The sequence below is a fragment of the Gymnodraco acuticeps genome, unplaced genomic scaffold (assembly GCF_902827175.1).
Source record: "Gymnodraco acuticeps unplaced genomic scaffold, fGymAcu1.1, whole genome shotgun sequence".
In the NCBI taxonomy this organism is placed as follows: Eukaryota; Metazoa; Chordata; class Actinopteri; order Perciformes; family Bathydraconidae; genus Gymnodraco; species Gymnodraco acuticeps.
Window position 1 is genome coordinate 1 of NW_022990251.1, and position 72,089 is coordinate 72,089.

Here is a 72,089-nt window from a genome sequence, read left to right on the forward strand (position 1 = left end):
AGCCTATATTTCTCATGATCTGAATGTTTTATAATCCTGTTTTTAATAATGCTTAGAGAAAACCTTTCAGATTGAAGTCAAAGGTCAGGGGCAGCTGTAGAGCAGCTGGGCCTGCAACTGATAGGGACTATACTAAGTCGATGAAACACTAAAGCAAGATGCAGACAGTTTATGGGTATTAGTGTTTTAAATTCAAATGTGCTATGTCAAACAGATGTTTTAAATTGGATACAGTTGTGGCAATACTTTAGTTAAATTATGTATTTTTTGTTATCTTTGCACATGAAGAATATCACGGATTGGAATAGTTTTGTGAAGTGCAGTGAAGAACGGATTAGGATGACCGATGACGTGTTCTGTGTGGTATGTGTGTGCGCATTATGGACAGATACCAGTTGGTAGTCTGAGATCTCTCAAGTGCACTGAATCAGTAGGCCACTTCATTTATTTTTGACCAAAATATAACAAATCTTACTTTCAGGGAGTAAATATTGTGGGCTGGCATTGTGTATCAAAGCATGTCTTCTTGTTTCTAACACTGGTGAAGTGGGAAAGGAGGTCAAAGGGTCAGGAGACAAGTGTGGGAGAGGAATGGAGAGACAGCAGGCCTGTATCATCCTTATCGCCCCATGAATGATGAATTGAACATTCGTGTGCATGAGGAAAGTGCTGAGGTTAAAAAGGTTTGCAAATCTGAGGATTTATGATATTAGTTTTAGCATTAGTTTAGTAATTATATAATAGTTTACTGGAATCTCACACAGTAGCAAAAAGCCTGGATCTTGTTAGTTGTTGAGAGATGATGCCGAGTTGCATATCCCAGCCTGAGAAGGAGAGTGAAACATTAAGCAGGGAGGGAGCTATGGGAGAAATAAGAGACGGAGAGAAATGGTTTTAAAAGTTAAAGGAGGGTAAGCTTTGACGGTTGTAACAGATAAGACTTATCTGTTACAACCGTATGCCCATGTTTTTACTTTGACGTCTCCTGTGTGGCTCCAGATGTAAGCAAGTTTTATCCAGAAAACCCTTAAAGTGTGCTTATTTAGTTCAATATTGTGTTGTGTATGTTTCTGGATGACTATTGCAAACGGAATTCTCTCAAATATCTTGAAAGGTTGTCTGAAAGAACCCTAAATGCTTATCCCACCTTGCTTTTTCTACATTTCTTCTCACCCCTTTTTCCTTTTGAAATGTTCCCCCTCTCTCTATCCTCCTAGGTTCTGGATAATCCCTCACTAAGCTGCTGTCACATGAGGCCTAATTGTGAGAGAATGGGAGAACAGAATCCTGGTCTCTGTCGTTGGCCTACAGAAAGGCCATCGGTATGCATTAAAAGTCTCTGAACCGTGATGACATTGAGGGTAGCCCAGGTGAATGCTTACTTAATAATGTTTTAAGTAACATCTCTTCTTTTATATGTTCAGCCTGTAACATTTTGTCCATTTCCAAGCATCTTTTAATCTCCAACTAGCTAACAAACAGTCTTTAAAGTTTGAGGTTTTGATGTCTGGCTCCCTAAACTCTTGACCCCTCACTCTTTCAGTTCTTCTATCTCCTAAACATCTGCAAGAACCTCCGAATGATCTGATTATGAAACCTTCTCATCACCGATGAAGCCAAACTCCACCCTAAGCCCCAGGCACAACTATTCCAAACTTTTGGATCAAAGATATGAGATTAGCTCTTTCAGATGTTTCATGAAAAGAGGGATGAAGCCATCTCTCTGATCCTCTCAACTATGTTTAGATTTAGCGAATCTGTGTAAACATTTATCTTCACTGACATGCAAACACATGTTTTTATCTTACACCAAAGAGCATTGCATTGGTCAACATTTATTTTGGATGTTGTGGTACATTACTTTCACTGACAAACAAATTGATGATTTGCAATATTTTTAAGGAACATATTAAGCTTAACGTCAACAGGTTAATTATATGTAGCCATCTACAGTGTGACTGTTTGCTCGACAATTGTAAACCAGGGATTTGCAGAAAAAGAGCATCAACACTTATATTAAAATGTCAATCCTTTAACATGCTCATCCACCCTATTCCCCATTTCCCTCTTTCTTACTGTAGAGTGACAGAGGAAGCCAAACACCACCATGACAATGGCCGGAGTCAAAATGGTCCCGAACACCAGGCCAGCGAGGCAGGCGTTGATGGTGGCAATAATCAGGTTCTGAGCCGTCACCAGCACCGAGCAGGCCCAGCAGTCCAGGGACCCCCGCAGCTCCAGAGGCGCTTCACTGCCCCCACCACCGATCTCAGCTGCAGAATAAGGAGGAGGTACGACTACACGTAAAGGTGTTTCTCTGCCTCCACCCACAGCGGTGGTGGATGCCAGGGAGTTAGAGTGGTGAAGATGTTGGTGGTGGCTGTTGTGGTGATGATGAGGTGGCAGTTCCTCGGACAGGTCCAAGGCCTGGTGATGGGCCCCCTTTTCTAGAGTACCACTCATACTCATACTGAACTGTAGGCACGGAAAATAAACCAATTAAAGGCATGTGATTGAAATGTAACTTTTTATCAGAATAAGCATGTGCAGATGTTTTCTAACTGTTGGTCAGCCCTGATTAGCCTGTTTAGAGACACACACAATGGAAGAGACCTAGTTATGAAATACTTGTGTAACTAATCAAATTCCAGTCCTCAAAGGTTCTCTGGGTTCAGAGAGAGGTTAGATGTTTGATCCGTCAGGAAGTAAGCCTTGTTGATGCCGTCTTTGAGGTGATGATAATCAGAGTGCTGATTGTCCAAAAGGAAAAGGGCCTTAATTGCTATATGTAGTTTGTGTGGTAGAGAGATGAAGGCTAATTGGCATCAAAGTCTGTTTGTGTACAAACGTGTGCTTGTGTTTTGACTTGTTTTCTTCCCTGTGGGTATTAGAGACAGACGCTCAGATGCAACCAATGTTGCCATTTAATTGGAACCATATAATGTTACATTAAGTACAAACATTTATTTTTGAAGGGAAACAAACCTATGAGTACGACTATATACTGTCAGATTATTTTCTGTCGCATATTGGTGTCGGCCAATGTAATTCATCTTACTATAGGGTTAAGAAAAGAATGTGATGATGTAATTATGGCACAACACTTGCCTTTTTGTTCATAATTCAACATTTTCTCTTGGCGTCAATAAAAAGAAGCCAGGTCCTCCATGCAGGGTCTGCTTTGCTTCAAGCTGCTTTAGTTTGCATCCATTCCGTTTCATGACAGATTTGATGTGGTATGCAGCTGTGTCTGGTACAGGATATCCTTACTTCTCAAAGGTTATGAGACAGACAGGGTACAACTTGAGTAACCAGGCCATCTGCCAGCAAAAACTACAGTGATGGACAAATCCCAGTAGGGATGACAAAGTCAAATAGTTGGATTAATCATTTTAGCAAACACAGTGCTTTCCCATAGGGAATCTGTACTGTTTGTTCATTTAAGGGGTATTTTACCGTTAAGGAGTAAATCGCTCATAATGTAATTACCATAGTACAAGACATAGTATTGTGACAAGTAAAGCACTATGCTGGAATACTTTCTTATAAGCGTCCCACTAGGATGATCTGATCTGAAACTCCATTGCTGAAGTGAAAGGACCAACAGAGGGCTACATGTGGCGGGTCATTTCATATTCATCGTTGAAAAAGATTGTACACTGTCTCAAATTGTTCAATAATTTAGCTAGGATATTGTACAGAGTACCTAACATAACGTCTCTGAGCAGACACACTTACCTATGTTGGGATATCTATTGGATAACCATGCACTTAACGATAACACCTCTATCCCGCATTAACTGACAATCGGGGGAAGACCATATTTACAAATCTGTCCTGGGTGCTTGAGTTATTTTTCTTTTTCCACGTCTGTTTCCTGTTGTCCTTGTGTTTTTATCAAGGTGGAAGGTCATGTAGGAAAGACTGGCAGGAAAGTGTGTATGCGCACATGCACGTGTGTGAGGTGACTCATTGTTTATTTTTACAACAAATATATTTAGTCTCTCCACCCACTTTACTCACTCTTTAGTTTGAATAGCATTTCTTAGGATATTTCGTCATGTAATTGTTTGAACTATATTAAGACATTCTTAATCAGGAAATATTGTGCAATAAAGTGATTGTAATGGTAGCATGTAGTCTCCAAATACCTCCTCTTGTTTGAATCAAAAGTCTGCTTCCCATCATGCAATGCCTCGGCTAGGACTTGCAATGACATTATTCTTGGATGCTGCAGGGCGATTTTCCATTGTTCTATCATTCTATTATTCTATTGTCTGGAACAAAGCAGCTGCAATAGTGAATTCTGTGTCTCTCAGACATGTTTTGTCCTGTTTATCATCAGTAGTAAATAAGACATTTAGGCTCCTTTTTCCTGTAATGTGTGGTGTGAAGAGTTCTCACTGATGTGATTTGAACGTGTCTTGAGTGATGCAGCTGCACTTGTACTCACATTGTGATGTGGGGCCCGGTAGACCTCTTGCTGTTCGTCCTCCAGATTGTTGCTGATTTTCTCACTTCTTTTGAAGTCCTCTTCTGTCCGCTCAGTGGTTTAACGGAGCCTCTGAACTTGTTCTCTGGGAACTTGGTTACTTTCCACCTCCTCTCCTTGCATGAAGTTGAAAGAGCTTGTAGTGATTTTGGAGTTTCCCTCCTTATCTATTTAGTGGTGGTATGTTGTCTTCCTGCAGCTCTGGTCTCCTGCTGCTTCTTCTCTTCTTTATCCAGAATTGTCAGTGTAGCTGATTAGGTCTAGAGGGATGTTTTCTTTTACACATTCAACATCAAATTCCTATGCTGTTGGGATGAAGTCGTAGCACAGAAATGCTCCTCCATCAGTGGCAACAACTTCACTAACAGTTGCTGTGTTCTTTGTCTTAAGTATGTCAAACTTCTTTCTGTTTGCCCTCCCCTTTGTACCAGCCCATCTGATTGAGTCCCCAGTGCTGTCTCTCATTCCCTCCCTCCTCTTGGACTCCCTGCATCCATCCTACTTTCTCTCCAACAGGCTTATCAGACCCCTGCCTTTCTCCGACAACTCCTCTCGGCACATACATTCCACCTCACATATCCAGGACATATTACACCCCCCTTTAGCCTGTGTCTGTTGCAGTGGGGGCTGGGTTGTGTGTCGGGGGTCAGAGTAGGCTGATAAGTTGAGGTTCAGAAGAGCAGAAAATGAGGGGGAAGGGCAGGAGAGACAGACGAGGTACCATTGTGCTTCTGAACACATTCAGAAAATCATTTTGTTATATTTAGTTGTAAATTAGTCCAAAGTGAAAACTTGACTTCCATGAGTTATGTTTATATCTTCACTCTTTACAGGGATGCAAACTTGTCACCTTTCGGCGAAATTCGCCCTTTTGAATCCAAAATAGGTCGTTTGTGTGATTCATGTAGATCTGCAATACATTTTTTGGGGTATGGGGGGGGGGGGGGGGGGGGGGTCTGGGACCCGGAGTAATCTGCGGCCGCAAGCTGTTATGTGCCATCATGACGCGCATGGTGTTATTTATTTATATATTATAATGAAGCTCGAGTCTTCCTGTCTGTCGGCTCTGCTGCTCCGCGATGAGGGTCAGCTACATTACCTACGGGTGCGTTCGCAGCTAGTTTGAATGACTTTGTATTCTGCAGGGTAGCTGGTGAATTTACTCCAGGTGGAACTAAAGTCTGATTCAACACTTGATTATATTTCACATCATTCATCCACATCTGTAAAGTAACTAAAGGTATTAATACATGTAGTGGAGTCAAAGTACACCATGTACCTCTGAACTGTAGAGGAGTAGAAGTACTAAGTAGCAAACCATTGAAATACAAGTACAAATAAAGTACAAGTATCTCAACATTGTACCCAAGTATAGTACTTGAGTTTATGAACTTAGTTACTTTACACCAGTGGCTATAAAGACAGAGAGACTAAGGCATGAAAATACATTGCCAAAATGATAAACTGATACACAATTCAAATAAATGCTTTCATATATTTCTATTAGATGTGACTCTTTGGCGTTTCTGTTATTATTACCCTGCTGCTTTAGTTGTTCTGACTGCTAAAATCCTCTGTTATTCCTCATTTTAAAGCCGATACCGTGGGGTGGGGGTCTTGTCACCTTTTTCATACCTGATGAGTTAGCATCCCTGCATTGAGTAAAGATAGAGATTTGGGCATCTGTTTTTCTCTAGGCCACTTTTGACTATTTGGTGATGTGAGACTGTTGTATTTGCATGATATCCAGGTATTTTGAGCATGTTAAAAAACTTCAATATGTTGCCTAAGCCTTCATCTTACTTTGACATTGCTCCTTATGCATTTGTCCCCACCCAGGGTTCAAAGTGAGAGTTGCCTTTAAGTTGAAGTTGCCTTTAAGCAACAGTCTTGTTGTTTCCCAGCAAATATACAATTGTACTAAATTAACAAATACTAAGGTGCATAAAAAAGTACATATAAGACCTACAGTTGCATATTTCAAATAATTCAATTAATTATTTTGGTGGAAATCGTTATTATACGTTTGCACCTGAGATGAAGGTGTTAGGCCTAAGGACATTTTAAGAAAAGGAAATGGCGTTTCAACTCTGTGTCCTCCTCTTAACGGACATTGTCTCAGCGCTAGGGCTGCTGGATATCAGGAACACTTGCAATGTGTGATAACACTGCTGAATATTGCAATGACGATATCACTTGCAATATTTAAACACATATTTAAAAAACATTGTTAATGTATTTCTGCTTTGGATTCACTGCAAGCATAACCCTAGAATAGACTATGCAGAAACTTCAAACAAATTAAAACATTAATTCCAGTCCAACATCATAGTTAATTTTTTTGTTATATTGTTTATATTTTATGAAAAAACTTCTCAATTCTCCCCTTTACAAATGTTCTGGCCTTCTGATGTCCTCTCTAATATACGAACCTGCAGAGCGTGAATGCATGGCATAGGGAGTAGGCTATCATTTATCGCAGTTCCAGCAGTCTTCGCTATGTCTCAGTTGATATCGCGATAAAGATAGATTTGTGATTAATTGTGCAGCCCTGCTGAGCGCTACGTCACCTTTCTGCTTTGAAAACATCCTGAAGTTAGGACTTGTCAAAACTTTAAAAGGACCATGCGTTTTCAGTAGAAACTCTTGGTTGTTAAGGTACATTAGTTCATTTTAGGCTATATCAAATATAATATAAAGATTTAGTTTTGATCCTGCTGAAATTGACTGAAGAGACTTTGTATGGGCAGCTATGGCTCAGATGGGATAGAAGGCCGTCCACTAGTGATGGAAGGTGTCCATACTGATTGGTGTGTTTGTTGTCTGTGAGTATTTTTACAATGTACACTATGGGTACTTTTTGAGGATGGTATGGTCATTCATCTTAGCAGTCACCGAAGCTTGGTTTTTACTACTATTACAGGATATCAAAAATGAGATGTTGTGAGGCAAAGCAAGAGACGTCAGTCTGCACTTTGTACGATGTATGAGGAAATAAACGATCAGGAAATGCATTCAGATAAAAGCTCTGATTCTCTTGAATACAGAATTTCGAAAGGAGGATGAAGTAAGAAGTACAAAGATATCAAGAAATGCAGTAATCAGTTAAATGATAAAAGATCAGAGCATGAGCTAAATAATGAGTGTTGTCTGATCCGGATTCTTTGTATACCCTCTGCTTTGAGCTTGCAATGTTTGTTTACTTCCAGTACTTTGGTCCCAATGCTCTACGTTTCTTTCTTCTTTCTGTGTGCTTGTGTAGAAACTATAAACGGATGTATGCATCTTCATGCTCCTACGAATAATTATAGGTCTAACATTTGAGTATTTTGATATCAACATGCAGCATGATGGTTTAATGTAAAAGGTAAGGAACCCATTGACATTAGTATATGGACTTGTCATTCGTTGGATGTTTTTGTAATGTATTATTTCCCTGTTGGCATAGCAGTCTTGGTGTTGCTTCACTGCTATCAGGAGATGCATGAAGTCCCCTTTGGGGAATTTGTCATTACATAATCTTTCTCATCATGCTCAGCAAGAGCAAACTTCAAAGTATTGTTCAACATGATTACATGTTACATAAGACCGCTTTTTTGTGGAGGGAAACTTGACTGCAGCACTGTGCAGCAGGTAGACGGAGAGACTTCCGGCGTAGATTGAAGCAGGATTTCCTTGAGTCTGTCCAGTCCTTCTGGCCCGGAGCTGTGCCTGAGGATACAGTGACCTTCCAATGATCTGTAGCTCGGCCTGGGTATCATTTCTCATTTTATTGTTTCATTCAAACCTTTTTAATTGTAATCCTTTTGATATTCTACATTTGTTTCTTTTAAATGCACCAAAGAAAAGTCTATTACCTCTGTTTAAAATATATATATGTTTGACATAACACTGTTTTCTTTCTGATATTTTCAAGATGAAATACTATGTTGTGCCATCCCAGGTCAGGGGATAAGACCGCCTGCTCTTCCGCCATAACTGTGATCAGAAGGCTGAAATCTACAAGGGCAGAATGGCAAGTCCAACTTTGTAGCCTATAAGTTACAAAAAGGCTTTATTATCCTTTGTGTGAGCACGTCTAAAGGCCACAGCACGGTGCTTTAGCTGTAGACCAGATCCTCAGTGCCTTGTGTTTTGCTCTCTAATGCCATCATCCCAGCTTTTCTGTAGGACACAATGTGGTAAATCACAGCTATTTTTATATACACTGTGAATAAGAAATAATCATACAATTCACTCGAGTATATCTTTCATATTCTTTAGTTTGTCTTTGTTTCTGCTGATGCCAAAGGAGGAACACTGACTAACTTATTCATGAGAATAACATTTTATGACTCTGTTGTGGCATCAGCCATTTTCTATGGTGTGGCCTGCTGGGGCAGCAGCATCTCAGCTGCTGAACAGACTGGTAAGGAAGGCCAGCTCTGTCCTGGGGAGTCCTCTGGACACTGTGGAGGGAGACAGGAGAATGGCAGCCAAGCTGTCCTCCCTGCTGGACAATGTGTCCCACCCCCTCCAGGACACCCTGTCCTCACTGTGCAGCTCCACCCCCGCTGTCTCACGGAGAGATCCGCAGGTCCTTCCTTCCTTCTGCAGCGGTCAGACTATACAACCAGCACAGCCCTGTAAGAACTGTATTTTGAAAATGATGTAACATTACGCTGTCTGGCTCTACGCACATTTCCCCTCCAGGTATTCTGATAACAAAAGACGGCCCCAATCATTTCTGGATTTATCAAAAAGCATTTTTTTATTAATTGTCATTTTAATGTCACACAAATTCACAAGTGTTTAAGACATGTCTGGCTCAGTTTGGTGTGTGTGTCTGTGAATTCTCTAAACAGTGCAGTTATAAATAAATGACCACAAAGAGAAGAAAAGGTAATATTGCAACAGTAAAAATAGAATTCTCATTTTAAGAAGATAAACAGAAAAAGAGTTGTTCAAATTGAACATTTAGCACCATCTATCCCGTTATCATATTCAACATATAATATCATAAAATCTTGTCTAAAAGCCCCCTACATAATGAAAACAAAAAATTACCATTTCTAAAAACAATTTGGAAAAAACTGTTTTTCCTCAATGAGCATACAAACACAGCATTCCATTAGTCATCTTCTCTACGTGAGCAGTGTGCCTATCGTCTACAGGAAAGGTGGTGTTATTTTCAGGATAAAGATATTATATAATATATACCAGGAGTCAATAGAGCCAAGCACCAGACAACAGCAACCTCCACTCCTGTGGACACACAACCCCCACGTTTCAATTCTTACAGAGCAATCGGTCACTATCAAAAAATAAGAAGAAACAAAAATCGCAACCTTGTACAACCCTATTAAAAAAGGGAGAACATTAATATCCAATAAATAGAGAAAACATTTTAAATTAAATGTACAATGCCAAAAAAGTAAATGAATCCAAAGTCTGCAAATTGGACCAAAACAATCAGAAGTAAAACACACAACACCAGATGGTAATGAGTTTTGTCTTCCTTCAAAGAGTATCCATACAGAAATAAAAAAAGACCTGACAAGTGATTGAGGAAATACAAACACAAGATTTACATTACATACAAGAATCTGAAAGACAAAATGAAATCCCCCCCAAAACAACGAAAGTCGTTAAAACCCGTATGTTTTGAAGCACTCCAAACATTTGTATTTTTTTAAATTCTTAATGCTTTAGAAAAATGTTCATATCTTTATCTTTATTATTAGTATTTGTCATTTTCTCTCTTTTCTAAATACAAGGCCAATGTGGTATATATCTAGGCTGATCTAGTTTTAGAAAACAACAAAACAATAAATTATTTAAAAAAAGACAGCACCCCACAAAAATTGCAAACAGCATGTACAAATGTCAGTATTCAATACAACAGAAATGCACCAACTACCCTCCGCAGTTTGTTCACCGGCAGCACCACCTGCCCCCTGGGTTCCTATGTGACCAGGGCGTCTGGCTCAAAGCACCATCTGAGAGTAAACTGGTATTTATTGGCGGCTTGGTATTTTCTTTTTGTAAACAGTAATGATGAGTAAACGTATTCAACTGGCTGTTCGGCAAGTAGTAGCAAAAATGAAAGGGTAAGTTGAAAACCAAAGTGAACCTGTGTCTTTTTTCCTGGCTTGCAGGAGTTTTGGTTATGGCTGAGGATACGCAGGAGATGATCTCTGTCACCGGGAGGAGGCCTGGGGAGAAACACACACAACACATTATAGGCTTTATTGTTTTCATGTCAGAAATGAATAAATGGCAACTATCAAATCCTGAACAAAAGACAGAAGGAAAACAGAATAGCGGTGCACTTACCAGGTTAAAGGAGTCGTATGTGGTCATGAGCTCCTCCATGCGGTACTGCTCCAGCACCACCACATTGTTCAGGTTTGGGCTACGCTGACGTGCGCACTCCTCACAGTGAACCACATATGTCTTTCGGCTGTTGCTCTCACTTGTCACAAACAACAAATCGAATACCTCCAACTGTAACAGAAAATAGATAATTGTTCAGTTTGAGGTATTTTAACCTTATGGTCATTGTGTGATACTGATGGTTTTTCATATGAAGTACATCTTCATCAACATTGGCTGGAGTTAATAGCTCCATAGCATCCTGTTTATATGATAAAGAGTAAGGTCATGTGTATGTAGTGCATGTCTGTAATAGAACAGGCTACTCACGTCACATTCGTTGCAGTAGTAGGCGGGCTCGTCCTTGACCCGACTCTGATAGGAAATCTTCTTTCCTAAGACCACCAGCTGGTCACGCAGGATCTGGATGTGCTTCATGGACTGCAGTAGGCAGTGTCTGGTAGGAAGGTAAGATACCAACATTAATATAAAGTTTGCACTATATTTTTCATTCACATTCTATGTATGTAATGTGACATCTGCTTCATTTGACACAATTACTGGACATACATCCACACTGTTTCCACACATCCATGTTAATATGTCTAATATGTATAGGGGATGGGTATCGTTAAGGTTTTCACGGTACTACTACTTTGATCGATTCGGTCCTTTAACGGTACTCAAAAAGGTAAATGAATGAAACAAATTGTAAATAATGTGATCTTATAGAACTATATATAACAAACAAAAAACAAGTATTTACTGCATAAAGACAGTGGTACAGAGCAACACAGGTGGGGCATACAGGTATGCTGCAAAAGGCCTAACGGTTCTTCTGGAGGAAGATGAAGGTATACATCTGGACGTGGATGGGGCTACAGAGCTACTAGAAAGACAGTGGAAAACGGTGCACTTCTCCGCCTGAATCAATGTGGTGCACTTTTGCAAGATGTTTAAACAAATTGCTTGTGTTACCGCCATTACATGCTAAACACTTTTGGCAACGAGCATTGTCCACATCGTAACATTTAACCACAACTTGGAACGCTTAGTTCTCGCCGCCGAGTGCGTGTAAACTGTCCCGCCCCCTCACACACAGACGGGAGAGAGAGATCTCTCGTCTGGATTAGAAAGATCGAAAATACGTCATGGACGCATTTTGTAGTCTTATTGCATATTAGAAACTAAAACTGCAATATAATGTTTATGTAGCAATAATACATATGACATGTATTTTTTAAATGTCTCCAGTACCGATAAAATATGTATATGACCCAATATGTATATATGCTCTTTCGTATCTTTGATTTGATTAATCTGTGCTGTTAGAACTACTGAATTTCCCCACGGGGATTAATAAAAGGTCCATCTTATCTTATTCAAGGTTAGTGGTCATGTTGATTGTGGACTTGTGCTGTTGAATTTTAACCTAGGGATATATTATTATCCATCTCTTTTTTTGCTGGGATGTGACCACAGTGTAAACTCACTTGACCAACTTGAAGGTGTCAGGGTCGGTTATCTTGACAGTGCGGGCTGCGTTCCAGGACACATGAATCATGGGGACGATGGATTTGACTTTCTTCACTTCGTTCCACTCAAACCGCTCCAGGGCCAGCTGGTACTGGTAAGCTGCAGATACACGACATGTTGAACACATTTCAGTCTTACAAAAATGTTCTTACTACTGTTGTATTTGCCACGTGCAAGTTGCACTCCTTACCATTGAGGGGTCCGACGTTCCAGGCGATGTTGTTGCACCAGCCCACGGCCTGCACCCAGTGAACAGTTCCAGCGTTTATCCACACCAAGTCCCCCGGCCGCTGGATGAAGCGATACACGGGGATGTTGGCTTTGTAGAGGTCCTCCAGCACCGGCCACCAGGACCCTGTCAGGTAGTCCACGCCATGCCTGGAGTGAAAGTTGTGTTAGGACTGTGATGTATGTGTTTAGCAACAGTTATAACGAGCAGTATTTACACAAAGTGAACTATGTGAGCCGGATGTGCATCTACTCACTTTGCACAGAAGTCATTGATGGCCTGCCAGTAGTTCTCATGGACAGAGAACCACTCGCAGTCTCCAGGGCCGATGTTGATGTTCACCGAGCAAAAGTTATTGTTCTCCTGGTGACCTGTTGATTAAGCACACGATATCTTCTGTCATACATAATGGTATTTCTCATTTTGTAAATCTTAAATCAGTAACGACATTGTGATTTATAACTCAGAAAAAAGTATTCTATCCCATTATTAAGGGTTACCTGGCGTCCGGCTCCCTGGGACCTTCATGTAGAGCTGGACTGTGTTCATCCCGAGTATGGTGTGTCCAACATGACTCAGCATATTTCCGCTGGATGCTACACGCATAAATGCTGGCAGCTTCTGCAACTCCTGAAGCTGGGGCTTCCACCTGAACAGAGACAGCAGGTTAGAACTGGTCCAACTAGAGGGCAATTTCATTTGTGCTAAAGTACTTGAAGAGCAACTTGCAGGTTATAGACACCAGTGACTAAATGTGTCGGAAAATGATGTATACACTAGATTTTCAAAAAGATATAGGCCTACATAAATACAGTGACATCTGGCGTTGTTTTTGTAAGACATTTTTACTTCTGCATAAAAAAATACCACCCGCGTGTGACGTCACATGAGAGAGCGGCCGGTCTAACGTATTAATAAACATGGTTCACAAAGCTAGTTTTGACACAGAAGAGGTTGAAAATGTATATTCATATGACGGATCACAACCTTATAATTATGAGCCTGCTATGCGTCCAAGAGACCAGGAGCAGCCAAGGATTAGAAGAAATAACGGCCATCGGAGAGAAATGGAGCTTTGGTGTGAGGAGAACCAGTGGAGAACAGAGCAGCTGTCTTCTTGGTGAGTGTCCGGCGTTAGCTACAGTTAATATTAGCTAACGTCACATCACAACATCGTAAAGTTAGCTATCATATATCAGGCTATAACTAAAGTAGTATTGATAATATAGTAACGTTACTGGCAGGACTGTAACGTTCTGATCCATAACAGAAACTAATGCGCAAGTATCAGCCGTATCTCGCGTTACCTAATGCAACTCCACACTATGTTACGGTGCTGTGTACCGGAGGGGGGAGAGAGAGAGAGGAGCGAAGGGGGGGGGGAGAGATGTAATACGGTTTCCTGATAAACATTTTGTTTGATAGGCCTCAGCTGAGTCCGAGAAAGTTGCTCCCCCATGTGACGTAAAAAAAACAGTTTTTAGTAGCAGAGCTCAAAACGGCTCCTTTCCCTCTGAATTGCTGCCCTTATGTCTCGTAAAACATATCAAATCCTGCATTCACTTTTTTAATTTGTAATTTTCAGGTAAGGTTAAGCATAAATCTAGTATAAAAAAACCCTGCAAGTTGCTCTTTAACCAGCTTTGGAATCTTATGTAATGGTAGCTTATATGTCGAAGATGCTCACCTCTTGGGATCTGAGAGGTCAATGTTGGTGCCAAACTTGATAATCTTCCCAACTGCTTTCTGCTCAGCACTGAGGAAAAAGAACACATGAAGTATTACGAGAAGTTACAAATCACTTGAGTGTTTCTGTACACTTTATGGTCTCTTAACTCCCTACCTGCTGCTTTCTTTAGAGATGTCCTTGCTTGGAGCATCAGAGCTTGTGGATGGCTGCTTCTCCTTCTCATCTTCATCATCCCTCGTCATCACTTGCCTTTCTCCTCCTGAAGACTCTCTTGGAAGCTGGATGCCTGGTACTGGGCATATTTGGCGATGGTGGTGTGGGAGCGGCTGCTCTCGCAGGGCCATGTCTGACCCGTCCCACTGGGGTCCCAGTTCTCATCAGCGGGCTGCTGCACCTGAGTCCTCACCTCCACCGACTGCTCTGCATTGGCTTCAACCAGTGACTTTGTAGAAAACAGGCCCAGGTCTAAAGATAATGACAGGGAATATTAGGCACATAACAGCCAATTGATGCAAATATATATATCTGTCTGTCGGTTCAAAGTATTGCAATAAATTAAATTCATTCACAGTTGCACAAGAGTTAACTTACTGAGTCGTAGGGATCCAGCCAGGCCTCTGACGACAGTAACAGGATTCTTGGGGTCAGTACAAAACTGCAGCAGCACAGGGGAGAAGGCGTCCCTCTTACTCTCCAACTACAGAGAAGAAAAGTCAGATCAATACACAACAAAAACAGCTACTGGAAAATGTGTCTCTCCACACACACACACTTTTTCCGTGTTTCCTATAATGATGTGAAACACACTCTCTAAGAAGGCCCACACACACATTTGTGTCTCACTTCCCAAGGTCTGTGGCATGCGTTTCTGTCTTCACACACGCTCACACACGCTCAGATTGTGAACACAACTGGCACTATGAATATGCCATGTATTAATGACGGTCATAAAAAGCACTTTCTATGACACCCCAGTCTATAAAAGCTCACAAAAGATATCTTCATTGTGTTAAAATCAGCTTTTAACAAACAAATATCAGTAATGCTTCACACAAATAATCACAGTTATTATTATTAAATTATAAAGCATTTAATTATGACTTCTTGGGTCAAGAATAATTTCAGAATGGAAGGTAATTCAATTAATACTTTCTTTCATAGTGTTTTATTTCTCTAATAGATGTTATATATAATAATGCAATTCAAATCAGACCCGTTAAACAAATGAATCAAACAACATTGTGTGTGTGGTTTGATGACGTTTTTTCTCCCTTTATTTGAAATAAAACGTTCTGGTGTCATACAAAAGTGTTACCAGAAAAGTTAGCTTACACCCCTTCTATGCATTTGACTCACTCGGCTCAGTATCATAGGTCAAAACACCCAAACATGATATCAAGTTCTGACTATATCGACTTCATTCTCACGCTGCTGCGTTTATCACCAGGAAGTCTGTTTTATTGCTCCTCTAACTCAGCGCCGGTCGTTATCGCTCTTGTTGCAATCAGCCTTACTGAAGATTGCAGCAGCAACACAGAGGTGAGTATTGATGCCCCGGGACGGGTGCTGACTGCAAACACAACATCACCTTCCAACCACTGTTGTGTAAACTACATACAGGTATTTACATTCCGTTGCTTTAAAGAATGTATTTTTGTGTACTCTTCGAATAAACTTGAAAGTGCCATCCCAACTTTCTTTCGTTGGCTGATGAATTGATCAACTATCAAATATAACAGTGAAGGAATGCTTGTTTACGTACATAGATGCTGGGTGTAGGAGGGTTGAGTTTCTCTCTGGGGATGGGTTCGTCTGGCATGACGGGCTTCACAGAGAAGGCTGGGAGAAGAAAGGACTCCCGGAACTTGTCTTTCACTCTGGCTCCCCTGCAACAGAAAATAGAGACCATGAAGATACAAAACATTCCTTCCCACACAGTGCACATAAGCTGCCTGATGGGCCAACCTTCTTTGCTAAACACATACTGCTTTTGCCTTATTTTATTTCATAGAAATATCTTACAGGTGGGTCATTTAGAGACGTAGTCAACACAAACACAGGTCAAATCTGTTTTTGGATCATTAGAAAATAGTGTTGCAAAAGCTATTTTTGCACAAACACAGGTGACATATTTTGTGCACCAGTATGGGTCACAAATGAAGCATCTTGTACATTGTCCACGTACATGCACCATATAAAATGCGCTACGGAGCACACTGGATTATCCAACACTATCATGTGTGTGAGGTCCAGTCTGCCCTCTCGTGCTTCAACTGAATTGGCATTTAAATGTGTAAGGAGATTCAATAAAAACGGCTCGAGTGGACAAGATTTTATATAAGAATGAAGAAGAAAAAACCCTCCTAAATAATAACGGTATGGTTTGACCAGGCATGAGACTCATTAATGCATTTAATGATTTTTAGAACAGCCTAAAGTGCACTTACTTGCAGGACCTGATGATCTCACTGGCACTGTTCTTAATGGTGATTTCCTCCAGTGGGATCCTCTTCTCCTCCACCTCAGAGGCCATGAACGTCTCCCTGTCCCCGCTCTCCACCTTGATGAGGCGGATCTTCAGCTCTTTGGGCGGCCCGTCCGACAGCGCCTTCAGTTTCAAGAAGTCTGTTGAACCCAGTGAAGAACCAGATTCAGAGTCTTTTCTGTCCTCAGAAGACCTTTCAGGACCCTCTCCTTCACTGGCGGAGCTGGTGCCGGACGCTCCGTCAGCTTTGTTTTTTCTGTGTCATAAATGATCCAGATTCTTCTCAGAGCCGTCCTTGCTCTGGAGGTTGAGGTCGCCGAGAATTCTGCGGTCCTTCTTTTCCTTCTTGCCATCCTTGTGCCGCTTGTGGCTGGAGCTGCAATGAGTGGAGGAAGATGATGATGAAGAAGAGGACAAGGCCATCTCCTCTCTCTTTTCTCTATGCTTCTTCTTTTCTTTCCTGTCTTCATGCTTCCTGCTGCTACTGTGGCCGTGCTTCCTCTTCTTCTCTTTCTCCCTGTGCCTGTCTTTGTCTCTGCGTTCTTTCACTTTCTCAGGTTTGTGTCTGTCCTCCACTTTCACTTGGCTATCGGATTTATCCACAGAGTTCTTGTTAGGAAGTGACTGTCGACTAAGCATGACCTCGCAGCTTTTGCCCAACTCAGCCAGAGAAGAGACTCGGAGATGGTCGTCAGCTGCCGCTCCTTCTTGACCACCTTGATAGGGTTATGATAGAAATACTCTCCTTTTTGTTGGAGTTCATTCGGTCTTCTGTTGAACCGCCGTCATCTCTCCAGACATCAGCGTCCTCTATTTTGAGTTTCTGATCTTCTAGTGGAGGGGGGGAGGACTTCAGAGGTGGGACAGCGGGACTGAATGGTGGATTGTTTGGATCTGAAGTGGGAGAGCTGCCTTGCTGCTGGCGACAGATATCCGGGCCCAGCGACAGTGAAGAGGAATATTTGACCCCGAGCAGAGCCGAGGGAGGTGGTCTCCCAAAAGGCCCACCACGGTAAGCATACTTCTGACTCTCTAGGACTGTTGCTAGGGATTTGAACATGCTGTTTACACCAGTTTGATGGAGGTGGGGTCTTTGAGGTGGTGGAGAACACGATGGTGTCTCAGACTCTTCTTCATCCTCCTCCTCATCAGCCTCACTTTTAATCTGCTCAGGGAGGCCATATAGTTTAGCCAGGTCACTGTGGCGGTAGTTGGTGTTCCCCACTCCCGTGTCCGCTGACCGCTTATGGTTCAGAGGGACATGTGAAGGTTTATGGCAATCCTCATCCTCCTCGTTCAGAGAAGACGTCCGGCTGCAAGGGGAAGCCAGAGAGCCTTGGCGACTGAGCACGGGGGGGCTAGCGTGCGGATTTGATCCAAAGTCTTCCTGGTTGGGCTGGTGCTTCAATGCTGGAATGAGGTCTGGGGCACACAGGTAGCTCTTGATAGGCTGGACACTAGGATTAAAGTTGTCAAGAAGACCTGTGGACCCTGTCTTTTCGCTGTTATACATCTCCTCTTCCTTTTGGATGGATTCATCCAGCATGGCCATTATGTTGGCCAGACCATCAGGGAGCAGCGTGGACATCTCGGAGGGCTCCTCCTCAAACTGGGCAGAGTCTGTGCCTGTTTCCAAACCACTTCCTGCCACAGGCTTGTTGAGGATTCCCTTCATGGAGCTGGAGGATAGAGGCGGGGGGAGGTTTTCTCTGGGAAAGGCCTGATAGAGTTTGGGGGGTTCTCGGAGGGCCAAGGCGGGGAGAGAGGGTACGCTGCTCTCTCGCTCCCTGACGGAGTCTTTGGATTGGTTGGGCGCGGCTTGCATAGCCGGGGGCTTGTGGGGGTACATCATCCCTGAGGTATTGTGTGTTGATGAGGGACTGAATGTCGTTCCGCTATTGTTGCTCCACATCTCCCTCTGCCTCTGCTTCTCTCTGGCATACTCCGTCTGAGGTGTAAGAGGGGGCGGCCGCAGCCTTTCTACTGGAGTGATGGTGGGGGGTGTCAGTGCTGGTGGTGTGGGGAGCACACCCCCACGGCTGAGCCAGGGGTAAGGGGGAGAAGTCTGGGCACTGGGGGGAGAGGGACCTGAGGGAGGAGCAGTAACAGAAGAGAGACGAGAAGGGGGGGGTGTTGAACAATTGTTGCCGGAAAGCAGTCTCTCCAGATTCTCAATTGCAGTCTGCTCTTTGCCTTTTGCACTGCTCAGTTCCTCCTCCCTCCTCCTCCTCCTCTCCTCCTCCTCCTCCTCTTTCCTCTCCCTTTGTTTTTTAGTTTCTTCATCCCGCCTCTCCAGTTCTCTCTTCTTTTGCTCCTGCTTCTCTGCTTCTCTCCTCTTCCTCTCCTCCTCTTGCCTCTCCCACTCTCTCCTCTCCTTTTCTTGCTCCTTTTTCTCCCACTCTCTCTTTTTCCTCTCCTCTTCCTGCCTCTCCCACTCTCTCCTCTTCCTCTCCTCCTCGAGCATCTCAGATTCTCTCTTCCTCCTCTCTTCATCTTGCCTCCTTTTCCTCTCTTGCTCCTGTCTCTCCCACTCTCTCCTTCTCCTCTCCTCCTCTTGTCTATCATGGTCTCTCTGCTTCCTCTCCTCTTCCTCTTTCCTCTTTCTCTCCTCGTCCCGCTTTTGTCTTATTTCCCATTCTTTCTTCCTCCTCTCCTCTTCTCTCAGTTTTCGCACTTGATCCTCTCTGTCCCTGCTCCTCCTCTCTTCAGCTTGCATGTGACCCTCCAGCTCTGCATCAAGTTTGTCTAGAGCCTCTTCGATGGACTGAGGGACAGAGATCGGAGCGGGGGGAGGGAGCTGAGGCTGGGGGTATGCCTGAGGCAGGGCATACTGTGACTGATGAGCCGGTCTGGAGTGGGAGGGCTGAGCTGCCGTGGAGCGGTACGTGTGAGGAGAGCTTGGAAGAGGATGTGAAAGTCTGCTTGTGATCACACTGTCCCCTGTCCTCTGGTGTCCTGAGGAGAACAGAGAGGAGGATGACGAAGGAAATGGAGGGTTCTCCAGTTCTGCCTGAGCGTAATACGACGTCTTCCCCTTCAGTGGCCGGGCGCTGTTGGGTCCCTGTTGATGGTAAGGCTGGTTGCCGGGGGCAGCTTGGCCTCTCTGACATCCTGGCTGCAGCAGAGCATCCAGCTGAGGGGTGGGGCCAGGGATGCCACGGGTGGAGGTAAGGGGTGCCGGCTCTCTTCCTCTCTGCCAGCTGCTGTTACTGCTGCCATTGTTCACAGGGCAACCAGCAGGGGGTGATGTGGTCACCGTGGACACAGCAGCCATGGTTACACTAGTAGAGCTCCTGTTGTTGCCGTAACCACCGATGGAGCACGATGACTGGGGTGTGGGAAGGTTGGCGGTGATGACAGGTGTCCGGGTGGAGTTGGTTAGGGGTAGAGGGGGGAGGACATGATGTTGATGCTGTGTAGGACCCCGACTGTCCACCAGCTGATTGTGGCTCTGCTGGCGCTGAGGTAGCAGTCCTGGAGGCCTGTAGATGCCCGACTCCTGAAGAAACACATACAGAACAATTCATTATTATTATTAATTATAACAGAATAAAACATCTGCTGCTCCATATGAAAAGACTACAGCACTGATAACTGCAGAAGAACCAACTGACGTTAAACATGTTTTATATGAGCTTAATGAAAACTAACATATCCACAGGATGTCATGTTTCCATCACTGCTGATCGGAGCTGAAACCCATATAAGAACGTGACTGCTGCAGAGTTATTTCTCTTGAAAATCAATAGCTTTTGAATGCAACCCACACTTTAGACACAAGCCAGCTGGGTTGTTTTTTTGAGTGGGAAGGGGCTTTATACTCACGAGGGAGTGACTGCTGGGCCTGCTCTGGTATCTCCAGGCCTCATGGGGCCCACTCTGCAGGTGCTGAGGTACTGAGGTGCTGCTGGCAGGAGGAGGACCCTTGTGCCCCAGCCCTGGGTGAGGCTGGAAGTGGCTGTAAGGCACACTGCTGCTGGTGGTGGCAGGCGGGTTTGCTGGTGACGATTGGGCGTGTGGGTGTTGATCTCTGTCTCCCCTGGTTGGGGTGCATGCCGTGTGAGAGGTAGCTTGGCTACCACCTTGGCCCCCGATGAGAGGGCCTCTCTGGCTGTGAGGACCCAGGAGCCCCAGTTTGGAGCTTGGGCTGGGGTAGGAGGAGTGAGGAGACTGCTGGTTTACAGCCAGAGGTTGGAATGCGTCTTTCTGGAGCTGAGGGGCAAATCCCTGGTTGTAGCTTCCCAGGGTGGAGTTTTGTGGAGGCGAGAGGTTTGAAGCGGTGGAGGCAGGGGAGGACTTCTGGGCGTAGCTACCCATTCCTTGTTTGTTGTTTTCCTGAGGAACAAAGCAACAATCATTAGAGTAATAAAGACTAACAAGGATCAGTGCTGCTTTTAACAAAAGAGAGGGAAATCCATTTTGGGCATGGTGTGATTTACAGCCCAGCAAACAATACCCTGTCAGGCTCAGACAGCCAACAGAATCAATACATTTTTATGGCACCACTCAGCCCAATAAAAGTCTTCCTATTGGCTGTGGTCAATAGTAAAATATTAACCTCTGGCTCCTGGTAGCATATAGCTAATGAAGGGACTTTCTCTTACTGTTCTGAGCTGGAAGTCCTGTGATTGTGGATGTTTGCGTTCAGACATCTGGGGCTGCCAGGGAGTGCTGTTGTTTTTGTGAAGGGGGTTCCAGAAGGCAGCTTTTGGAGGGAGGTGGTGGGCTGAAGACTGGTGCTGAGATAACAAAGACTGGCCTGGCACAGGGAAACGCTGCAGCCCGGGGTGGGATACCTGCAAAGATAGTGGAACATTACAATGTTTACCAATCAAATAACTGATAAACGAGAGCAAATAACATTTTAGGAAATAAATCGAGAATTGAGGTCTTTGAGATCCAATTGTTTTGGTCCAACAGATGAATATACTGTTCGCTCCGGTTTCATACCTGATCTGAACTCTTTTTCCGTTTGTTGGGACTGGGACAGTCCTCTGCAGCTGGGCGGGAGGACGGGTGCATGGGGGGTGGAGGAGTGTGCTGGATGACAGAGTGCTCTCCCAATGGAGGGCCCGGTCTCTTCAGCTGACCCCCGAGCATCTTCCCTGGGTAGCCCCTCTGCTGTGGACAGAAAAAGTGGCTCTGAGAGAAGCATATGGCTTTCATCTGTCTGGCTGCATCAGATATGACAGCGACAACACAGATTGTTGTAGGTATGCATGTGTGTATGGAGGATTGAGGATGAAACATGATCATAGCCAATTAAATAGCTCCTACCTGGTGCACCTGAGCCCACATCTCTTCTCCCAGCAGTGGTGGACCCCGGGGAACATGCTGCTCCTGAGGACCCCCAAACTAAAGCACACACAAACACAACTGTTGGAGACATTTCCTTCATAATTACAGTTTGATTAACTCTGTTGTAGAAGTGTCTGGAGACGGATCAAAGAGCTGTTTTTGTTATGTTTTTTCCAGATAAAGTTTCTGTTCATGACAAACGTTTTTATGCAGCACATTTGGATTACAAAACAAATAAGAATTGTTTCAATGATCTAAGAATTTCATCAATTTATTGGAAACAAATTAAGGATAGTCCAAAAGCAGAACCCCGGACAAAGGACAGTGGCTTTATTATTTTACAATTTGATTTAAAAAATACATTAACCATAAGCCTTTATTTTCATCTAGGGAAAAGCTGATAACTACCAGAGTATCACCTGCAGCACTGTCACTCACCTTCAGCTGTTGGTTTGGCCTGCTGGGGCTAGATGGGGGTTGAGGGGTAGATGGGTGTTGGGGGCTAGGTGGGGGATGGGGGGTGGGCCGCTGCTGCCTGCATAGCCGCCATTATGGAGGCGGAGTGAGTGCTCATTTGGCAGTGGCACGCCAGGATGTCCTTGAGGAGGGAGGTGGGAATCATACAGCTGACCTAGTTGCTCCCACGCTCTGTGGGGGGGTGGAGGGTGAAGATGATGATGAGGAGGCCTCTGCTGCTCCCTCTGCACACCTGGTACCATTTGCTGGGGAAGCTCAAGCTTCTCACCTCCACGCATTGGCCTGGATAGAGAACATTTGTTAAACAGAAAGAAATCAAATCTAAATGACACCTAACACTTGCTTTATCATGTTTTTCCTGTAGATGAACTACCCCCATGCTGCTTTCTAAATGACTGATGTTTTTGTGCATGACTTACCCATTTCCAAATAATTTACTGGGATGGTTGAGTCCGCCCATAGGACCAGGAGGTAGATGGGAAAGGAGCTGGTGTTGGTTCATTCCAGGCGAACACCTGATGAGAAACAGCACACACACTCCAGTCAGAGAACATCTCCCGAGATTGTTAAGTACGTTTAAGATTTTATTTCAGTGTTGCTGTAAAACTTAATCACAGGTTTAGGCTGATGCATTAAAGGTAACAACGGGGCACAGCAAAGTTTGTGTTGGCATGGCGACTGACCTCGCAGGTGGCTGCCAGGCGCGGCCGCCCACGGGAGCCCATGGTCCCCGGTTGAGTCCGTCCAGAGGGAAGGAGTCCCGTGTGCCACGCCCGCCAAACTGCTCTACTGCGTGATGCATCCAGCCTGCAGAAGTAACATGTCGTTTACTCACACGCTTTCATACAGAACAACATATTATCTATAGCCTATCATCGCATTAATTGACAAATAGAATTAAAATCACTTTGTTATTGTTATAAAGTATTCCTTTCACATATTGTGGTATTTAGGTTGGACTTGTGGTCAAATGACTTCTCACTGCAACAACAGAGTTTGACAGATTACCCTAAAAAGTGACTACACTACAATTTCTATTCAGCCCATTCAAAGTATTGGCTGTAGCTGAGACTCAGATTACAAGATAATAAGAGAGAACAATCATTGTAACTGTATATAGAACAGCAGTATGTAGTGTTACCATACACTTACAATAACACACAGTCTGTCATTAAAGTGACTCACAGAGCTCCTACTCACCAGACTAGCGGAGTGTGTGAAGCCCTCCACTGCAGCACAGAGAGGGCCTCACTCACTGAGAATGAATGTACTGTCCAATGCCTCTGTCTTTAGCACCAGGAACCCCAAAGCCTATTGGCTACAGAGAGAGAAGAACAAGAGAGACACTTTGAGAACAAGCGAGACACAGACAGACTGAAAAGTCATTAAATGCCAGTGTGCCTGCAGAGAGAGCAGGGGGTACAAATATAGCGTAAGTTGTGACTACAGAGGCACCCTGATTGAAATCCTCTATTCATTTTATTTACATCTTATTCTCACCACTGACATTTTCTTCAGATGTTGTGTCAGTATGGACTTAGGAAAAATATGCTTGAAATCTTGAAATGATGATGGATGTCTTTGTCTTGTGGCAAATGAATGAGTCAGTCCGCCTGTAGGAGGCGCCAGTTAGCCAGTGAGTCCTGATCACATTATTACTGAGGCCCAGATGGCTCAGTGGGGAGCTCACCTACGAGGACAGACCTGGGGTTACTGTAATCCTTACCATGGGCGTCCTGATAACAGGAGACAGAGGGAAAGACTGAAAAGGAGAGGCGCTGGTCACATGCCAAGTGTGTCTGTGTGTGCAAGTGTGTGTGTGTGTGTGTGCAAGTGTGTGTGTGTGTGTGTGTGTGTGTGTGTGTGTGTGTGTGTTGTCGGAAGCGGTGCCAAGTGTGCAAGCTGTACGGTCATTTCAGGCTTGTGCTGATTTAGTGCATGCGAGAGAGAATAGTGTTCTCTCCTAAGTGGATGATTGTGTGTGTGCTGCAGCGCTCTGAAGTGTGTGTGTGTATATATATAAAGTGTGTGTGCATGCCCGGTGGATACACTAAGGTTTAATCTCATTACGGCAGGCGTGATGGAGAGGGAGAGGGGGGCAGCAGCGACAGACGGTCTGAACAGGATGGAAGGCTAGATTAAGGAGAAATGATGGAGAAGGAGAAGAGGGAAGGGATGGAGGGAGGTGGAGTGGAGAGTCGGAACGGTGCCATGAAAACGCCCACACACCTTCCCACACACACAAATACACGGAGGCCACACAAAGGAAAGCGGTTGAGGGTAAAACGCATAGAAGAAGCTGAGAGATAACTCCCTCCCCTCCCTGCTTTCTGAAACAACACACACACACACACACACACACTACAAAAGACAGGGGGTGTTGAGATACAAAGAAGGCTGTGTTTCAAAGTACCTTTGGTTTAAAAAAAGACAACAAGCAAGATCCCTGACAAAACCTGAGAGGGATGAATTCGCACCTACACATTTCCCGATGCTGTTGAAAACAAGTGTTACAAACACATCCCTGCACTGAAGACGTTACACATAGAATCACTTGTTCTGTCATCCCTGTTAACTTGATTGCAAGATTAAAGCGAAAATATCCAGCCTCAATCTCTTCATCACTTAACCCTAATAAGGATGGCACACATTTAAAGATGACAAGACTTTTTTTTAATGGAAGACGGATTTAATCACCAAACAAAAGCAGTTATCCTGACATGCTCCCATTTGCATGATCCATTACTTGTCACGAACATGTCAAACATAACATTTTGAAAGCATAATAATGTATAATGTGCACACACAGGGTATGATTCATTTATCTCTCCTAGCACAGCACTCTTCCACCAGATTTCCTAAATTAGCTCTGGTTCCTCCCACCAGTTTCTCTTCTCTGCCTTTCTTCCACCCACCAACTCTGGATCTCTCCGTCTATTTACAGCCCAGAAGGGGATATTTCAATCTCTGTACACTGTAGCTTGTGAGGAGTGGTACTCGACAGTGACACGCCTTCTCTTCCTCCTCTCACAGGCATCATCATCATCACCATCATCACCATCATCATCATCACCATCATCATCCACCAGGCTCTGCTGCTCACTGAAGAGATGCTGGCATAGAACTGTCAAGGCTGCAGTCTGCTTTAAGACAAAGCAATACAAACACACCCTCATGCTGAGCTTACCTTTCAGAGTAGCACCAAGTTATTGATTCACAGTTGTGTTATGTCTCAGCTTCTGCTGCCAATCATCTCTCTGGGGTCTCCTCACCCCTGAAAGACAAAGGACACAAAAAACGTCATGTCAAGCTGTCAAAAAAACAACATGAAGCCACGCTTAACACAATACTCGGGGGTATGATGATATACGACGCCTCAAAGCATATGATATAATAAGGGTGAGGGGTGGTCTCTGCTTTCAACATGAAGAGACAACCTCTTTGTCCAGCTGCTTCTCTTTCTCACTTTCTACACTGAGAATCGGCACCAAACCCTCCTGGTGTCCTGACTTCTGAGGTGACTCCTGGTTTGCGAGCAGTGTTGAAAACTTGAAAATGGCTGAGAGGCAAAGGGGTAAATCAGCAGGGAGACCGTGACAATGGGAGCGAGGGGTTCTCTTGTTCACTCACTGTCTCTTTCTCTTCTCTCACACACACACACACACACACACACACAATGGAGAGACTACGTGTGCAGCTTAACAGGCAGCCAGACACACAAACAAGGCTGATCTCACTAACAGGAAGAGTCGGGCTAGCCAAGTCAACTATCACACATGAGAAAGTTGGCTGGGGACACATAGCAAAATAATAAAACACATAGTATATTGGAGAAATGGAGACTTTGAAAAGCACAGAGACATAAAGAAAATCGAGAGGCCCATCTGTTGCTGGTGAGTGCAAACGGGGACAAAGTGGAGAGGCTGTAATTACCACTTTTATACAGGGTGTGTGTTTATGTCTGTTGTGACCAAATGGTCTATTCCCGTTGCTACCCTGGCTATCACATTGCTCACAGTCTATCTACCAGCACAGTGTGAGAAACTCAGTACTCTGAAACAAGATAGTGTACACAGACGGCAGACAGTGTTACATACCAGCTTGGGTTCTATCAGATGATACCAAAGTGATGAAATGTGGTTATGCCGATCAGTACTGTATGTGTATCGAGGGAAAAGCAAGCGCTGTGTGAGCATTACTCATTTTGTTTTTCAGGGAACCCCCGTTGACTCGGCGCCCTGAAAGAGGGCTTACCCTAAACAGCTCGCCCTGAACTCCGCCCTCCTGTGATACCATTTACAGTCAGGTGACCGGGGGCGTGTTTTTGCACCGGTTAAGATGACAACTGCGGGAATTTCTCGGGCTTTGTGATGTCATTTCTGCTTCCTATGCAGTGTGACGCATGGGTTTCTTGTGTAAGTGTGTGAAGACAGACAAACAGGATGTGAGGACGAGCTGCAGGGGAGGTTTCACGGCCACGAGAATAATCAAACTACTACCAAACTGCAGGTTCAAGATGATGAGGCAACTTCCGTGATCATGCTGAACACAACAAAGTCTGGTTGTTGTGTTTATAACTCCTGAGCAACAACATCTCTAGCTTTACCTCAGTAGTTTTAGTGCAGTCAAATTAACTGAAAGACTTCTGTTATTGTCTTGTTGGTCTCTTTAGCAAAAGTATACACTGCTCATACACTACATTTCTGCTAAATAGATAACGCAATCTGCTGGTAGATAGAAAATTCCCCACCGGCATATTTTTAGTGAAATGTCCACATTGGCAGAAGACATCAAAGAGGTGTTCCTGTCAACGCCCTCTGTGTAGTAGTTCCATTAGTTAGTCTTTGTCGCAGCAGCTCCATCTATGAGCTGGGCCTACAGGAAGAAGGTTTGGCACAGAGACAAAGCTGTACCAACTGTCTTTAGCCAGATCAATCTGAAAGTTAAAAAGGAAAAAAAAGAAGCTCTTTCTGTGGCAACTAACAAAGGAACAGATAACCATCAATGAATCAGCTGTGACACACAAACCAAAGTCACATCCTTAGACACTTACTACGAACATGAGCTGCGGGGAGCAATTTGCAGAAATTAAGATGTTCAGATGACGTCTGTTTCTGAGCAGCAGCCTAATTTATTCGCCCTCAGCCTTCCTTGCTAACCACTGGCCTGCTCTGGTCCCAGGACAGACAGCCACACTGAGGCCATGATAGGAAAACAGGCTGAGGAGAGACGAGGCAGTAGTGGCATACACTGCAAAGAATCTCTATTGGTACAAGTGTTACAATTATAATTCTAGAAAAAACAAGTAGGATTTGACTAGATGGGTCACCAGACAGCTTACACTGAGAGTGGCCATATAAAGACCCAGAGGATGAGACCACTAACAAATAAAACCTAGGGGGGGCTGATGGCAGGCAGCTGTAGAGTGTTACTGTTCTGGTAAAGTCACTGTAGTCTTTCTGATAAGAAATGACCAGATAAGGCAGGGTGAAGTGGCTGATAACAGAAAACAGAGCGAGGGAAAAAGATCTGGCAGCAATGAGTTTCTGGCCAGGGATGACGGAAAGGCCATGCATGGTCCTGCCTCCCTGCCTCCCTGCCTCTCTTGTTCTGTCCTGCCTCGCCCTCTCTAGTCCATTTGGCCATTACATAATCAGCCCCAGATAAAGATAGAGTTCTGAAGGAAACTCCAAGGATTTCTCCATGTCTCTCTCATAAACATGTTATATTGTCTGTGCGTGCGTCAGCCAGCCGTTGGAAGACTGTGATGCAGTATATCACATGACCACACCGTCACACACACAGCAAATCAGAGGACGCTGTCCTAGCCATCACACAGGGCGGTGTGGGGTAGACAAGGACACGGCCAGCAAACATTGTTCCAGCACACAGACACAGAAGCGTCTGACCTCCATGATGGATGATTATCTCCCAAATAGCGCAACCCTTCTTTCAGGAAACAGAGCTCTGAACCTAACCCTCTACCCAAAGAAAACCAGGCCTTCATGCTCCACAGCAGCACGCCATAACATGCCAGATAAAAGCTCTTCATTTTCACACTAGGCCTACACCAGCTTATGTATCTACACTTAGGCCTAAACACAGGGGGAGGAAGATTCTAAATATTCACATTTGAACTCTGTTGGGGTGAGGATGTTTCTTATTTCAACATTCAGTACATTTTTTAAGTGATAAGTTCATTTTAGCAGCAGCCACAAACCCAGCGGCCTTTCACCACCTCTTTTTCCATTGGTTTTTAACTCTAAAGCAAATTAAAATGTTGATTTCCGGACCCCCAGTGGCAATGGCACACTGACAAGAAACAGTTGGCCTATATTTGTATCCGTTTGTGGAAAAGAAAGCTAGCATGGAGGAGGGGGGGGCTGGTAGGAAAACATGAGGTTCCTTTTGTCTCCTGCACTCAGAACCCAGACATCTGGGCCTGGGACTGACAACACACAACTTTCTCACTGACACACACAGAGCTGTGTTGCACGTGTGTGACGTTAACAAGAAGGGGAACAGAGCGCAGAAGAGAGAGGAAGCTGTCGTCACCCCCACAGGAAGAAGGCCTTCCTGAGGGGTGTTTGTGTGAGAGAGAGAAAGATAGGCCTTGGGGAGGGGTTTGATGGCAGAGGCTTCCTGTTGTAAAGATATGAACTGTATGTTTTTAGTGTGTCTGCAAAAGCTTTTAGACTGTAATAAAACAGATGAACGTGATCTCATATGACTAGTCCGTCTCTCATGATGTGAAACAAGGATGCTGGTCAGTTTTGGTACTAAAATAGACCTCAGACACATAGTCATCTCATGTGAACGGCACGTGTGTCCAACTCATGAGTCATGACTCACACAAGCCTAGTCAACAAAAACGAGACAGTCAACTGACTTGAAAATACATTTACTCATCTGACCACGGGTGTAAAGACAAAATCCTTGTCTGCCCTCTTTTTAGCTTCTGGTTTAAGGGAATGACAAATATTATGGATGGTAGTATGAGTGTGTGTGCCTTTCCTCCCAGTCACTTGTGCTCCCCGCTTCATGTTCTCAGAAACTGTCTCTTACAGATGAAACACCAATTTAGATTTCTCAACAGTCCTAACACATGAAGCTGCCTGAAATGAGTGGTGTGTGTGAGACAGAAAACATTGTGATTCAACACCTGGCTTGTGACTCTAAAGCAAGGAAAACACTGTAAATCCTGACAAACCTGGAAATATGAAAGGACGTGGGCGATAACTAAAAACTGACAGCGACTTGATCATCGTCACTTTCGATTTCCACACTAGCGCAACCTCAAAACCCCCCAAAGTTTTCTTTCTGCTTTCCTGGGTGATTCATTGAAAAACAAAATGGTACACAGCACATCACATTGCCTCAAACTGCAAAATCCCCCTCCCTCACACTGCTCCGTCTCTCAAGGTGCTTCTTTTCCAAATCCAGGACAAACACATGCTCAGAAATGCACTAAACAAAAAGGAGACTCTGCTTCCTTGGTAACAGTTGCCAAGGAAACGGGACGCGTCTTCACTAACTGTTAATAAACTAAGATAGAGAGGCAAAGATGGAGCCATAATTCATAAAAGGGTTTATATGAGGTCTTTACGGATCAACATGTTTACTGAGACCCCACATGACACATTTAGAACATAATCCAGATTATTTGAGCTGAGCACGACCTTTTGCATAAACGTTGGGTTTAAGAATCAAGGTATTTTCAGTTAAAACAATGGGCTGTTAAATAAGGTACGTCTCCATCCCCTGTGAGTCTTGCCTACCTCTATCTTACTGCTGTTGGGCAGGCTCTTCTGTTACAGTTCATATGAGATGATGAAGATAGTGAGCAGGATGATCACAGCACGCTAGTGGAGAGTTTGCCTACAGTGGGTGTAATTACCCACCAATCATTTTCACTATCAGAACAACCATGACACAGGCTGACACTGGCTGTTTTATCTTCATTTGGGCCGGTTTACAGATTCCTAAAATACCAATGTTGAAGATAATACAAGCATTAGAAAAAACCTGGACACAACTACTCACTGGTCCAGTGATCACTCATGTTGCCAACGTGAACAAGGTGGGTAAAAGTAGTCATCGGAGGAAAGGGGGAGGTAAAAAAGGAAGGAAGAAAATTCTTTCCTAGGTGTGTGAATGTGTGTAGCTCTGTATGAGTCACACAAACAGTGTGTAGGTTTGCACCCTCTCCTTCTACCATGGCATCATCATCAGTGGCTTAGAGCCAGAGATAACAGGAACTGAAGTCAAAGGGAAACTTTCTCTTTTCTCTCAGTGGGCTGAACCGGAAAAAGGGTTGTAAACACCCTCTTACTCTAACAGCTTTAATCAGGGTGGAATCGATTCCCAGACAATATTATTATTTTCTGATAGAATTGTTGATTCTCTGTTCATGCAGCCATGTTTTGAATGTATGACTAATGTTAACAGAAAGTCTAGCCTCTCGTCTGTATAACAGGGTCCTGCTGGTCAAGACAAATAATGAGAAATATGTAATAAGGACCATGACTTTACTCATATACTTACATGATTGAAATTATCCAAACTATTATTTCCCTTAACATATGGCAAACAGTACAGAAGTTAAGCTTCCTTGGTGGTTCTCTGGAGGAGAAATGACACCCTTAACTGGAAGGACTGCACCCAAACAAACGTTTCATCATGACAGCCAATCCCTTCCTCCACCAGATGAGACACACACAGCTCTTGTTTTATCACCATCAACAAGTTTTTTTAGATGAGTAAGCACTTTTAGCCAGGCTACTGACCCACTTCCAATGCAAGCCACACACATGTAGGACAAATCTGAATTAGATCAAAGTCATCTTCATTTGCTTAGGACACACATACATATGGGGAAAGAGGGGTTGGGCACACACACACACACACACACACACACACACACACACACACACACACACACACACACACACACACACACACACACACACACACACACACACACACACACCTCTGCTGCTTACTCAAGGTGTGTGTCACTCACTATTGTTGATGTAGCAGCCGTATAGCCAACGCCATCTGTCCTCCTGGCGCGTGTGTATCACTTTAATATTCTTCATGTTCGTCACAACTCATAGTAAAATGGGCGGCGATTGTTCATTCATTCACTCTCACACACTCCTATTGAGATCGCGGGACAAACGGGGGCGGGGATCGCTGAGGCAGCACACACACAGCCGGACAGCAGTGTGCGTGGAGCGATTTGCAGCTTTAAAACTGTGTACAACCCGACATCAAACGCTGCGCTGGTTTCCATGCCGATCGATCTGATTGATAGGAAGTGAACCTTCAAAGGCTTCGCTTTTTTGTTTTCTTCACGACCCCATGCCAGCACACTCCACTCTTCCTGATATCACTGCTGCTCCTTTAGTGTGGGCAATAAAGTGACAAATAAGCCCCCCTGCCAGCCACAAATTCTCATCAACTGCTTGTCCGATGACCAGTGGAAATAACTTTTAACGTCAAAACCACCAATATCGACAATGATTATGCAAGAAGACATTACCACGCCCCCAGACTACTGGACTTTGTCCCGGTTTGACTTGTATTGTTTTTATATATTGTAATCATCGCCGTGTGTAGTTGTGTTTCAAACGATCAAAGCAATATGGAAGTCAGCTGGATATTTCACGGTGTATAGCCTAAGTAAACCCATATGACTCCAGTGCGCTTTATTATCATCAAAGAGTGCATATGCCTCAAGAACAGCGCCAGATAAGTGCTTTAAAGTTAAAAAGTCCCTTCAGTTTGGACAAGTGTTCCCTCTTAAAAGTGAGAATTAGATAACACATCACGTTGACCAAACAATAGTATGCGGTCAGACTTTAGTGCACTGCCTGAAACCTAGACCTAAAGGACAGACAGCCCAAAACACCGCCCCTCCCCCCATAAAGAGAGGTGATGCAAATCACTTCCTTTCAATCCGGCTCTTTGTGTGCGTAAGGATTGACTGGGGGTGATGGGGTGGCCGCTATCCATTCACTTTATACGGCTGCCGACCTCAGTGATCCTGCCCACCCCCACTCCAGCAGAGCCACCTCACACACACACACAATGGCGTGAGATCTCCTTACACAGGCACTTTTCTCTCCCTGTCCTCTAGTTCTCCTTCCCTTTTCTAGCCATAGGATGATCATTAGTTTACAGGCTAACAATGACCATACTAACCCGGGATGTCCCACAGCAATGTGAGCGTATGTCATTTTCTATATTCGATGTATAGATGTATAACTACGACTAGCCTACGTTGTACAAACAAGTATTCACATGGGCTGAAACATATACAGAAATATAGACTCCCAGATAGATCTCCGTGGGATAAAAACCTTTAAAAAGTTGGGCTTTTGACATCCTAAAGCCCCCTATACCCTAACTGCATATCAAAGCCAATTTTCAGAATCGCTCCAATCCACGTGCACTGAATGATTAAACATGTAGCCTACGGTAAAGGTGATCAATGATCTGAAGTGAGACACAAACGCGTGGGATTTAACAGTCACCCGTGGTTTAGAATAAAAACTCAACGAAATGTCCCCACATCATCAATTTTTAGACGATCAATGGTTCCTCTCTGATCAACCAGCCTGCAACAATCCCCCAGTGCTGTCCTGGATCCCAACAGAACAGAGCCTACTTCAACCAACAAGAAAATACAATGTAACAACACAGCTCTCCAATGAAGGGATATCACTGTAACTTATTTTTACACCAACACTGACCTGCCTGCTATCAACCAAAACAAAGTGGACAGGAAGAAACGCTCAGCGGCACAACACTCACCGTTCATTCAAATATTTCAAATGGGCGCTCCAGAAATAAAAATAATATCCAAATATCAAGATGTATCCTGTTCCTTGAGCTACACGGTAGCTTAGATAGTCTTTGAATCCGCAAGCCTGGAGCTCCGGGTCGGCAGAGAAAATCTCGACGAGCCGGCTGAGCGCAGCGCCTTCAGCCTGTAATCCCTTCTAGTCTCCGTCGTTTCCTCTCGAAACAACCATGAAATATGAGCCGCCGGAGAGCCGGTCAGATGTCCGTGATAATGTTCTTCTTCTTTATTTTGATATTATTCCGTTTGATGGCTGCCCCTCTCTCAGTCTCTCCGCGTCGAGCTCCTTTTCCTCTGCTTCACACAGCCGGGCAGGCGGAGGATCGAGTTGCTCTGAGCTCTGTTTTAAAGGGACAGAGCCATGCACACTCAAAAACGCGCACCACCAAGCAGAGGCGCGCACTCGCGTGACGTCATCGCACGTCCCCGGAATTCCCTGACAGCGTAAACTGGCACCGAGTCCCGGTACCGGAGCTGCCCCTCCTCCTGGTGGGTTTAGTTCCTTTTCATTTCAATACACAGTGTATTTCGGGCGGACTCGTGACCGACTGTAACAGCGCCACGCAGTATTACCGTGAGCGTCTATTTATGGATGAGGAAGAGTACCCCACATAGCCTATTCACGCAGACAGATCAGTATCACAGTGTTATGATTAGATTGAGTGCACTATAAATAGGCCCAGGTGTCGCTATACTGGCTAAATGTTCTGGATTAAACATATGAATGGGTTATAACATCAGATAGATAGTATATGGGGTTAAAAAGCCCACACACTGCATCATACATCATTTATAAATAGATTTGTATATGGAACCCTGTTCTTAATTTAGATTAACTGGGAGACATTGGAAACAATTCTACACTACTAAACGGGCACCTTTCATAAAGGGTTTATAAGCTGTAATTAATGACTTTATGAAAATGAATAAACATTTACCCAATGGTTTATATTTCTGTTAAAGGCAAAATGAGTAGACTTATAATAAAATAATCCTTCTCAACCATCTGACCCATTACAAGTGTGTGGTGGTGTCTGTATCTGCAGAGCGGTGTTCAGGATGTCTATAGGAGGTCAACCTCCAGCAATCGGGTGACAGACTGTCAGCACACATCATGAAACTATGAGAATGGCGGACATAGAACAGAATAAAACCCTCATTTGTGTCAACTATGATTCATTGGATGTACACATGGTTTAAGCGTTGCACAATTCTTAGTAGACAAATAGAGAGTGATCTTTAAATGCTGAACAATATCTAACATCTAATGTATTAAAAATGATTACAGTACAAGAATGTAAATAAAGTTAGAGTTAAGCGGTTAATTTATGTTTGATTCATGTCCGGTAGGTTACATTCTTATCTTACTTTTCATAACTGTGCACATGGAATGTGTGAGGTCCAGACAGGGCAACAGTAGATGAAAGAAAATATCTGTACAAGACTAATATACTGGCAGCCAGCTAAAGGCATTAAAAAACACAAGTAAGTCTTTCCAAGGCCGGAAACATTTGCTCCAGCGTTTCCCCGCCAAACTAACCATCCTGTAATAATGCCAAAAGCCATACTGGTATATAACCAACAGTATGTGTCATACGTAAACACGCACACGCACACGCACGCACACACACACACACACCGACACTACACACACACACACACACACACACACACACACCCACACACACACACACACACACACACCACACACACCACACACACACACACACACACACACACAACACACACACACACACACACAACACACACACACCCACACACACACACCACACACACACACACACCACACACACACACACACACACACACACACACACATTATATTTAGAAAGCACTGCCTCAGCAGGACAGGGGTCCTAAATTAGCTGCTGCAGGGAGAATGGGAATGTGTCATGGATTATGCTGAGAAGATGACACATGCTGTTTATTTATGGACATAACAATTCTCATAAAAAAAATAAACATTATAAAACCTCTCTGCCTCAGTCTTTCACAACAGTCTTTTTTGAGATAACTGAAGACATTTCTATTAGCAGGCAGTGAAGAAGAGGTGTGTCTGTGCTACATTCAAACCCCTGATGAAGTAAGTGCATGGCGTGTGTACCACCATGGTGGATCTGGAATCTATTGTCAAGGCACAATGAATGTTCAATAATGTGTTTTGTGTTGAGAAAGAGGAGGAAGCCAGCACAGTGGGGGCCTTTATGACACTTGGAGTCAGTGTGCTTGTTTATGGATTCTCTGTTTTTGTTTGGTAAAAGGCTGTGTGGAGAAATCGGGAACATCTTGGGACAGATACAGTAGTATAGTGTGTGTCTGCAATAATGGAAGTGTTAATATTATCAGCAAATGTGCCGGCAAAATTGAGTAAATCGAGTGGGCACTTTCATTTCTAAAATACTGTGAAGCTGAAAAAGTTCTGGCATGTATTTCTTAAATGTTAATGTAATTAAATCCAAGATGATGCAATTTCATACTCCAGCCAGCATCCATTATGTTATAATCCTTATATACTGTGTATTATAATACATCAAGTCAGCTGGAGAGACTTTTTAATAACATCATCTGGAAGCTATTACTCTCTGAATTGCTGCAGTCCTTAATTACCAGTTGTAAAGTAGTTATGTAGGTAGCCGGTATATTATCTGCTTCTCACGGTTGTTTATGTAGTCCATTCTATTTCTGCACGGGTCGCTCCTGCACAAAAATAGACCAACAGTACAATTTATGCAAATGCTACGTTCCTCATTTTGCTGGGTGTGTTGAGTTATGTTTTTTTGCATCTGAAGATGTATTGTATTCTCATATTGCATGTGTGGGACTTTGCTTGTGTGTATGTGTGTCAATGTATTTGTTTGTGTGTGTCTGTTTTGATGTATGTATGTGTGTATGGTTGCACCGTACAGGGTGGGAGACCATTAGCCCTTAAAAGTGAACGGGAAGAGGATTGCTGATTGATGTGGTATGGGTGGGACTCTAGTGTACCACACACACTGCCCCCCACACACAGCTTCCTCCAGCTGTTTCTCTCGTAGATCTAGTACACTGTATATAATAAGAGTCTGAGAATATTAAATGTATGTCTGCGCTCAATTCCCCTCCTTCCTCTCCCACAACAAGGGAGGCATTACGGTCTGTCCCGGGGGTCCCAAATGTGTTTGTGTGAGTAGCAGGAAGGGAAATAACTGGGGAAAAAGATTTGCAAAGCACTGTGTGTTTAAGTTCTTACAGCTTTCATGCATGGCTAGCAATCCTGTATTCACGCATGTGGAAGAGAGACAGACATGGGTATGTGTGTGTGTGGTGGGGACTTTGTGTGTGTAATTAAAGAGATTGGGGACAAGGACGGCACAGTTCTCACACTCCAAATATATGTATATTTAGCTGCTCTCCCATGGGTACGAGCCCCGCAATTCCTGTCATACCAGGAACACACACATAAAAAAAGCATGTAATACTGATGAGGTCCAGACAGTACAACAGTACAGGAAAGAAAGTATGCATGAGTGTGTGTGTGCTGTGCAGTCACTGTGTCCATGGTACAGATGGTACTTCTCATATGTAGGATCGTGAGGGGTGTGTGTGTGTGTGTGTGTGTGTGTGTGTGTGTGTGTGTGTGTGTGTGTGTGTGTGTGTGTGTGTGTGTGTGTGTGTGTGTGGCATACCGTGAGTCAGCCTTTTGGGTACACTGAGAGACCGACAGACACGGTAATAATCACCTCCACACATACTCACACACACCACACCACGAGGAGACACACAGCAGACAGACTGGCTCAGCACACCCACATACGGCAGCATGTAGCCGGCTAAAGGAGAGCCTGATGATTAGGGCCCTTATTCAAGGAGAGAGGGGCCGATAGGGAGCCCGGCTCTCCCTGTAGGTCTTCAAACAACCGGCTAATCCTGACTGTAGCGCTATGATAAGCTAAGTACTCCAGTCCCGATTAATATACTCACTATCCCAAAGTTATACATAGTGAAAAGTCAACTCCACTTAGAGGTGCTTAGAAAGCTCAGATGGCTCTTAAAGGAGTACATCACATTTTCAGCAGATTGTGTAATTGGCGGATTTTACATTTTAAAAGGTGAACAGATGGACACAAAATCATCGATGTGTCCCATTACATTTTTGCACATTATTGACATTTTGCTTTCTAACTCACACCCTCTTTTTCTCAACCCACTGAATGAATGTGTGTATTTTACTCCCACTCTTGTGTTACTCACTCTCTTTTGACATATCTTGCCCTCTGGCTCCAACCCTAACCACCACAAAGGTGCTTGTGTGTGAATGTGTAGACATATACATGTTTATGTGTACTTAGGTATCACTGGTTAATAAATATATATAAGAATACAATTAGAAGCTGGTCAAACTCAGTTTCTCACAATCAAAAGTGATGTCTTTATATTTCTTGTTTTTTTCAGTTAAATAAAATGATTAAAAAAACAAAGAAAAGCATTAAAATCTCCATTATTGAGAGGCTGAAAACTGCATTTTTCTACCAATTCGATTGAACTTATTTAATGATTCATAGTTGGCAATAATCGTCAACTAATTGTTGCAGCTCTGCTTTGAAATAACACAATTGTTATTTTAAAAGCATACAATAAACACTATACGTATATGTTTAGGTATTATTGTGCGTATGTGGCTGAAAGAAAGGATGGTAAGATGGACACAGAGTATGTATGTATATGTTTAGGTATTATTGTGCGTATGTGGCTGAAAGAAAGGATGGTAAGATGGACACAGAGTATGTATGTATATGTTTAGGTATTATTGTGTGCATGTGGCTGAAAGAAAGGATGGTAAGATGGACACAGAGTATGTATGTATATGTTTAGGTATTATTGTGCGTATGTGGCTGAAAGAAAGGATGGTAAGATGGACACAGAGTATGTATGTATATGTTTAGGTATTATTGTGCGTATGTGGCTGAAAGAAAGGATGGTAAGATGGACACAGAATAGGTGAGGTAAAACCAAGGGAGAGAAAACTAAGAAAGCTAAAAGAGCCTTACCTGGTGATCAAGTGTAGTGTAGGCGGTCTCTTTCAGCATGCCACCATGACACCTCCCAGCTCCTGAAAACACAACATGGAGGAACAAAGGTCAGTCTGGAGGTCGAACAGTCAGCAGCAGGGAGGAGCTTCACTAAACTACATTGAATATTTGTTGGTTACTTAACCAGCATTCACGCATAACAGAATCAGTCACTGAGGACTGAGCAAACATAAGGTTTCCCTTTTATGTGAGTTTTTGGGACAATGGAGCATTGCTATTCTCAACTTTTGTCAAATCTAGGTCAAACACGTCTGGCATATTCCAGTGTGAGTTGAAGCAATGGTCAGCAATTCATCAGCACTTTATTTAAGGGTCAGAGGAGTTCGTTTTTTTGTAATTCCATTGGCTCGTTTCATCATGATTCATGCATGTGTGATGTTTGCTGACTGTTCTGTGGTCATGATGTTGTTGACATGTAATGCTGTGTGGCCTATGAAGCCACAATGTGTGTGTGGGAGTGACAGCCAAAATGCTGGACCAGTGCTGTGGCCATCTGTGTGTGTGTGTTCCTTATGTGCCGCCTGTTCAGTGAGTCACAGTGTCAGTGCGGGGCCACATGACTAAGAACAGGTGGCACTCTGGTGTACCTACCCACCCCCAACACACATAAAAACACACACACACCTCAGCTTGCACCCTGAGAACACTAGGCACCTGCGATCGTGCTCAAACCCTAAAGTGGACATGGATGCACACTAATGCACTACACACTCTGTAGAGAAAGAGAGGAACAAATGTACACACACAGCTGTATGTGAGAACCCAAAAGTTATGGGGACGCTATTTAAAAAGGGATTTTAACTTGCCAGCTCCTTAGTAGAAAGTCTGTACAATACAATCTCAAAAAAAATTGTCCAGAGCCCATGTGTGAGAACAGCTTTAAAAGCACGTACATTCTGCTTTCTGAGGTATTTGCTAAAACGTTTTGACTGTACTGTTGATCAATATTCATGTTTAAGTGTTAGCTTGGAACGATAAAGCAAATTATCTACGTAAGAAACATGGTGTCTTGGTGTCTGCTTCCACAAATGAATCCGCCCAAGGAAACCATCTCTCTTTCATTACTATCATCTTTCCGTTCTCATTCTTTTATTTCCTTCACACACACCCACACATGGCAGAATCCATATGTTCCTCTATTGAGCTTGTTCACACAGAACCAAAGCATTATACATTGCCTAAGGCAGCTTGTGTGCATGTGCATGTGTGTGTGTGTGTGTGTGTGTGTGTGTGTGTGTGTGTGTGGGACAGTTGTGTCAATACGAGGCAGATACAGCTGGCTCAGGCCCTCACTGATCTTGCAGCCTTGTGGTTAAAGCTTCAAACCTTTGAACTCAAGGTCAAAGGTCAGCCCCCCAAAGGGCCACAGCTGGCCACACTGTAAAGGCGGACAGGCTGCGTGTGTGTGTGTGTGTGTGTGTGTTTGTGTACATAGCGGGGTGTGGGAGAATGTGGGTGAGCAGAGCCACCTTAAAGGAAGGCACACCAGAGACATCAAATGTATGTGTTTGAGACAGAATTCTAGCAAGGGTAGAATATATTCTTTCATGACACATCGAGTAAATGTCACAAGCTTTGACATAATCATTTGACCTTGATCGATATCAGGGCTGTGGAGAGAGAAACAGGTGGAGGGATGTGAGAAAGATAAAAAGACAGTTTAAGAGGGTTAGGGGACCTTAAGGAGAGTTAAGGAGCGAGGCGTGGCAAGGCATCAGAGAATACAAACGTAAAGAAAAATACAGTTTAAATGATAATTGCAATTGTAGAAGACAGATTAAGACGGAGACCATGTGAGAGAAAACATGAAAGAGGATAATGAAAGGCTGAGCAGCAGAGATAGAAAGTGGTGTTTATCTTTTGTCTGTAAAGGTTAACCAGTGGGAGCATCTCCCTTTGACATTAACCGCTCTGGACAACACACACACACACACACACAACACACACACACACACCACCACCCACACACACACAACAACACAACACACACACACACACACCACAACACACACACCAGCACACACACACACACACACACACATACACACACTACACACACATCACACACACACACACACACACACACACACACACACACACACCACACATAACTACAGCCACACCAAACACCAACACACAGGGCACACTCTCTCTGCTTCACTCAGAGGTGGAGATGCACAGTAGATGTAGAGGGAGGGGTTGGGAGGAGGAGGAGTAGAGTAAAGGGCTTCAGACAAAGAGGAAAATTAGAGTATTTTTTAACAGATAAGGAAGGAGTGAAAACAACCAGGCAGGAAAAGCGAACAACAGCACTGGTCACCAGCAAGGGGGTCTGGAATGATTGGTGCGCTTAATGGCAACAGATGATATGTGATCCAGCCCAGTTTGAGTAGTAAAGATAAATGGGGTTAAAGGCGTTAACATGCACCAGAAAAACTACACAGGTTTCAAATACAAGGGATTCTTGGAGGGGTTTCTACTGACTCCAAAACGGTGTAGGAGACAGACTGAATTTTCACTTATTGTGTTTCAGTCAAGCGCTACTGCCGAAAGGGTTTAAAATATCTCTGAACACCTGAATGTGTTAGTGGTGTGTCAGAGAGCAGAAAATCTTGAATACAAGTAAAAAGCCTCCATGCATGGAAGGTCCCTAGCTGGAATCTTATCGGGACATGGACATAATGTGGTACGTATCGTGCCATTGGGCATAATGCTGGATAAATTATGCCACCCAAAGACCAAAAATATGAGGTCAAATGGCGTGAAAATACTGACAGGATACACACATCCATGACATTGGACAAACATCATCTTCTTTTAAAAAAACTAAACAATTAAACTTTCAAAAGTGTCTAACTTACAGACTGCCTATTGTCGAAAAAAACAGACCTAAAGGTTACAGTTATAGGTTTTCCAACCCAAAAACACACACGTCCTGTCACTGTACAAACACACACAAACTTGAAGTCAACATATGCTCAATGAATACGTCCATATGCTATAAAGTACACACACTTCTTTCCAACTGCTGCAAATGCAGAATCAGTTTGCAGCTTGCGGCACATATTGCCCTATTGTACAGTATAATCAGCCTCAGGCTTTCTCCTAATGGCACACACCTCGGCTTGTGTGAGCCTGCATGGCGTGAGGAGAGTAGCCGTGCTTAGGCTGCTCCAGCCCTTAGTCACTGGTGATTCAGTGGGTCTCTTCAAGTTAGGGCAGCAAGCCTCATACCTGCAGACACACACATACACCTGAAGTAGCATAGCTGTTGTAGCAGTGATGATAGATGCTGATAAATCTTCCAGTCTACATTCACTATGGGCCATCGCTTTTTGTTTGCTGTTGTGTGTTTGAAGTTGGCCAGTCTAAAATGTTAAAATCCTTGAATGACGCTTTAGCTATGTCAGCAGCGCTGATTGCATACACACACCAAGGAGCTTATCATGAGTGAGGACACTTTGTATCGTAAACATCTTCAGCGTGCCTTGGAATGCTGTCACACCGCATCCTGTTATAGTGCGTGAGATCAGGAGGTGGATAAATAAGGACATTTGTAAGTGGCTACTCTTGTTCCATTTGTTGGTAATTAATGACATAGTAAAAGACAAGTATACAGATTCAAGGAATTGCAGGTGACCACTTTTTTTTCTCCCATTGAGTTAGTTGGCCAAACTTCCAAAATATATTTTTTAACTTGCCACTTCAAATGCTAGAAGTCTACTATATCAAATGTCACGCCACTCACACCCAATAAACTGGATTATGTGGAGTGCAACTTTTCTAATTTGGTGTGCATGCATGAGAGTGGCAACACGTGTTCTGTCTGTAAACATGCCTGTGTTTTCAAGCTCTGATCTGGCAGAGCTCCAGACAGCGAGGAGGAGTGTCAGGTTGAATGTGGTGGAGGTTTTTTGGCTCAGTGAACTTCTGCCACATGGCTTCAGTAAAAGGTCATGGTCAAAACCACGCCTGGCTCACAAACCGTCACACCCACTTTAACTCCCACACACACACTCACATGTGCGACCAACAAATGGATAGACCAGGCAGACAGGCTGACTTCCTCTTTGGGGACAAGCAGGAAAATGACACCCACTTAAAAAGGCGGAGGGTGACAGACAGACTCACCGACTAGAGCCACAGCTCACGCACACCAAAACTGTCTGAAAACTCAGCAGCAGTGAGCCCACAGCCAGACACATAGGAAGACAGAGAGACAGGGGGAGAGGGGGAGACAAGAAAGAACAGTTGGTAATAAATCGTGTCTAGACCAACACTAATGAAAGCAGCCAGGCTTTGGCTGCAGCCAAAATCAAGACCTGTGAACACTAAAATTGTGTGTGTGTTTGTGTGAGAGACACTTTGTGTGATGTTTGTACAAGCATGTGTAAATGAGTGTTTGATGAATATAACCCTTTTAATGCTTGTCATGTACTGTTTCCACCCTCACTGTCCTTTCTCTTTATCTGTCTCACACAAAAGACACACAATAAGAACACACACACACACACACAAGCAGAGTGTGTTCCTCACAGCTGTAGGCACCATTCAGAGCCACAATGTCGGCACAGTCTTGTGACGTCAATCCTCTAAGATTAAACATGGCCTTGTTGTCAAACTCTGTAACTCTGACCCTCCACCTCCATGCCCATGGCCCCGAATGAATAACACAGAGGAGGGAAACTTGAATACTTCTTTCTCTAGTGCCACCACCAGCCTAAGGTTTCCACAGATAAGAGATTAAAACACGTTTTTACAGACTACATAATAAAAGCAGACTTTCATAACGTTTGCTGACCAAATTTGTTCTCCAACTAGTTTGAACCCCTTTGATTTACTTGACTGGCATCAACAATGCAAATCTGGCTGTAAAGATTCTTTAACAGACTACACAAATCATGGCTTTGTTGTTGCAAAATTGTGAGTGTTTTATACAAACAAACATGACAAGAGAGTAGTTGTGCTGCTTGGTCGAGTGTATGACATGCATCTTACTCTGTAGGGACACCGTGTCATCAGCAAGGCATCTCCAAACACTAAAGACTGTTCTGTATATGCTGACATACTGCTGGTAGCTCAAAAACAACAACAACATTAGAGGCATGTCTAAACTTGCTCCACGCACCGTCTGGGAAGTTTGGCCCGAGGCGTCCCCTTTATTTGAGCTAAACAAAATAAACACAATAGAAAACAAAGAAAATAAAGTGAACCTTTTGTTGAAGGTGAAAAGAGGATGGATTCTGATTAATATTCATACCAGCAGCAGAGCCTTTAGGAAGCTGATTGGATGTGCAATAAGAGGTAGGTGTGTTTAAGGCTGCAGGCATTAGCCCAGGATGCACTTGTACTGTCTCTGGTGCTGAGTGTGTGTGTGTGTGTGTGTGTGTGTGTGTGTGTGTGTGTGTGTGTGTGTGTGTGTGTGTGTGTGTGTGTGTGTGTGTGTGTGTGTGTGTGTGTGTGTGTGAGACAGAGTTGGAAAGTGGTCAGACAAGCCCTGCCAAGCCCACATACCAGTGCAGAGGTGCTAAACTGTACTATCCAGTTGCACAATGCCATTTAAGTAAACCGTCACATACCAAAAAGACTGACTCAGGCTTTTGTAATCACACCGCTGCGTGTGTTCGCTCCAAACCGCAATGATTTCATATCTAATAAATATAAACGGATAAAATGGAAATGTCTAATTATGCAAACAGCCATAGTTAAACAATGCCCTACTTGAGAGTGAAAGTCAGCTGAGAAGCAGCATGAGAAAGAGCAGTAGAGTGTGTTTCTATAGGTTAGAGTGTGTTTCTATAGGTTACAGTGTGTGTAGCTTGAGCTGCATCTCATGCAACTGCTCACAAAGACTTCTTTATCTGCTGTGGTAGGCACACGTGATCCCCACATGGTGGCTCATACCATCTTCACAGGACCACACACAAACACACAGTCTTGCATTTGTTCTTGCACAATATGACAAACTATCAATCACTTTCACCAGCAAGTAAGCATACAACCACATAATGTACACACACAAACCACGCCTCCACCTCTCTGTCTCTATGGTGAGTCTCTTCCTATGTGCTGCTTTTATACAGGCAAAGTATCTGGCCATTTAAAGAGGGGTGGGGGGGGGGGGGGGGGTAATGCACTGGTTAATCGTCAAATCAGATGGGCCATCACACACACACACACACACACACACACACACGCACACACACACACACACACACACACACACACACCACACACACACACACACACACACACACACACACACACACACACACACACACACACACACACACACACACACACACACACACACACACACACACACACCACCCACACCACACACACACACACACACACACACACACACACACACACACCTTGAATCTGCTGATTATTTTGAAGATGTCTCTACATTTCTAGTTTTTATGGTAAAAAAACAAGGTATTCACTCTAATATGAGAAAACAAAGACAATCAGGAAATCACAATTTCATTGAGAATTTGTTTGTGATCAATTGTTTATCAACATAGTTGCTGATTTTTCTGTTGATCATCTAATTGATCAGTCAACTAATTCAGAACTTAATTCAGTTCACGGGGTATTGCCATGACAATGAAACTAAGTCAAGCGAGGAGGTATTTGTTAACAGCATGGGAAATGAACTGCCATATGAGTGATGTCATGTCAAATATAAATAGCCAAATACAGCTATAAATATTGTATTGGTGTGTGTGTGCTAGTTATAGTATTTCTACTATTTGCAAATCTTTTAAGTTGGCCGTGGAAAAACCTTATCTATAGGAATTTAAGTGCAGGAAGCCTTATGAGCCTGCAAACAAACACACACTCCTTGTTTATGCTAGTGCTGCATTTGATCCTACATCTTGTATTATGTCTTTATTTTGAGGTGTGTGCACTCAAAACCATGTTTCCAAGAGCATGCATGCCTGGCTGTGTGTTTGTATGTGTGTAAATGTGTGTCCTTGACCAGCTGCACAGGGCAGAGGAAATGAGGTGGAACTCAATCTGGTTCACACCTGTCTGTTTCTCTCTCTCTAGAGGGAGGAGCCTCGGGCCTCACACACACACGCACAGGAACACGCACACCTTCATAAGTGCACTGTTCACATTCTGTATAAGCAGATAGATTATGCATGCAGCAGCCAGCTAAGGAGCTTGGATCTATTAAGGCAGTGGTTCCCAAACGGTGTGCCGCGGCACACTGGTGTGCCGTGAGGCAAGTCCGGGTGTGCCGTGGGATTTTGTGACAACCATACATTATTATTGCAATATACAACTACACAAAAATAATTATTTTTTAATTTACTATATCAGTACTTTGTAGGTTTATATGTACGTAATCTGCGCGACTTGTGCGTCCACATCTCCACGTGCAGTGCTGCATAAACATGGCTTAGTCAGCGATAACTTTCGAGGGGTGGAGGTCTGCCCATTATTTTGAGTTCGTCCGAAGAATAGACAGGAATGTGACGGTGAGGTGCAAACTGTGTCCAGGCCAGAAGCTGTTATCCACTGCTGTAAACACCACGTCAAACCTCAACAAACACAAGAACACATGCTAAGGTGAAGCTACCGCACACGCAGGGGCGGCGCCAGTGGGGAGCTAGGGGGTGCCCCAGGATTGCCAAAGCACCCCCAAGAAATATGTTTTTTTTCCCGAAAATTATTATTATTATTATTAAATTAGAAAAATTATTGAATACATCAATGCAAATGTGAAACAAAAACATTTTTGACCAAATACATAAAGCCAACACAGGTGATATGATTAGGCCAATGGCCAGCACCCATTCAATTTTTGACTTACTCATAGGCTAAATTACTTTGTGACACTTGAGTGACTTCCTGTTAGCTAGAGCACCAAATTATTTGCTAACAGCAAAGTGAAAGATGGATCGTTTTTTAGTCCTTAAAAGTCCATGTGTGGACACTCAATCAAAACCACCTGAAAGCGAGAGGGATTCTGCACATAATAGCCTAGCGTCGTGAGTACAAGTAGCTTCTCTGGTCTCTGTGCTCTGCGCGAGCACCGGTGGGTATCTACCGGAGATCGTTGTGGTTAGCATCTGGTGCTAGCTAGCCAAGCTAACGGATATAAGGAGCTTTTTCAACAACAAGGTGGAGGGAGAACTCTCTCCTGTCAGACGGAGAGTCTCAGATAACCTCAGCTCAGGTGAAGTAAAGGACTCTCAGTGTTTAGATAGTTAACTTTAGTCTAGTTATCTCAGTGGGTCTCAAACGATTTGTTTTAAAAGGGGAGTGATTTGTAAAATATCTATAAAGAAATAGAAAATCTGTTTACAGTTCTGTGTCATATGGGTGTTGAGAGATGTATCCATAGATCTCTTAATGTTGCTCTCAAAGTGCTGTGTGTGCGTGTGGGGAGTGTTGCAGTAGAAAATTCAACTGTAGCGCTGGTGCATTAATGGGAAACCCTTAATGTTTAAGCACCCTCTATGAAACGTCAAGCTACCCCACAGCACCCCCTAGAGAAAATATCTGGCGCCGCCACTGCGCACACGCTATTTGTTGTTTGTTTGTTTATATCACGTAGTCTGTTCTTCTTCTCTGTCTTCCGGTTGTTGCCTGTTTTGAATGACAAATACACACTACCGCCGCCTACTGGTAAGGAAAGTTATTGCCACTCACGCATGCGCAGTTCGTACGTGCTCGGCGAGTAAAGTAACGAGTAAAGTAATGAGTTACTTTATGTAGATAGTAACGAAGTAGTGCATGTTTCAATGCTGATTGCTGAAATGTTACATTTATCATTTGTAGTTCAGGACCATGGACAATGCAGCTTCCTTGCATTGACAGTTCTCTGTGCTGAATTTCTGCTGAGTTTCCTTTGACTCATTTTTAATGTTATGACCTGTCTGGTTTAAATGAGTGTGTTGCTGCTTTGATGAAGCCTAATTTGATAAAGTTTCAAATTAATTTCTGAAATATTTCGTTAATAAATATTTCATGAGTAATATAGTTGTCTTTGTCACATTTTATTTGGCATTAGTAAATAATTATGCACATTTACAGATATTTTACATGATATGAGTGATAACACGTGTTATAAGGGCTATTTTGCACAATAGGTGTGCCTTGAGATTTTTACTTGTCCTTTGGTGTGCCTTGGGCATAAAAAGTTTGGGAACCACTGTATTAAGGTATGCACCGAGAAGGTTTTATGTTTGTTTACGCTCCATGAGAGAGAGAGAGAGAGAGAGAGCGAGAGAGCGAGAGAGCGAGAGAGAGAGAGAGAGAGAGAGAGAGAGAGAGAGAGAGCGAGAGAGCGAGAGAGCGAGAGAGAGAGAGAGAGAGAGAGAGGCGAGGGGAGGAGACTCCTTTAGGAAAAAGCAGACCGGAGCGAGATATGAGGGAGGAAGATGAAGAGATAGGGGATGACAGCGTGAGCCACACAAGGACAGAGGGAGAGAGAGATGGAGAGACATTGCAGTTGCATGAGAGGATGGGGGGTTACTCCGGGACGCCACAACCCGGTGACATGACACAGATGCACTGTGCTACTGTGCAGAAGAAAAGAGGAGGAGGGTATACAAAGAGAGAGAACAAGATGAAGAGGGGGATGGTCATGTTTGAGCTCACTGCCTCTCTGCTCTGTTTCCACACTATTCTGTGGAGGTGCGATCAGAGGGAGAAAAAACTGCAGCTAACACTAAATTATCATTATAAAACATTATTATAACTAATGGGAACCTGGTACAAAATACAGCTGCTGGACACATTTGAGGAGAGGAGTTCACCACTGCTCGGCCCTCTCCTCTCTGGTTAGTTTTGGAGTTGACTTTAAGAATGAATTGCTGATCCTCAGGACATTGTCTAAATCCCAGATAAAGATGGAAGCCACAATCATTTTTGGGGCATCTGCAATGGTGAGCCTGGTGTAAATCAACTCCTACAAACGCACTTATGTAGAACATTTCTCAACGTCTAGACTCCAAAGTAAGGCACTGGTCGATTGGAGTCAGGGTCCCTTAAAACCCTAATTTTTTTGTCACTGAAAGTTAGATGAATGACCACGGTGAGAGCAAGTGAATTTCACAATTCCATGTTATAAGAAAGCTAATTCTGCATCCTGATTTATAAAATCTGGAACACGCATTAAATAGCAGGAGATGAAGGTGGACTCTCGTTCTACTCGTGTTAGCTCACCTGATTGAGTTGTCTCGTGTAGGGAAGGACTATCGGTCTGATTATTACTTAGTTTTATAAACTCTTCTGTCACCTCTCTTTATCCTTTTACAAGAGTCTGCTGCAGTAAGTCATGTTATGTCTGACCTTGTAAGATTTATGTCATACATTTTACTTAAATGTGTCTCGGTTGCTAATTCAGACACGAGACAGACAAGTTCAATTTCATTTACGTTACTTTAAAAAAATGCACTTTCATAAGAGATAAACATATATTTATCAACATCTTTATGGCTGGAAGTAACAGGGAATATAAGAAGTGTAGTCTTATGATATTAATTGTAAAAGCTGCCATTTATCATTATCATCACTGTCATTGTTTCACAGAAAGTATACTCATGCGATGTTTTAAAGTGGTGAATGCAAGAATGTTAAATAGATTCAGATTAACAGATTGTAGCATATAGAAAAGTATATGAGCCGTCTTGTCTGCTTAATAACACATACGCCCACATATACACACATACACTCACACCAAAGATCTCAAGTTGCATGCAGCAGAAGAATGGGCTTCCACCCACACACACAATAACTTGTATTTCTTTCAGTAAGGAGTGTCAAATATTAGCATTACATATACGTACGTATATACCATCCATCCATCCTCCCTGTTCCCCCCATCCCTCCCATCCCCTGCTTTCCTCCCTCCCTCCCTTCACACCTGCCAGGCCTACAGCAAGGTCACACACCTCAATTACACTGCGTGCGTGCGTGCGTGACACAACACACACACAACACACACACACACACACACACAACACACACACACACACACACACACACCACACACCACACACACACACACACACACACACACACACACACACCACACACACACACCCACACACACACACACACACACACACACACACACACACACACACACACACACACACACACACACACACACACACACACACACACACACACACACACACACACACACACACACACACACCACACACACACAAAGAACAAGGGAGGGAGTCTGATAGGGAGGGGGAGATAAGAAAGGAGGGGGTGAGAGCAGATTTCACGCTACCCTGAGCACTGGCTAGCATGCACCAGTGTTTCTGACATTATATTTATAATGTGCAATGTTCACATCCTGCCCTTTCCTCTCTGCTTTATCTCTCTCTTTGTGTCTCTGGTTCCATACTCTTTGATTAATACCTCTATCAGCCAACCATAGCAATAGTAACAAATTATCTGCACGTATTACAAAAAACACAGGAATGCAGCTTTCATCTCTACTGATTTACACAACAGCATGGTTGCAAAGTCTGAAAAGCTACAATGATTTACTATGACTAGATTGTAGTTGTTTTATGTTTATTAGAAGGATTACAGTGTCAGGTTTGGATTCTAAAATACTCAAAAACTGTTATCACAATCTTGATCAGAACAGCCTGCAGCAATGTAACCTGAGCAGCCGCTAAGAGACTCAATAATCACTGGCTAAACATTACTGACAGTCTGGATATCAGGCTGCAACACTAACACTAATGTGCCTTAAAAACACACCATGAATCCCAATGTGCTTAATAGCCATATTAATGTACTAGCGTTGAATGTGATCTAGTTCTTAGGGCTTTTTGTATCTGTAGGCAGGCTGCTGTTCACCGATGCAGCCACAGGAGGCAACCAGCTGTGTTTACACTGTGGGCTAATACAGCCGCCATATGGCAACACACACACACTGCTCCTGGAAACTACACACACACACTGCTCCTGGAAACTGCAAACAGACTGCCCAAACAGCCCACAGTGCATGATCAGCCCGTGTTTAAAACTACAGTAAGATGGGACATTTTGAATGAAAGACTAACAATGGAGAAAACTAATAGAAAGAGCTCAGAGAGAATATGTTGTATTATTGTGCGGGTGGTGCTCCAATATATCAAAACCGCCTACACACATCAACTGTCCGTTTTTTTAATTCTCAAGAATATATTCAAGCCCCGGCCACACGATGACGATAACGCAAACGGACCGCAAACGTTTTCAAAAAAGTCTTCCGTCCACACGCAACAGGCACCAGAAACGTGTCCGTTCACACGAGACCGCTCGAAAGCGCTGGAGACGCTGTAGTACATATGCCAGGTCTATAAGTGGCGCTGTAGTCCTGCCACAAAAGCAGCGAAGAAGACTTCCTGCGCATGGTTTCCATGGTTGCCCTTCTGTTTATTCTCCCCTGTGGACGCTCTGGCTCTTTTTCTCCCTCCCCGAGGCAAGCGTATGCTCCTGCTGTAAATCTCTCCGGTAGTCCACCAGCAGATGAAACACACCCACCTCTCCGCCTCTTCCAAGGGACGAGGGGACCGTGCGGCTGAGTTTCAGTTAGATTTTTCAACATGTCCGTTAAAGTTGAAATCTTCCGGACAAAATTATAAAAGTGCCGGTCAGAGGTCTTCTTTGTTATTTATTGAGCTTTAAAACAAATGAATAACGACTATATAATAATTAGGGCTGTCAGTCGATTAAAATATTTAATCGCATGATTGTCCATAGTTAATCGCGATTAATCGCACATTTTTGATCTGTTCTAAATGTACCTCAGAGGAATATTTTTCAAGTTTTTAATACTCTTATCAACATATGAGTGGACAAATAGGCTTTATGCAAACGTTTATTATCATTTGAACAATGACAAATATTCTCATGAATGTTAAACACAACAACCTCTGAACATTACAAATATTCGCCTTAATTCAACCTGGAACCTCTCTCATTCAATAATACAATACAAAGTGTGTGTGTGTGTGTGTGTGTGTGTGTGTGTGTGTGTGTGTGTGTGTGTGTGTGTGTGTGTGTGTGTGTGTGTGTGTGTGTGTGTGTCATACTTGCCAACCTTGAGACCTCAGAAATCGGGAGCATTTCAAAACCACCGCAGGTGAGGTGGGGGGGGGGGGGGTGCTATGGATCGCCGGAGCTGTATTAGCTTAACATGCTTATTGTAGTTGTAAGTGCACTGTCTTGATGGAGCATATGTGTGGGCTGGACCTGTGTTATACAGGAAAGGAGTGAGCAGGGGGGAGTTTTGTCGATTCTTGTTCAGTTTTCTGTGACTTATCTTCCTCACCCTCTCAGACTTTCAGTTGCGCGCGCTACTAAAGAGACGCGCTACCATGGAAACCAAACCATGGTGTAGCTGTATTAAACTCCGAGTGGAAACAGTCGTGAGTAAATCCAATTTTGTCAGAAATCGGGAGAAATGCGGGAGAAATATGACCCCGGGAGGAAACCGGGAGAGGGCAATGAAATCGGGAGTCTCCCGCGAAAATCGGGAGGGTTGGCAAGTATGGTGTGTGTGTGTGTGTTCGTTGGAGCTATGTGCAACTCAAGGCATATGCTCGAACGGGAGCTGCCTGTACGCTGCAATCATGTTACGCGCACTATCCGTGCTGAGTGTGCTGACTTTTCGTACAATGTCCCACTGTCTGGCTTCCTGCATAAAGACAAGTGCTCGGCGCAGTTGTCGGCGAAATGTCGCTCCTCTGTTTTCATTGAAACAACTCCTTATATCCGTTAGCGCAGCTAGCTAGCACCAGATGCTAACAACAACAATACACGTAAGGTCTCTCTCTCGCTCGAGCCACACATACACACACCCTCCCGGTCCTCCCGATGGCCAGTCGGTGCCTGCCGGTGAGCGTGGAAGTGTGGTCTGCCACAAGCAGGCAGCAGGAGCGGGGCTGTCAGCATCAGCTTGTAGATGGTATTTTAAACTCGATGCGCTCTGAAACCACGGGGCGGCCGAGGAAAAAAATACACATGCGTTAATCGCGTTAAAATAATTAGTGGCGTATTAACGCGTTAACTTGACAGCCCTAATAATAATAATATAAGAATAAAGAACGGAGCCTCTCTTTTCCTCCCCCTCTTCTGACAGCCCAGCAGCTGATCTCTGAGCAGGAGAGCGGCGGGGCTATTGCTTCAACGTTATCAGGAAATGATCGTATAGGCGTAAACACGGAGCCGTTTGCCTGCCCCCCCCCCCCAGAGCGTTTCGTTTGCAGATCTACCCACCTTGGGACCCGTTATCGTTATCTGCGTTTCCATGTCGGCCTCGTGTGGCCGAACCGTCTATCTGAGAGTGAACTGTAGCAGATACGACCGTTATCGTCCTCGTGTGGCCGGGGCTTTAGGGTCATAGTTTCGATGTTTCTGCTCAATGAATACAGGAAGAAGAAAAGTCATTATGCAGGGATGGCCATCTGACAGAGATGGAGTGCACACACTGTAAGGCTTGTAATTCTATACATCAGTGATATAAATCCCGTGGGAGAGAGTCTCATGACCTCAGCCGTCACCCTGCCCCACCCAACCCACACACACTGTATATCCTATCAGCACAGTACAGTATGGAAGCTTCCAGAGTGACATCTAACACTAGTCAAACAAAGGGAACAGAGAAAATCAATTACAACACCAACATTGACCCCCCCACGAAACACACTTCTGCCTTCTCTGATCTTTGCAATCAAAGTCATCTGATCACAGTGAGTGTGTGTGTGTTTGTAAAGAAGAGAGAGAGAAAGAGAAACAGAGAGTGAGGGAGAGACAGATGCAAAAAGGCTTCTGACAGTTGTATTTCTATGTTTTGATTGACCTAGATTTACACATGTATGGTGCGGAGGAAGAAAAGGGAGAGGCGGATGAAAGGCAGGAAAAGGGGGAGACAGAAGGAAAGAAGAGAAGGCTGTGAACGGGTAGGGGGAGATACAGGAGAGAGGGAAAGAGAAGCTGGGTGCAGACAGACAGAGGAGGGATGGAGGGCTCAACTCCTCGAGACAGATCAAGTTACAGGACACACACACACACACATATATATCCTTGTAAACGCTCCAGGGATATCTAATACTTTATTTTATACACACACCTGCTATTTCTACAAATGCATTACAAAAAAAAAGACAAAATATTATCTTCATACACACTAGAGAATTTGCAACAATACAAAAGAAAAAAGGCAAATTACATTACAGAGAGGAAATTAGGCTGGTAATAAAGTAGCTAATTTGAAAGACTCAACTGCATCTTATCAAATAAATTGCCTCCTGTGTGTCTCAGCTCTGACTCATATATGACTCATGTATTGAGAATACATGGTGCAAGAGACATTGTGGCACAAAAGCCCAGTTATCATAGAAGTTACAGTACACAACTGAGAGGGGTCAAGGTTCAATGCGGAACTGGGCTAAAGAGGAGGATGATGCAACACACAGGGGATAAAGAAAGAGAGGGAAACAAGGGCAGGAGAAGAAGAAAGGAAAGAGATTGTAGCAAGTTAGGAGAAGAGGTGGCAGAAAGGAAAGTATTAGAAGTAGGATGAGAAGCAGGGGCGGTTCTAGGGGGGGGCAGTGCCCCCCTAACACTGACCTCTGACCCCCCTGTGGCCCCCCTAACAATGACAAGTTTTTTTTTGTTGTTTTTTTTACACTGAACAAAAATATAAACGCAACACTTTTGTTTTTGCTCCCATTTTTCATGAGATGAACTCAAAGATCTAAAACATTTTCTATATACACAAAATAACCACTCAATTCACAACATTACCCTAACCCTAACCCTACCCCTACCCCTCACACCAGATACTGACTGGTTTTCGGACCCCCCCAATAAAGCAAAAATGCACGTTTCAGAGTGGCCTTTTATTGTGGCCAGCCTAAGGCACACCTGTGCAATAATCATGCTGTCTAATCAGCATCTTGATATGCCACACCTGTGAGGTGGGATGGATTATCTCGGCAAAAGAGAAGTGCTCACTATCACAGATTTTTTCAGATTTGTGAACAATATTTGAGAGAAATGGTTATTTTGTGTATATAGAAAAGTTCATCTCTCATGAAAAATGGGAGCAAAAACAAAAGTGTTGCGTTTATATTTTTGTTCAGTGTAAATGTATATTTTCTGGTACTCGGTTTGCCAAAAACCGAGTACCCAGTGGCCCCCCCAGTCAAATTGGTCTAGAACCGCCACTGATGAGAAGACACTTCAAACCAAAATATCTAAAAGCAACACAAACATCGAATTGTTTCGTCTCTTCTCCTCCAACTCCTCAGAATCATAATTGGGTTAATGCATTACTGTAAGTAAATCAGCCGGATCGATGGAGCTCACTTTGGGGTCACTAGCATAGTCAATATGTGTGTGTAGTTGTGTTGCATGTGAAGGTAGTGAACGTCCATAGATGTGTACTAACTTGATTACTTTGTTTTGCCCATGTTGCTAAGCTTCTGCTGAATGTGCAAGTAGTCGATTGTTTGGCAAGCATTTGGTTCAATAAAAATGTGTTACTTAACCTTAATAAAAATTGGATCACACATGTCTTCAGGAGCAGCCCTGGAGTAAAGACAGGACTAAACGCTGTGTTTAAGTCTTGCGTCGTTATCGACAGGAGCCAAACACGTACCTGCAAGCTAACCCAGCTCCCTGAAAGACCTTTTCATTCACAAGCTGTCGGCACACACTAACAGCAACATATATCTACTTTGGAGAGTTGTCCCTTGCACACACACTCTCCATCCTCAGATGCAGACACAAGCAAAGAAAACACTTTTGCACAGACAATGAGAATCTGGGCAGTACCACACTTTATGAGAAACACCACAAATAAACAGAAAGAGAGAAGACGAAAAGGAGAGCAGAGATCTTCAAAGAGCCTGCACATTTATCCAGTGCACAATTACAGAGTGCAGTAAAAACACAGCACCAATTGTCATGTGTTTGTGTTTATGTGAATCTCTGTTGGTGCACTTTTATTATACATTCAGTTTTTTGTGGCACAATTAAGGCATTTAGCAGCTGCTCCTACCCAGAGTGCAACAGTAGGACACACTTCAACGCAGATATCATTAATATAACAAGCGGCTTATAATGAATACAAGCACTACAACAGAGGGGGAAAACACCTTCCATTATCCCAGGAGCATTAATACGTCACTGTTGAGGAAATAAAGACGTGCCCAGTTTAGAAACAGGAGCAAGACAGAAGTTCTAATAAAAGTCAGATACCTACATTGAATTTCTAGTCTTTTACCATTATAAACAATTCTCTTTTTTGTCATCTTCCTCATTCCCTCCCCTTAAATCATGCACTATCAAAACTCTGTATCCTCATTACAAAGCGAGCAGGCTTTAACAATCCACAACCCTTCACACGCATAATGCAAGAGACGCCATAAACATACACAGTTCCAATCTTGACCTTTGCAAAGGAGTGATAAAAATCAGCCAAGCAGCAAAGGACACACCACACACCACACACACAACACACACACACACACACACACACACACACACACACACACACACACACACCACACACACACACACACACACACACACACACACACACACACACACACACACACACACACACACCACACACACACACCACACACACACACACACACACACACCACACACCTGTGTCAGTCAGTCACACGCTCCTTGTTACAGAGGCCATCAAACTCAGGCCAGTAAATCATATGCAGTCACACAACCTCATGCAGTGTGCTTGTGTGTGTGGTGTTGTGTGTGTGTGTGTGTGTGTGTGTGTGTGTGGATTTCACTCAGCCAATGCCCTGTCTATCCTCAGTAGTAGTGACACAGGCGTCTCCTGACTGACACAAACTGGAAGCCATTACCTTAAATCAACAAACCTCAGCCCGTCTCTATCACACAAAGACGCCATGTGCACACTCAGCATTCTACCTTTGTGTGTGTGGGTCCATTCAAAATGCCTCAGCAAGGATATTTTTCTCTCACTGCCCAACATATATCTTCATCTTTCTTCATTTTCTTTCCACTTTTGCAGCTCAGATCCAGACCAGAGTAAATGAGAACCGCTGCAGGATCTGACCTTCCACCAGCCTGCCTCTCTGTCTCCGTCTCTCATCACGTCTCTGTCGCTCCCTTTGTCTTTCTCTCTGCTAATCATATACAGCTACCTACACAGGCTAGTTTCTGTGCTGGATATTAGCTCCAAGGCCAAAGCTAATCTGCCTGAACCCTTTGACCCCTCATAATAGAATTAACCACTTAAGCCTTATCCCTCTGTGCCTTAACGAACTGTGCTTTTGAATAATATAACTAGTGTAGTCAGAGATAAAGCCTCAGACCAGAACATTCAGCCACATGATAAAATGTAACTACTGTCTGTAGGTGTGTGTGTATGTTCTACAGAAACACACTGAACAACAGAGTCTGCATTTGTAAGGAATTGGCACACATGATGGCAAGTATGCTATGAACAGCGGACTATTGTTCAAAAAGAATACTGTTAGCATTGCACCAATACACCACATTGCACCTTGAACATTTCTGAGACGACACAATGCCAGCTGGTTCCACCCACTAGTACATATACACAATCCCCAATACTTACTTCGAACATACTCTGTTTAAAGAAGTAAATCTGCAAATCTGAATATACATCCATGTCTGAATTATACTCTCTGAGGCCACATGATGCAACGTTTAACTGTTTTACTAAAGCTATTACATTTCATGATCAACACTTACTTGCACAAAGCTGCAGAAATACACCTGGGAAACACAGATGAACATGAAATCATAGAGCAGACATCTTTAAAGGTTATCGCTGAAGTTAAGAAGTATCTTTAGGGATTATCATTTTTGTTACTTTAAAGGATCGCAACTGAATGAACTTTCATCTGCATGCCAACTACACAAGAAATACTTTCCATGAAATATCTATGCCACAAGAAAACGCATACATATATATATATATATATATATATACAAAGACACACACTATCAATAAGAGTAACATTTATTTACATGAGTGTGTCTCCTCAAATGATTCCTTGAACCCAAGCTGTTATTAGCCCAGCTCCACAGACACAACCCAGCCACGGCGCCAGCCAGCCTCCCCTCACCTCCACCCCTCAACCTCCTTTCCTGCCTGTCTGCTCCTCTCCTCCCCCTTTTCCCCCTGTTTTAAACACAAGGCGGCCCACCCCTCCCCCTCTCCTCTTCTCTCTCTCTTCTTTCTGTGTCCCTTTTTCTTCTCCAGGCAGCACACTCAATCACCCTCACCTTCCTCCTCCCCCCCCATGCCATCTCAGCCTCCATTCCAATGAATGCACAATCTCCCCCCTTCAGCTGTGGGGGGACTGCCCTGAGGCTGAGGAGGGGTAGAGAGGGGAGTATGCACACACACATTCAATCACAAAAACACACTGCCCCCACCTCCTGTGTGTGTTTGTATGATCGTGCACATCTGCAGAGGAACACGGGAGCATGGTGGGTGACAGACGTGGGGGGGGGGTTTGGGTGGCGTCCTAATGGCTCTCTGTGCAGGAAATGGCTTGTTGCTACACAGACAGCCTCAGAATCAATTGTTATCATGGGCCAAATCCCCATATTTGATCTGCATCTGCAAAACACACAGCTGGGCCGGGTCAACCCCCCCCCCTCAACAAATGACTATGCAAAACTGTAGCCTACAGAGAAAAAAACAACAGCCATAATGGAAAGTAATTGACTCTTTCTAGATGCTATAACACTATTTAAATATAGATTAAAATACTTTTATCAGGAGAAAATGTAGGCAATTGTTTTCAAAATGCGCATAAACATAACATCAAGAATGTTTTTGTAATTATATAGCCCACATGCGACAGCAATTTCATTATATGGCTTTTACTTCTATACCATAAAAGTCTACTCAAAATCAGCAATGTAACCAAATGCATATTTTCATTTATCTGACCATTTTATTTGTCTAGTAATGTATCCTAGCATAATCAATTCTGCCATACCATAATATAATATATCATGCAATATCCTATGCAGCATTAATGCTGGCTGTGTGCTGTGTACAGTAGGAGTCAGCCAGTGAGCGAGCAGCTCTGATGTATTCCAGCCCACAGCAGGCGACCCTGGCTGAACCGCGCCTGGCACGCCATTGGATATTGGATAATCGCAGTAGGACAGGAAGTGGTGGAGGAATAAAAAAGGAAAGACAAGAAAAAAAGGAAAGAGAAATGTCAGAGAGTAAAGGATGCTCTACTTCCGCTGGTAATGAACTAATGAAAAGAAAGAAAGGAGGAAATTCCCTAGGGGGGAACAGGAAGGGTGGGGGCAGCAAATGGAATAGTAAGAGGGATTTTGCCTTGTGTGTGGAAGTGTGTGTGTGTGTGTGTGTGCGCATGTGCAGGCCGGTCACTCACGTGTGTGTGTGTGCAGGAGTACTGTAAAGATCAGTTTACGGTAGTACGCGTCAGATGTTTTTTCCAGTGAGGCTTTTATTCTAGGAATATTAGCATTGGGTTTAGACACGGGGGGGGGGCACTGATTTAATTAGGACAGGGACTGACACACACACAGTCACAATATTAGCTCCAGGCAGACGCCAGCACAAGTGTTGTGTTTCTCACACCCTCGCGCAGGGAGGAACACGAACACACACACACACACACACACACACACACACACACACACACACACACACACACACACACACACACACACACCACACACACACACACACCACACACACACACACACACACACACACACACACACACACACACACACACACACACACACACACACACACACACACACACCACACACACACACACACACACACACACACACACACACCACACACACACATCACACACAACACACACAGCACACACACACACACACACACACACACACACACACCACACACACACACACACACACACACACACCACACACACACACACACACCACACACACACACACACACACACACACACACAAACACAAAAAAAACCCTTTATATATCATTTACTCACATACATTTACAAAAACTGTTGCTTACCTCATACCATACTACTGATGAGAACAACCTGAAAGCCCCCAGACCACAACACACCGGTCAGGACAACACACACTTTGTAGAACAGGGCTGAGTGTATTTAACTGTATGTAAGGAGCTAATGGGAGCCGGCATCTGTGCGTGCTTGTGTGTGTGTCTGGGCTTGTGTTCACTGATTAATGCTTAGGCTGCAAAGTCACAAGACCCAAGTTCAATACAGTGACCTGATTATTACACGATGCAGAGATCATGAGAGGATAGGTACTGGTGGAAACATACAAATGAGAGAAAAAGAGAAGAGGGGGAGAAAGAGAGAGGGAGATCTTTTGAGCAAACTGGCAATTTAATCAGCTAAGAGCGAGGAGTGAAGATGAAAGACAGAAAAAAGACACAGGGGAAGAGTGTGAAAGAGAGGTGGAAAGGAGACAAAGAGGTACAAATGAACTACTTTAGTGTTTTGTTTCTGCGCCGGTGAGCCAGCTGGCTGCAGAGCCGTCGGGGGTATTTAAATCGACCGGCTCCGACATGTACCACTGGTTTTTAAACTAACACGTTGGGACCTTCAGGACTCTTCTTATAGGATTTCCTTTTGTTTCCTCCTTAATGACAATGATCTGAATGATTGCTGTCAGTAAGATCCCAAGCATGTACTGTATAATGATCTGATAGGAGCTCTTCCTGTCTCCTCCTTCAGAACACAATTACATATTTGTTCCCAAAAAGGGGCTCTGTGATAGTGCTTGTCTATTTTGGGGCATGCTACACATTCAAAAGTTTTGGAAGCCCTGTGACACAAACATTCAAGCCCTTCCACAAAGACACACACAAAGACACACACTCAGACACACACAGCCCCAGCTGGAGCACAAGCTCCCTTTGTGCTGCATTCCTCACGCCTTAGCTTCAGCCTTTAGCTTAGCTCCTCTCTCAATCTGCACACACACACAGCAACTTTCTCCTGCTTTTGTCTGCAGAGCGGCGGCGGTGACACAGCTGAGAGCTCGGGGATAGGAAGCTTGTCTTACCGTGGCCGGCTCGGGTTGAGCTCACAGAGAGACGCAGGGTCGGCTCGGTGGAGTACAATCCCAGAGAGGTCTGTTAGTTACAGCGTCAGCCAGCTCAGCAGATTCCCACTACCTTTCCTTTCCTTTCCTGTGCTCCCAGCTTTGTGTGTGCCTTGCTTTTTCCCTTTAAACTGCACAGGCTGCCTCCCCCCCCCTCCTCAGCTCACCCCCCCCCCCCCCCCCCACACACACACACACACACACACACACACAGAGCCAGCACAGAAAACACACACTGCTCCTGAATATGACACTGTTGTCAAAAGCATGCAGAGCTGTTGTTGTTATTATTATATATGTTGCTCTTATTCTACAGCCTGTAAGGAAAATGAAGAAAGAAAAAACAAGAGACCAAAATAGAAATCCTTTGTCTTTCTTCTCTCTAAAAAATAAAGTGTTTTAGATCCTCTTCTTTCTCTCCTCTGTCTATGTTTCTCTTCCTCACCCTCTCTCTATCTCTCTATATTCTGTCTCGCTTTCCCCCCACTCAGTAGTCAAACAAAGAAAAGAAAGGAACAGAGCGAGCGCACACTCACGCACAAACACACACAGACATACACAACACACATTCGCTCGCTGCTTTCTCTCTCCCTCTCTCACATGCACAGGCTCGGAGCCCAACCCCCCAGCCTGCCTCCCTCTGATTTTTTTCACTCCTTGCCTTTCTCTAAACAGCACCTCCCCCCTTTCCTCCCCCCATCCCTCCCTCAGCCTGATCTGGCCTCGTTCTCATTCGTCTACCACCCCTCCCTCTCTCCTCCCTCCCTCCCTCTCTCCATCCTTCCCCTCCCTACCTCTGTGTGTCAAACAGATGGGATTGGAGAGGAGAAGGAGCCTCTGTGTTCACTCTACCTCGATTTCTCTTCTTCATTAGTGCCATGTAGCCTGATGGAGACGTGCTTTGACCTACAGTGAGCTGTTGATTAAAAAAAACTAAACAAATCGATTCAGATAACCTTCAATTGGGGTTTTTAAACTCTGCAGTGCGTTCCTGCACAGATGTGAATTTATTGCACCGACATCTTCATGCCAACAGATGTGTGAACCCAGCGATAAAGGTTTAGCATAAAAGCAGCTAACATGTGGCTTGATGAGAACAATGGCTTCCAGGTTCAGACTCTAGATCTGGTACAACATGACCACTGGGATACATGGTTTCTGTTTTCCTGCATTTAGAGACTCCTGTCAGCCTGCGTTTAGTGTTCTGATTGGATTTACTACATCTCATTTATCCTTCTAATTAAGAGAATTACATTAGATGATTGCTTTACTGCCATTTCCTTTTTGTAAACTCAGTTATGATCCTTAACGGAACAGTTCACTAACTTACAGATTGGGTCTATTTTCATAGTTTTGTCTTTCATATAAATAATATAAGATGGCATTGTACTTAACATGGTAAGTTGTATCAAAACTAACAATTTAGCCCAGCTTACAGTGCATCCGGAAAGCCCTTAACTTAACTTGTTACAGCCTTATTTCTAAATGGATTAATTCATTTTTGTTCACAATATCCCACACACAATACCCCATAATGACAAAGTGAAAACGTTTTTAAAGAATTTTTTGCAAAGGTGTTAAAAATAATTAAATGAAATATCACATGTACATAAGTATTCACACCCTTTGCTTTGACACTGACAATTGGGCTCAAGTGCATCCCGTTTCCACTGATCATCCTTGAAGTGTTTCCATTACTTGATTGGAGTCCACTTGTGGTAAATTAAATTGATTGGACATGACTAAGAAAAGAACACACCTGTCTATATGAGGTCCAACCGTTGACAGTGCATATCAGAGCACAAACCAAGTCATGAGGTCCAAGGAATTGACTGTAGACCTCAGACAGGATTGTATCAAGGCACAGATCTGGGGAAGGGTACAGAAAAATGTCTGCAGCATTGAAGGTCCCAACGAGCGCATTGGTCTTCATTATTTGCAAATGGAAGATGTTTGAAACCACCAGGGCTCTTCCTAGAGCTTGCTGCCCAAACCAAACTGAGCATCGGGGGAGAAGGGCCTTGGTCAGAGAGGTGACCAAGGACCTGATGGTCACTCTGACAGAGCTCTGGTGTTCCTCTGTGGAGATGAGAGAACCTTCCAGAAGGACAACCATCTGTGCAGCACTCCACCAATCAAGCCTTTATGGAAGAGTGGCCAGAAGGAAGCCAAAGGCACATGAAAGCCCACATGGAGCACCTAAGGCGCATTTCCACTACAGCGCGGAGCGCGGTTTAAGCGTGCCGTGCCCGGCCCGTTTTTGGTTGCGTTCCCAATAGACGTAGTTCCGGCTAGCGGGTACTTTTATCTAGTTTCTGAACAGATATGAGGAGCTGTGAGCTCTGAGTGCTAACAGCTAACGGCTGATGTTGGTTTTGTGTTTCGCATTGAAGATGACGTCACGGCTCCGCCTACACTGCGTTACTATAGTTACTACCCCAGTTCCTAAACTGTAATGGAAACGCAGCATAAAGTAAGCCTGGCCTACCAAGGCCTAACTATACCGTACTAAGCCGTGCGAGGCCCAGCAGTGGAAATGCGCCACTAGAGTACTCTCAGACCATTAGAAACCAAATTGTCTGGTCTGATGAAACCAAAATGTATCTCTTTGGCCTGAATGCCAAGCATCATGTCTGGAGGAACCCAGGCACCCCTCATCACCTGGCCAACACCATCCCTACCGTGAAGCATGGTGGTGGCAGCTTCATGCTGTGGGAGGTTCTTCAGCGGCAGGAACTGGGAGACTAGTCAGGATCAAGGGAAAGATGAATGCAGCAATGTACAGGGAGATCCTTGATGGAAACCTGCTCCAGAGTGCTCTGGACCTCAGACTGGGGCAAAGGTTCACCTTTAAGGCCCGGCCGGACACACCAATCTGACAACAAAGAACTGACACAGACGGACCCCGACTGTTGCGTCGCCTCGCGTCTCTGCTTTTTGGCCATGTGTCACACTGGAACACACCGCAAAGACTTCAGCCGACGGCCAAGAAGCACGTACGAACTGGAATCAGAGTGATTTATTATTATTATTTTGGCCTGACGCCCACCGACGCCGATAATCGGCCTGGTGTGTCCGTGCCTTTAAACAGGACAACAAACCTAAGCACACAGCCAAGATAACAAAGGAGTGGCTTCAGGACAAGTCTGTGAATGTCCTTGAGTGGCCCAGCCAGAGCCCAGACTTTCCCCCGATTCAACGTCTCTGGAGAGATCTGAAAATGGCTGTGCATTGACGCTCCCCATCCAACCTGATGGAGCTTGAGACAATCTGCAAAGAAGAATGGGAGAAACTGCCCAAAGATAGGTGTGCCAAGCTTGTAGCATCATACTCAAGAAGACTTGAGGCTGTAATTGCTGCCAAAGGTGCTTCAACAAAGTATTGACGAAAGGGTGTGAATGCTTATGTTTATGTGATATTTGAGTGTTTTATTTTTTAATTAATTTACAAAAAATATTTTAAAACTTTTTCCACTTGGTCATTATGGGGTATTGTGTCTCGAATGTTGAGAAAAAAATGAATTTAATCCATTTTGAAATATGGCTGTAACATAACAAAATGTGGAAAAAGTGAAGGGGTATGAATACTTTCCGGATGCACTGTATAGAGCTCTTTATTTGTAAGTAAAAACCAGAAGTGAGCGCACAACAAAGATGGTAATAATTTCTCATGGCACAGAAAAAGGACATACAATATAACTACTACAAGTACGGTAGGTCAAAGTCGAACCAGGAAGCTGATCTGATAACTGAACGTTTACAACGGACAAAGAGTTTGTTTAAAACCTCTGCTCGTTTGATGGCTCGTGTTTCTTCGTTTCGGTTTTGCCTCTTTTTATTACCAATAAGAATGATAGCCAGTGCTACACAATAATTTTTCTGTGTTGTTCTCTAAGAGATTGAAAGTCGGTGCTTTCAGCATTGAATTATGGACTATTTCATTAGTGTGTGATTTCTAGTTTGTTTCCTCAAGGAAATCTCTTGACTGGTTGAACAAAGCAAAACTTTCCAGATCAATATTACTTAATGTGCATTTGATAAGTCTGACAAATGAACAGACATGAATGCTTTCTAACACATAACCTTTGGATTGAATGTTTTGATACAAAAGGTACTGCATTCACAGTGAGCAAATAAACTCTGGTCTCTGCTGTGCTTTCAGGATAGGACAAGTAGTGCCCACTTGTTGGCCTGTTACGTACGTCCACACGGCGGCGTGCGTTGAAGCTTCAACACTTCTGCCCATTCACTTTGAATGGGGTGACGTCACGCTTTGCCGAACTGCATTGTAGTTCCGTCGCTTCGCTTTGCTCGCGTTGCTCGCTTCCAAAGTAGAGCATTGTTTTACTTTTGAAGCTTCGACGGAAGCGCCAGCCAATCGAATCATATGCCAGTACAAGCTCTAGCCAATCAAACTGCGTGCTTGTGTGTCCGGGGCGGGAGATTCATGTGATTGGTTGTTGGTCGAGCTTCAGACACGCCCGCCGGCAAGCTTCAATGCACGCCGCCGAGTGTAAGCTCCGTTACAGCCCCTACACACGGTGGCGTGCGTTGACGCTTCAGCGCTTCTGCGCATTCACTTTGAATGGGGTGACGTCAAGCTTCGCCAAACTGCATTGTGGGAGCAAAGCGTGTGTGTCCAGGGCGGGAGATTCAGGTGATTGGTTGTTGGTCTAGCTTCAGACATGCCCGCCGGCAAGCGTCAACGCACGCCGCCGTGTGTAGGGGACGTTACACTCACACTAAAAAATGCATGCTTGATGTTTCCTTTTTTTCATTGGAAGATGTTTCCTATAGATCACATTCATACACACTCATACCTGTACACACAAACACACACATACTCTTGGAGTGCCGGCTACATGCAGGAAGATAGAGTGGAGAGAAATAGTACAGTTGGAAAGTCGGGGAAGAGGATGGGAAAGGAGAGAACGGGTGGTGGGGGGTGAAGGTATGGAAAATACAGCATGGAGCCGCTGCACTCTCTGACCAGGGGCATAGGCTGGAGGAAATATAGGAACTACTACTGCACTCAGTGACTCCTATAGACTCCCCCCCTCCCCCTCTCTCTCCATAAAGAAGCCGGGGCACCAGGAGACACAGCTTCAGACAGCATGACCAGAATAAAAAAGTAACAGAGAATACTAAAACAAAAAGAGTGAGGGCCAAATGTGCCAGTTGTTCAATGCGTCTGCGAGGTTAACTCATGAGAGCTCCTGCATGTAAAGCACACACACCGTTTAAAAGCTGTTTGAAGGGAAGACATTTCATCAGAGAACAGCTGCAGTGGAAAGTTATCACAGCTTCTAATTAGTGATATACCATACGGTTGAGTCAGAACATCCTTGAACTCTGCGCATATTTATTAACACAAATACATTATGGGTTAATATTTTAACCTGATGTTAAAGCTGTATAAATCTGGTGTGTTCATCTGGACAGTTTATACTGTCCAATCAACATTTGAAAGTATTAATAAACTATGTAATTGAAAGTTCTACGCTATATAGAAATCATTGTATTATTAATTTTGTTTTCAGCCTCTCAAATGGAGATTTCCTGCCTTTCTTAATTTAATATGTTATTAAATTGAATATAATATTTGGGTTTTTGACTGAAGAAACAGACATTTTAGGACATCACTTTGGGCTTTAAGAAGCTGGAATGAAAATGTTTTACTATTTTATGACATTTAAGGGGATTTACAGTATAACAAAACAACTATTTGAGACTACACGATTTATAGATAAATGTAGTAAACTGGTAATCACAAGATGCAGCAGTAATCGAGTATCACTGGAGCTGGGCCAACAACCAACAACTAAGTTTAACAATTAACCAACAAAAAAAGTTAATTATTAATTTGATAAAACAATTAAAATGCATAGAATAACCGTGCATCATAACAGACTACAGAAGAGACACTATTCTAGCCAATACAATGATATAACCTGCAAACAGAAGCCAAGATGTGTAGTCTTTCTAGTTGCGTATTTTTCATAGTCTTATATTTCAACAGTTTTACAACAAACTGACTTTTTTGACATGGAAATTATTTGTTAAATTGACAAACATCATATGTGTAATTCGTTGCGCAATTCAAACGGGGTCGAAAGATAATCTTTCTCTCTCCATTGACTTCAATACATAATTTTTCTAAAATAAGGTCCCATGGGTCGGAAGTAGATGGGCGGGACTTCGCCTCTCTATTGCTTTTAATCACACGAAGCCAGATTAAATTAAATAACGACTTCTCCAACCTTGTACTTTTGCCATGGTTAATTGTTTATTAATATGTTTCAGCGGCATTTACGGACCGCTGTAAAGTATTCACTGTCTGACTGTCACACAAGCAGCTGATACATATCCTCAATTCCCCATAAGTGAATGTGTTTCAACGCTGTTATTAAAGTTTCTCTGGTATAAAATGGGTGATGTTAGCATAGCAACCGAAGCTAAACTGACTATCTTGACTACTTGTTGTTGCTATCCTATTGTGGCATAAGGCACATTTTACCGGCGTATTTTTCATTATGATTCTACTTGTGATAGTCGGACATGACAACCTGTGCAGCCCATGTATTGATTCCATCCGATAGCTGCTATAATACAAAACAAAACGTCTGCCTGCTCTCCACAATGATCAATGACAGCGAACGGATGGTCAAAGTAAGGTACAAATAAACAGAATCACACGAAGCCTGGTTAGTGTTGCCTGACTTTATAAAGTGTGCTTTTATAAGTGTGTGGTTGCGTTCTAGTCACTTTGCTTGTTGTTGTACTTCTATTTGCCGTACTCGCCTTTAACTGTTAGCTCAGGTTAATCTCGCCCCTCTCCGACGTAAGCGTGACGTATGCGGTTCTTGCTTCTAAACCGAAACATTTTTGGTGCTTGAAACGAACCAGATTCCGGAGCTTAGAGGCGGCTCCGCTGCGGTGTGAACAGGAAAAACCGGTGCTTTTCAGGCTCTATTCCGAACCGGCCCTGGAACCGCGTTGGTGTGAAAGCCCCATCAGAGGTGAGCAACACTTTCATTCTTTTCTTTTTAATGATTCAAACCACTGTCAGGTTTAACTTGTTTTTACATTCATCACATTTACACTAATATGTTTTCTCATTATTTGGCAATTAGTCTCCTGTCGCTTTTAACAGGTGCTAATTGTTTGATGACAGAAGTCGTGCTCTGTATGAAGCTGTGCATTAATGTTACTTTACCCCGAAACAAACCTAAAGACTGAGTCTTCAAATAAGAGTCCTACAATTTATCTGGTTAAATGAGGGCAAGTGAAACCAGGTGAGTCAATGCTAGAGAGCAAGGAGCAAAGGAGAAACCATCCAGGGAGGGAGGAGGAGAGAAAGCTAGTCAATATGGTGGCACGTTACATAATCCTCTCGCTGTATTGATTTATCGCCTTGCTGATTTGGCCCCTAGCCAGTATGCAATATCATTTTAATATTTGAGCTGGAGCCCAGAGAGAGAGAGAGAGTGAGAGAGAGTGAGAGTGAGAGTGAGAGTGAGAGAGAGAGAGAGAGAGAGAGAGAGAGAGAGAGAGAGAGAGAGAGATGAGAGAGAGAGAGAGAGAGAGAGAGAGGGAGAGAGGAGGGAGGGAGATATGGTGAGGGCAGATAGATGGCGACTGATAGGACAGTGGAAAGAGAGGTAGAAGCATGTTTAGTAATAGCTGGGAATTTGGGATGCAGCCAAAATGACACCGTATAAAGAAAGCGGAGAAAAGGAGGGAAACAGCGCTGGATAATGAGAGGAGACAGAAGGAAACAAAGCGTTTATGGAGAGCGTTTAAGAGAGCGTTTAATTGAGGCGATATGGAAATAGCGGAGATTTCAGGGAGAGGAAACAAGTGTGAGCGGGGATGATGAGATAGTGACAGATCGAGGGAAGGCGGGACACAAAGAATGTGTGTCAGGGCACCGCAGGTCACCCTTGTTGCTGTAATCAGCACTGTTATATAAGAGCCTGCAGCACTGGGCAGAACAGCCGACACAGTACAGGACAGACTGGGTTTACTGCACACAGTATGTCTTCAAACACGAGCACACAAAGTGCCTGTGGTCAAATGCTGGATATAAACTTCAGGTTGCTCTAAAAGTGAGTGCACACTGGCTGGCTACATTTGAAAATACGATATTTCTCCGAGCTTTATAACTTTCTGAAACTGACAAGCAGGCACATTCCACACAGCTATTGGTCAGGTGGTGAAGCTCTCTTTTTTCATTCTTCACACAACTATTTCTGTCACTTTTCATATCAGTTTAGTTGCCAGCATTGTGAACCCGGAAATGCCCCGGAGTAGCCCAAAGTTTTATGTTAGAAATCAGTGGGCGGCTGGTGGAAAATATTTTTGGTGGGGCTGTTGATATAATTTATTTTTTTGGGAGAAATGACCCTTTAAATTAGGACTTCTGGTGATGTATTGGCGCGTTTCCAATGCAGCGCGGCTTTAAGCGTGCCGAGCCGTGCGGGGTCCATTTTTGGTTGCGTTTCCACTTGGCCTAGTACTGGCTAACGCAGAGGCGCGGGAAGGTATTTTGAGTGGGGGTGCTGAGGTGCTGGACTCCAGTGAACACTATTACGGGCACTATAGAGCACGCACAAAAGTACTCCCCACACGCAAACACACAGTACACACCCGACTGTTACAATGAAGGCTCGATAATCAGCTCACGGCATATAGGCAGGGGTAAAGTGCTATTTTTTTTACGAGTGGGGAGCGGACCTCACCTCCTCTAGGGGGGACCGGGGGATGCTCCCCGGGGAAGATTTTTTTTAAATATTGAAGTTGAAAGCATCAATCTGGTGCACTTTGAGAGCAACATTAAGAGATCTATGGATACATCTCTCAACACCCATATGAAACACAACTGTAAGCAGATGTTCTTTTTCTTTATGGATATTTCCAAATCACTCTCCTTTCAAACTGTATTCTTGTTTTACTGCCATATAGTATTTCATAACTGTTTTTTCCTTTATTCTCTTCTTTTTTTATAACGATAATGATCATATGAAAGTGTGCCGCGGAAATAATCTTTTGAATAATTTGTGACCAAACCGTTTGAGACCCACTGAGACAACTTAGACTAAAGTTAACTATCTAAACACTCAGAGAGTCCTTTAGCTCACCTGAGCCTCTGAGAGGAGAGCTCTCCTCCAACTTTTGTCCGTTAGTGCAGCTAGCTAACCAGATGCTAACAACACGGTCCCTGCTGCTGGCACCGGTCCCTCTCTCCCTCTCTCACACACACACACACACACTAAATGCGCTAGTTCCGCACACACACACACACACACACACACACACACACACACACACACACACACACACACACCACACACACACACACACACACACACACACACACACACACACACACACACACACACCACACACACCACACACAACACACTACACACACACACACACACACACACACACACACACACACACACACACACACACACACACACACACACACACACACACACCACACACACACACACACACACACACACACACACACACACACATCCGAGCTTGAATGACACAAGCACACTTTTATTTCCATGCAACTCTCTGATTGGTCGGGTGACTTGCCTCTGTTGTATTCACTGAACACGGGAAATTACAGTTCCCTGTCGTCCTCTTTAGTGTCATGATGAGGTTCACGTAAAGCACGGTTAATGTATTATATTATTGAGGTAGAATTGTCCAGAAAACATTTCGGGACAGGCGAAAATATTATTTTACCAACAATGTGGAATTTATTGGCTACATATTACACAGATTATGCACAGCGGGAGCAGCAATAACCGTCAAATAATAATTCAGACAGGGGAGCTCCGCACCCCCTGCCTGCCGCTAGGGGGTGCTGCAGCGCCCTCAGCACCCCCTTCCCGCGCCCATGGGCTAGCGTGTCCTAATTCAACAGTTTTTCTGGCCCCATAAATCGTGGTTCTAGGGCCAGGAACACCAGGCTGAGTCGGGCTGAGTATGCTAAACTAGAGAGAGAATCGCTGGCAAGGGAGCTACAACTACAACAAGATGAACATATTTTACCGTGATTTAATTGTAATACACATTTCAAAATGATGCCCAAGTAACAACATACTGATACCGGATAGTAAAAACCATGAATTAATGCTTTGACAAATCTGCAGACAGACGGCAGGCGAAAAACCCTTTTAAAATGCGTGTTTTCTAAATGGAGCTTGGCTAAGCTAATGTTATATATGCTCCGACCGTCCACACTCACAACAACGGCCTATACAGACATAAATAAACCAGCGACTGTATTCGCCATGACACAGACAGTATGTGGTTTGTACTTGTTTAACTTTTGTCTAGTTTCTGAACAGATCGTATCTGTCCCCGGCTGTTTGAAGAGCAAGCATGGGAAACAAAAGACAGCATTTACCTGTTTGCATCCAGCTAGCCATGCCTTTTTGGTGTACCAGCTACGTGAGAAGCCTCGTTGATACGTTTTGTCTTTTTCACGAGCTTGCTGCCATATATACAAATCGGGTTGGTCCGGTCCAAGGTCTTTAAGTAACAGTTTATCTCCCAAACTTCTCCTTTCGAAAGGATTGGAGATTAGCTCTTGAACGGAATTGGGCGGGGACCGAGGTCAGGAGACTCCACCTGCACATGAAGCCATCGTCATCAACTACTGCCGTACTGCGTCACCCCACCGGATACTAGGGGTGTTGAAAATAATCGTTTCTACGATGCATTGCGATGCGGACGTGGACGATTCGGTATCGATGCAGTGAACGGAAGATAATCGATTATAGCGTAGTAACGTTGCTTCCTGATTTTCCGGCCGCGGCTTTACTATAACGTTTTTTTTTCTGTCACTTTAATATCAAATCGGTCGGTGACGCAGAGATCAGAGAACAGACGTGACAGCGGCACAGCAACACCAAACACGGAGCAGTCTGCTTTATCCACCAACACAAGAACACCAGTCCAGAACCAACAGCAGAAGGACCCCGCTCTGAATCACTCCGTGTCGCTGCGGCTCAGAGACACAGGGATTTATTCTTCAAGTTTGTATTTTGTTGGTCGAACGCACTTATTGTAAGTCGCTTTGGATAAAAGTGACTCATGTTACAATCATGTCAGGTTTTTGTTGGATTTAATTAAGTCTTGGATTGCAGAGTATGAATGCCCTCTAGCAATTTTCAGACGATATATACGTGTGTAAAGTTTGTGAAGGCAGGAGGAAAAAGCTTCCGCGATCACCGTCTCCTCTGTTCCTCCAAACCCCGCCCCCTCCCTGAAAATAATGAGTGACAGGCTGATAGTGACCCGATAGAAACTTTATTATTCACTTAATCACTGAGATATAATGAAGCTAACTTAGTCTCATATAGAATGTAAGTGTGCACCCACATGCAGTATTTTTTCAACATGTATTTCCT

At 43.8% G+C, this 72,089-nt stretch overlaps 2 protein-coding genes across 2 annotated transcripts; both read right to left on the reverse strand.

Moving 5' to 3' along the window:
- Positions 1–2,076: 2,076 nt before the first annotated feature.
- tmem88b (transmembrane protein 88 b) lies at positions 2,077–5,018 on the reverse strand (the record flags this gene model as incomplete). Its single annotated transcript, XM_034220538.1, is given in 2 exon segments — positions 2,077–2,475; positions 4,454–5,018. A coding segment is annotated over 1 exon segment (393 nt), but the record flags the coding sequence as incomplete, so codon positions are not given.
- Positions 5,019–9,219: 4,201 nt separating this feature from the next.
- On the reverse strand, positions 9,220–33,324 carry kdm6ba (lysine (K)-specific demethylase 6B, a). The gene is given in 25 exon segments (XM_034220573.1): positions 9,220–10,686; positions 10,808–10,978; positions 11,177–11,303; positions 12,340–12,481; positions 12,573–12,760; positions 12,868–12,982; positions 13,112–13,260; positions 14,299–14,367; positions 14,455–14,545; positions 14,548–14,766; positions 14,893–14,998; positions 16,064–16,187; positions 16,749–17,461; positions 17,464–17,516; positions 17,519–20,285; positions 20,612–21,121; positions 21,391–21,582; positions 21,737–21,907; positions 22,064–22,141; positions 22,523–22,843; positions 22,981–23,076; positions 23,245–23,368; positions 23,762–23,879; positions 25,749–25,835; positions 31,584–33,324. Coding segments are annotated over 19 exon segments (5,943 nt in total). The 5' UTR covers positions 22,085–22,141; positions 22,523–22,843; positions 22,981–23,076; positions 23,245–23,368; positions 23,762–23,879; positions 25,749–25,835; positions 31,584–33,324; the 3' UTR covers positions 9,220–10,671.
- Positions 33,325–72,089: the final 38,765 nt, after the last annotated feature.